The 72,089-nt window shown below is 31.8% G+C and overlaps 5 protein-coding genes and 1 long non-coding RNA gene across 10 annotated transcripts; 3 read left to right on the plus strand and 3 right to left on the minus strand.

Annotated features, from left to right (window-relative positions):
- Positions 1-8,190: 8,190 nt before the first annotated feature.
- Positions 8,191-11,968, minus strand: Dna2 (DNA replication helicase/nuclease 2). The gene is made up of 4 exons (XM_065509352.1): positions 11,387-11,968; positions 10,194-11,318; positions 9,696-10,101; positions 8,191-9,629 (listed from the first exon to the last, which is right to left on the minus strand). The coding sequence occupies exons 1-4, from the start codon at positions 11,966-11,968 to the stop codon at positions 8,266-8,268; spliced, it is 3,477 nt and encodes a 1,158-aa protein (XP_065365424.1). The 3' UTR covers positions 8,191-8,265.
- Positions 11,969-13,981: 2,013 nt separating this feature from the next.
- On the plus strand, positions 13,982-23,176 carry LOC135957994 (serine-rich adhesin for platelets-like). 5 transcript variants are annotated; one of them, XM_065508845.1, is made up of 5 exons: positions 13,987-14,597; positions 16,511-18,916; positions 19,527-19,757; positions 19,828-19,956; positions 23,043-23,176. In XM_065508845.1, exons 1-4 carry the CDS (start codon positions 14,421-14,423, stop codon positions 19,954-19,956), a joined length of 2,943 nt encoding a protein of 980 aa, XP_065364917.1. In that variant the 5' UTR covers positions 13,987-14,420; the 3' UTR covers positions 23,043-23,176. The 5 variants fall into 5 exon arrangements, with proteins under 5 accessions (XP_065364919.1, XP_065364918.1, XP_065364922.1 ...); XM_065508846.1 differs by lacking the exon at positions 23,043-23,176 and having other exon boundaries at positions 13,983-14,597; positions 19,687-19,757; XM_065508847.1 differs by lacking the exons at positions 19,828-19,956; positions 23,043-23,176 and having other exon boundaries at positions 13,982-14,597; positions 19,537-19,715.
- On the minus strand, positions 23,112-26,351 carry LOC135957995 (trichohyalin). The gene is made up of 3 exons (XM_065508851.1): positions 25,874-26,351; positions 24,666-25,178; positions 23,112-24,441 (listed from the first exon to the last, which is right to left on the minus strand). The coding sequence occupies exons 1-3, from the start codon at positions 26,196-26,198 to the stop codon at positions 23,459-23,461; spliced, it is 1,821 nt and encodes a 606-aa protein (XP_065364923.1). The 5' UTR covers positions 26,199-26,351; the 3' UTR covers positions 23,112-23,458.
- A 1,182-nt stretch (positions 26,352-27,533) lies between these two features.
- unc (uncoordinated) lies at positions 27,534-34,267 on the plus strand. Its single transcript, XM_065509353.1, has 7 exons — positions 27,534-27,812; positions 28,253-29,196; positions 29,265-29,387; positions 29,453-29,638; positions 29,702-29,932; positions 30,787-30,971; positions 32,557-34,267. The coding sequence occupies exons 1-7, from the start codon at positions 27,638-27,640 to the stop codon at positions 34,265-34,267; spliced, it is 3,555 nt and encodes a 1,184-aa protein (XP_065365425.1). The 5' UTR covers positions 27,534-27,637.
- A 13,888-nt stretch (positions 34,268-48,155) lies between these two features.
- Positions 48,156-50,105, minus strand: LOC135958450 (putative mediator of RNA polymerase II transcription subunit 12). Its single transcript, XM_065509354.1, has 2 exons — positions 50,084-50,105; positions 48,156-50,032 (listed from the first exon to the last, which is right to left on the minus strand). The coding sequence occupies exons 1-2, from the start codon at positions 50,103-50,105 to the stop codon at positions 48,405-48,407; spliced, it is 1,650 nt and encodes a 549-aa protein (XP_065365426.1). The 3' UTR covers positions 48,156-48,404.
- A 4,130-nt stretch (positions 50,106-54,235) lies between these two features.
- Positions 54,236-54,856, plus strand: LOC135957290 (uncharacterized). The gene is made up of 2 exons (XR_010576400.1): positions 54,236-54,313; positions 54,374-54,856. It is a non-coding gene; the product is annotated as an uncharacterized LOC135957290 (long non-coding RNA).
- Positions 54,857-72,089: the final 17,233 nt, after the last annotated feature.

A 72,089-nucleotide genomic window follows, 5' to 3' on the forward strand; every position in this document is an offset into this window, starting at 1 on the left:
ATAACAAAAATGCTATAAATTTGTCTCACAACAACACTTATCATGCTCGTTCAAAGCATATTGATATAAGACATCACTTTTTAAGAGAACTAGTTAATAATAAAAAGATCATTATTAACTATCTCAATACCGAGAATATGGCAGCAGACATCTTAACAAAATCCCTATCAAGTGTGAAGCATTTTCATTGCTGTGACCTGATGAATCTTGGCGTTCATTCTAGTGGGGGTGTTGAAGAATGAGAATGAACTTTGTTAATATTATAACTTGTTTTATATATTGTAAATTGAATCAATATAGTTTGTTTTAATTGTAATATTTATTTAGAAAATTAGAAAATAAATTTTCACTTTTTGACTGTCTTTCTAAATATACGTATCACATACTAACATTTTTCCTATTCAAATTCAATGGGAAAAAACTCCCAGGGAACAAACTCCCGCGGAATTTTTTATTCATAATTGGGCTGATAGAATATAATATAGATAGCTTGTGACATTTTTCTAAATATAAAAAGTCTTCTAAAATAGTTGGAGTATTTTTTTTAAAAGTTTTTTGGATTTTGAATATTTTTTAAAGATTTTACTGCACTAAAACCATAAAAACACACTTTTAGAAAAAACCGGCTATTCGAGGAGAAAAATCCGGTTTCTTCGATATTCGAAATGTGAGCTTTTCAAAAAAACCGAAACCGACTTAACCAAAAAAACCGGTTATCAAAAACCAGGGCGATCTCCCTAACTGGTACCCAACACAATCTGATTGTATATAGTTCCAATAACGCTTCAAGAGTCCTCTTACAGTTCAACACTATGCTCGAGTTTACTATAAGACATTATGAGGCCCTCAATGCTGCCTATCTAAATAAATTGTCACTACAGACCCCTCTGTGACCTATGCTGTTATCAATTCCGTGGCTTTCCAGATGCCTGGTAGACGTTGCATTCATCTGGGAGTCTGTATTTCACATTTATGACTTCATTGACCACATAAACTATCTTGGTCACACAGTAAAAACTACATCCCCTTTAAACAGCTATCCAGATCCAATCCACTCTTCCCTATTTGGAAATACAATTGGGGGTGAAATTCCGAATCTAAAGTCGAAATCCCAGTAGGGATACTAGCCTGACCAATTGGACCTAACTTGTACAAAATTTGTGTGTGACCTATCCACTTTGATCGTACCAGAGAAGACTCAAATAATCTAAGCAATTTCCTAGCCGCCACACTTGCCACATAGTTTTCAATTGGTATAAAATTAAGGATTAAATATATAATAGCGTCAAACTTGTTTTAATTAAATCATTAAATTTCAACCAAAAGAATCACATATTTTTAAGGAATCTCGACTACTGATATCAAAAACGATACGGAGTGTCTACAAAAACGGTTTTTACCTTTCTTAAAACAGCAGAGTGCCTTCATATTTGTGGCCCGATTTGGCATCATGCCATTATGGAAAAAAGGCCCAATAATATAAATTTTGTACCACGGGAGGCAAATCCACACAACTGTCCAGAACTTCGGCCTGTGGAAAAGTTTGTGCTCTTATAAAAAAAAGAATTAAAGAACGCAGGAAAGGAAAAGGAAAGGTAATGGAAGTAACTATCAAAGGATAATAAAACAAATTTTGTATGGAAATTTTATAATGCAACTAATTAAAAATAATGTTAATGCCAAAATCAATTTTCAAACCTTTTTAATTTTTGTTTGCTGGTTTTATACGCCAGCACTAATTTTCTACTTTATGTCACTAGAGTTTGTTATAGTTGTCATTGTTGTTGTCTTTATTGTAACAGCAGTTGTACTCGAAGCAGTGATAGTTGTTGTCATTGTTATTTATTAAATTTTTTTTTGTCATCTTGTAGGCCCAAAGACATGTATTTTATTACACACTTTTCTATTGTAAGTGATTACGATGTTATTGGGTAATAATAACTATGACAACAAAAAACTAATAATACAATAATAACTAAAACTATAACAAGATGTAGTAAGTATGTAAGTAGTATCACGATTTAACAGGAAGTATTATAATTTCTTTATTATTTCGATGCAGCTCAATAAACAAAGTTCCAATAACCTAAAGATGTCGGTATGCCACCAGAAAAAAGAGATCGAATGTCATTCATATCAGTTGTAAGGAAATGTTAAAAAAAGAAACACTATTTAAATTGGAATTTTATAATTTAAGGGAATTTATTGAACTTAGAAATTGATCGAACATTAGGATTAGAGCTAAATTTGGGAGAATAATGAGGTATTTCAAAGTTAAAAGAGAGATTTATAGAAAATAATACAATTTCGAAAACTTGTAAGTTGTTGAAAAATGCTTAAGCAAATCAATATTTAAAAATATTTCAGAGAAACTGTTCCTTCAAATTCGGCTGTGCCGAATATTATATACCCAGCATCAAATGCATTACAGGTACATTTTCACTTTGTAGAAAATGTCGCTGCAAAAAGAAAAATTATCCCTCTTCCTGTATGAAAGCTAGTGCAAGGGAAGTTCTACTATGGATTTGTTACGACCATCCTGCGCGTCTACCGAAGCGCCAACAAAGGCGATATCTCCTCAGGTGATTTTAACCCACGATACCGTCATTCCAATTGACATTGATAATACCAACTCTGTCTCTAAGAAGGTTGGCAACTTCTTTGAACGGATGGACGAGGCGGTTGACGAAGACGCCCACCAGAAATCTGACCAGGAGGACACCGACGTCACAGACTCAAATCAATCTTCACTACTCTAAAGCAGCATCCTTGAATCCATCAGGATCAGATCCGTGTACTATGTTTGAAGGGCTATAAGCTCTATTACGCTAAAGGTAAATTTGATCCTGTATTCTGTCTAAATGCTCTTTGAATATCGCCATTTTGTCTGATTACAGCAATGAAGATACTGTAGCAGTCTCATGGGAATCTCTTGATTAATCTCTGCTGAGGTCTTACTTGACACTCATTTCCCAGATTGCCTCCCATTCATGCAACTGCGTATGGAGCTGCTGACTCTGTTGTTCCGTTTGTTAACTCTATTCCGGTGAATATGGAAAGAAACCATTGGACAATCAAAAGCTTCGATCCCTGCTGATTTTCAGAAGAACGAAGAAATAGTGTTAATAGTGAAATAATAGACCGATTAGTCTCGCATCCTTTCTGCTAAAAACCCTAGAAAGGATGATTGATGTACACTTGAGAATAACTATTCCGAAGGAACTCATCTCTAAATTCCAACATGCCTATAGATTTGTGGAAACAGTTTTTGATTCGATAGTTGGCTGCCTTGTAGAGTCGCCATCGCATAAGGAGTATTCACTTGTTACCTTCTATATTAAGAAGGTGCTTTAATAATGTTGAGCCCGATGCCATCCTATCTGCGATGGAGGTACATGCGCTTGATCTATGGATACGCCGAATAGTCGAAAAGATACTCAGTTACAGATTCATATGTGGTACGTTAGGTGGCATTAGTATCTCAAAACTGGGTAATAGTGGAACCCCGCAGAGATGGGTACTTCTGTGAAACATGGAAATGGATAGCAGAAGGATCAAAACAGTCGCGTATGCTGACTATGTTACGTTATTAATATCTGGTAAATTTCTGGATACAATATCTAGCTGTATGGAATCTGCATTAAGTACACTGAGTGAGTGAAGTGTTTCGAGTGGACTTGGTGTGAATCCCCAAAGACGGAACTGGTTCTCTTCAATAGGAGGTACAATATCGATGACTTTAGTCCAGCAGGAACCTGAACATTCAAAACAGGTTTAACAAGGCATATGTGGCCATCTACTCCAGCAGGAGGGCAATTGGTATTAACTGGGGTTAAACCAATTTTGTTCTATGTAATCTTGGTGTGGTGGCATGCCTTGGAGAATGCTTCTCACCGAAAGGACTATTGAGATACTGATAACAGGCGCTGTAAGGTTTACTTCTTTTAAAGCACGTTTTACTATTTTAAACTGGTTACCAGTTGATTTGATGGTGAAACTCTTCTTTGAGACTGAATGCTTGATGCTAGTGGACTGGCAAGGACCTTGGGCACTCTAAGATACTGAAGTACTATGGGTACATCGATAGCAATGTCGAATATTACATCGCAAAACCATTTCTTGACATGTCTTGCAAAATGTAAGAAGGTTGTACAGCAAAGAAAATATGATACTGCTAGAGATGCCAAACGGGGAATCCCGTTCCCGAAAATCCCGGGGTTTTCGGGATTTCTTAAACCCCGAAGCCCGGGATTTTTAAATTTTAAATCCCGGGATTATCCAAATCCCGTTTTTCATAAATAAATAAGATAAATTGTAATTTTTGTGTGCCTTTTTTATGCATTTTGACATTCTACATGCCCAAATATCGCAAAGTGATGTTCAGCAAAGTTGTTAAGCTCAACTCCTGATACAACAGAGTTAATAAAGGAAAGCGGTATTTTTGGTTTTCCTAGAGTGGGGCTCTGGAAAATCAATTCTTCACATTTTTTTTAAGGTATCTAACAAAACACAATTTAAATCCTCTTCAAACGAAATTGATTTTATCTCAGATGAGGAGCTCGAACAAAAAAAATATTTCGATTGCTCAAAGGCTAATAAATGTAAAAACCCCAAATAACAATAACGAAACCAAGTTATAATGTAGATTTGTAGCTTGCAAAAGAAATAGATCACTTTATTTCTGAAAGAACAAGAGGAAAATACTTGCAGATTTGTTATAAGTATTTGCAAACTGTTTTGCCAATATGTATGTGTTCCAATGTTTTTCGGCAGTAGCATATGTCGGAAACAAAATTCGTTCCAGAAAGGCAGACGAAACCATAGATGCAATAGTATGCTTTTTAGTGCCTAATAAAAATTGATTGCTAAATAAAAAATTTACTTTCAATTGTAAAGACATGATTATTTAAGTTTCTTTCTTATAATTTTCGGGATTTTCGGATTCTTTACCAAATCCCGATCCCCGGGATTTTCAAAAATCAGTCCCGATTAGCATCTCTAGATACTGCACAGACTAATGTGGACTAAAGACGGCCGACAGAACAAACCTACAGTAAACTGTATAATTGGAACACATGCTAGAAGATTGGGACTACGGTTTAAAGATTACTGTAGAAGCTGTCAAAACGAAGAAGAGGTGACTGTGCCCACATATTCTGCCAGTACCCGGCTCTGACAAACTTGAGGGAACATATCATTGAAACACCCTTCCTCTCGTGTTTATATGAGTTATCAAAGATGAATCTAAGACGCATCATCTACTTCGTCAGTGAATCAATGATTCACCTTGTAAACAATGCATGAAGTATAAATATCTAGCTGTTTACTGCTTGGGTATCAAAATACGCAGTCCGTAGTAATATAGACACCGCTATCAATAATGAGTCAATTGTTTGAGATACCCACATTTTCACACTTTGCATTAATTTTTTATTTTTTTTTGGAATTTAAAGATTTTTGGCGGATTAACAAGACTCTCAAATTGCCATGTTATCCTAGGTCGATTCAAGTTAGTCCCTAGTCGACCTATATCATATAGGAAGGTGGAACGCTTGTTATTAATATCAAGAGTGATAATGGTACTCCACCAGTTGATACGTTGAGTTATAGATGGTACTCCAACAATTTACGATTTAAGTTTTAAATGGTACTCCACCAGTGTCGAAACACATTTAGTTCACTGACGGAAGTAAATTTCAATTACATGAAGCTGTTTGTGTGACGTAAACCTAATGCCGAATTCCTTTGCAAAAACACAAAAGCCACTGTTAATCATGGTGTTGGCTCTGTTATAAAAACACATGCACAGAACGCAGACTTTAATGAAATTGAGCATCTTTGGGAGGAATTAGCTAGGAGAATGCATCAAATAAAATTTAACACGTTAGTTCAGCTAAAAGAGTCCTTACTAGAAGCATGAAACTCAACACAGCCGGAAGTATGCCAAAACTTGGTAAGAATTTTTACAAACGGAATGGCAATCTTATATGTATATACCCTTGCCACTCATGGTGAAGTGGCCAAAGTAAGTCGGACCTACAATGGGTCTAAATCGGGAAAAATATTATTTTACCAAAAAAAAATTTTTTTATTATAAAATTTTTTTAACTAATAAATAAATTTTTTTTTCGCTAATAAAAGAAATTTTTTTTTTTTTAATTTTGAAAAAAATGTAACTAAAATTTTATTTTAAAGTATAATTTGGTGATGGGTATATAAGATTCGGCAGACATTTTTTTTTAAATTTCGAAAAATAAAAAAATGTTTAAAACAATTTTGAAAATAAAATATTTTTTCACCAAAAAAAAATTTTTAGTAAGTCTGCATTTACACACAGCAAGTTTACTTGAAGCAAGTCTCTTCGATTTCCTGTTAAACTTGCTCGACTGTTTACACACAGAAAGTCTGTGAGCAATTTTGTATGTCAAAACCTAATAGACGCCATAGTGAAAATGAGAAAACAAAAGAGAATTGAAGAGACTTGCCAGTACAAGCAAGTGTGTACCCCTCTTCTTTCTTCTTGTCTCTCTCTCCTATAAACTCTAGACTTGCGCAAGAAAACTTGCCCCGTGTAAAAGTAGACGTATAAAATTTTTTTCACTAATAAATAAATTTTTTTTTTAAATTAAAAATAGATATTTAAAAAAAAATTATTTAACATAATTTTTTTTTCGCTAATAAATTAATTTTTTTTTTTAATTTTGAAAAAAAATATTTAAAATTTGTATTTTAAAGTATAATTTGGCGAAGGGTATATAAGATTCGGTACAGCCGAATATAGCTCCCTTACTTGTTTTTATTTTCTCCAATTTAAATTTTCTTACTGGAATTAATATTTGTTTTACTAAAACTTTCAATTTCTTTACCAAAATATTTATGTTTATAAAAAAACCCTACAAACTATACGATCGAATTTAACTACATACTATGGTGATCGATTCTTCGACATTTTTTAGAAACAGGTTTTCGGTTTCGGTTTTCTAATAATAACCGTTTAAACGGTTTTTTGGCAAAATATTAAAACGCCTAAAAATAAGAAGCATAAAAGATTTATTTATTAAAATAATGACGCTTAAATACTTTTTAATTCTAATTTTGATTACTTCTTTTAACGTTCACAAGGTCTTCGAGTCAAATTTGACCCATTTTGAAATTGAAATTGAATTTTTTCTAAAAGTGAGTGGTTGATATTTTATTTAATTTTTATTCAATCAAATGTTAAGTTTTTAAAAAAAAAAAATCCAAAAAAAATATATATTTTCTATTTGAGTTAAATTTGACCCGAAGATCGTTAACTTTAGGAATAAAACACAGTTTGAATGCTTGGATTTTTTTCTTTTGGTTTTATAAAGCTAAACATTAAAAATGATATTTCACTCAGTCTACTTGCAGGACATATAATTAACAAAGCATTGAGTAAATTTTCAAGCTTTCCAGATCGCTTGTGACATGTGTCTAAATATAAAAAGTCTTCTAAAATAGTTGGAGTGTTTGTTTTAAAAAAGTTTTATGGATTTTGAATATTTTTTAAAGTTTTTAATACACTAAAACTCATAAAAACACACTTTTAGAAAAAAAACCGGCTATTCGAGGAGAAAAACCAGGTTTCTTCGATATTCGGAATGTGAGCATTTCAAAAAAACCGAAACCGACTTAATCAAAAAAACCGGTTATTAAAAATCAGGCCGATCACCCTACTACATACATACATATGTTTAATTTCACAATACTTCGAATTTCTGCTCCTGCGAATAAATAACCTTAAAACTAAAAGCCATATCATTTATGGGTCGATTATGGATGGCAACCGAATTGCAGTTGCGTTGCCAGAGGGCAATCAGAAATTTCTGGTACAATACTCTTTTAAACGTTTGAATGTTTTTAAAATAATTAGAATTTTAATTCAAATTTGTTCGAAATCTAGCATAAACTTTAATTTAGATTTCATGCAAGTAATACTCACTAGAATTAACAAAATAAAATAACCATTTCGAGATTTTCTTGATATTAAATTTGAAATTAATGTTAGTTCCTAAAAAATGTCAGTTAGTATTCATTCCTATCTTCATTTAGAATCTTGATTAAAATCTTGTTACTTTGCTTGAATGATAGAAGTTGAAAGTAAATTGCTTACCTACAATTGAAAACAAGAAATAATAATAATAATCAGAAACAAAATAATTATTTTATTAAATAGTTTGGTGTAAAAATTAACTTAACACATTATTTCATATAAATAAATGTTTGGAACTACAAACCTTTTTCTCAAACTGCATTAATAACCTGTGATAAATCTTCCATTACAGTTGACCAGTGGAAACCTAACTTTTCATCTTCCAACTTTAATTTGCAGATACCTGGTATATGCTTTAGTAAAGTTTCAAAGGGGGTATATTGTTTTATGCATGCAGTATCTCCTACAATAATGAGTTTATGTTTTGAACGTGTAATGGCCACCGTAAGACGTCGTTTATCCTCTAAAATCTCTGCATCACGGTTACGTTCAACAGTTTTACTTGAACTAGAACCAGTACGAGAACAGGAATAGATAATAATGTCTTTATCTCTACCTTGATACTGATCAACAGTATTTACTTCGACCGCAGAGAAATCTAAAGTGTCTTTTTGATAAAATTCATGATGTTGTTGCGATAACTTCTTTAAAAGTTCTACTTGAGCCCTATAGGGAGCCACAATGCCAATACGTTGTGGTTCATACTGGCAATTTAAAAGGGCAGTGATTATACGAAACACTATGGCAGCCTCACAGTAGTTGGTATATTTCGATAAACGTCTTGAAGCTTTTGTGGGTGATTTTGTTAAAGCTTCGGTGGGTAGTTGTTCTTCATTAAAGGTGCTTTCTATGAGTGCACAAGTAGCACTATGTTTGTTTTTGGCAAAATTGTAAGATCTTTCCGAACAGTCAAGAGTGTCTAACAGAAATACTGATTGATCTACATGAGCTTGTAAGACACGCTGCAGCCATTTCTCCTTGACAACAGCTAGATCAATTGTTTTGTACATAACAGCGGATTTAACTTCATTAGAACCGCATTGCAGTGCACCTTGATATGTCAATTCATTGGCCAATTTGGTGATGGTTTTATTCATGCGATATTGTAGCGTTAGGACGGAGGTAGCTTCCGCACAATCTAGACGTTGAAATAGTGATTCATCTGCACCTTTTTGTTTGGCCAGAGGAGAACGTATAAGGGGTGGCAATTGATCTGGATCTCCTACCAATATAAAACGCTCAGAAAAGAATAAGGGCCTCAAAACTGTGGGCTGCATAACCTGTGTGGCTTCATCCACTATACAGAAATCAAAGCGACGATGTAGAAATATGGCATGGGCTGAACCCAAACACGTGACACCTACAATTTGATAAGAATCATATAGTTTTGAGAGTTCTACTTCAGTTTTACAGCTAGCTGCTAAAATTGATTCACTGTGATCCTTTAATTGACTATTAACACGAGCCGAAGAACCCAAGCGTAAGAAAGGCAATTGAACGTCTTTCAGACGCAACAAAAGATTGTCTACCGCTGAGTGAGTGTGACTGGTTATCAAAACTGATTTGCCCATTATGTGCAGCAAACGTACTATGGCCACCAAGGTTTGGGTTTTACCTGTTTTTAAATAGATTTTTATTATTTATTAATGTTGAATATTTAATAGATTTTTCTTTAGCTAACCTGTGCCCGGTAAGCCTTTTATTAGCATAAAACTTTGTGTGGTTAAAGCTTTCAACACAGCTGCCCTTTGTACAACATTTAATTGTTTTAATATTTCTGCTCCTTCGGTGGCTATTATCTTAGGCAAGACTTTATGATAACTGGGTGCCTGTTTTTCTATTATAATTTTCCTTAGCAATGTGGAACGTTCTGTGTTATCTAGGAGTAAACCCAAATTGGTGAAATTAAACACATTTCCTGACTGTGAATCATGTTTGTCTATGATAAATGTTTGTTGTTTATAATTTTGCAACAAATTACGTTCCAGACTGACTGTTATGGAGGATGTGGTTAGATCTAAGACAAACCCGGCAGCAATGGCTAAACGTTTGGGTGTAGAAACAATGACATACTCTCCGATAGAAAACTAAATTAAAAAATGGTCAAAAATTATATACAAACATTTTAAATTTCAAAAAAGTCGTCTTTTTGTTTCAGCTATAGAAACCTACTACTCACCCCACTCAAAGTTAAATCCAAAATATCCCCCTCTGTATTCTCCTCCTCCGCTTTACAACCATTCAAATTTGCCTCCAAAACAAATTGATGTTTATAGCGAGATTCTTCTTTTTCCACAGGCTTTTGAGATATTTTTAAATTACAAATAGCTCTACCCATTTCTTGACGATTTTCTGCCGTTTGACACCAAAGAGCTCGCAAATAATTCGATTTTCTAGCCTCCTGTTCTTCCATCATTAACAAATGACACCATTTTATGAAATATTCATAATCCTTATGGGTTAAATGTGAAATACTCTCAGTGGATACTTTAGTTAAAGGATGACTGGATCTTAGTTGCAGAGAGTTGTCAGTTTTAGCAAATGAGCAACATAAGGTGGCATATGCACACTGAGAACAAGCGGTAGGATGTGATATGGGCTCGGGCAGTTCAAAGGGTTGTATAAACTTTTCTTCAGGCAGTGACAAATTATCGGGCAGTGTTGCAAAATCAGGAAAGTGTGACAAATAGTGGCTCAATTCATTACGCAAACCAATCAAATCTCGTTGCTCATTTCTCGATCCCAAAATTTCACGCATTAGATTTTCTCTCAAATAAAGTAAAAGACCAGATTGTGTAGGTTTCCCCAAGGCGCTTAACATCATTTCATATAAAATCAATTGGCCTTTGTGTTCCATTGAAAAACTAGCTCTGCCTGTTTTCAATTCCAGGGGTACTACCTTTTCTTGTTTTTTAACAAAGCTATCCAATTGTCCTTTTTGACGTCTGGCATGAATTTTAACCGATACATCTATTTTACCCTTGAGACCCAGCTGTGGTATCCACAAATTTTCTTCAATGTCTTGTATTTCTGTAATTCTACCCTGAAAGTTTTCCTTTTGCAGGGGAAATGAAGATGTCTGCTTTTCTTCCACATATTGTTGCATAAATTGATGTATACTACGAACAAAATGCAAGACTTCTAGGGAAGTATCCGCACATGTTAACTGGCTGCCATATAACATTAAAGCTGTCTCCTGGGAGTTTAGTAACTCAGTAGCTACTTCCTCAATTTGTTTGAGTTCCTTTAGATTTTTTTCCAACACAATTTGTAAAAGTTCATGTACCAAAGAACCCACAACCATCTGAAATTAGTTAAAAAATATTGTTTGCTTACAACATTTTTATATTTAACTACTCTTTCAATACTTACTATTTTGTTGTTAGCATCTATTCCTCTAAAACGATCTTGCAAAACAGCTTTTCTTCGACAAAATAAGGAGCCAACCACACTGGTACCAGATATCAAAGTATCTGGATTTATCACACAAAAGCCTTGATCCTTATCTACTTTAAATGCCTGCAAAGTATCATCCCATTCAGCCTGTAGCGACACCACATCTTCTACAGAAACTTTTGTATGACACCAAGGGCCTTGTAAATAACATTTGGCTTCAGCTTCTCCGTCCTCTTTCAATTCCCGCCCATTTTTACCAGACACTTTTAAAATCAAAGCAAATGTTTTCTTTTCTCTCTCCACTTCTCTGACCAGACACCTTTTCCATTCTGTTAAATCCAACTTTTCTGTTTGTGATTCTTTCTCTGCTGCCTCAAATTCTGACAAATCGAAATCATCCTCCTGGTCAAAGAGAAAATCATAATTTTCTTCCTTTTCGCGCGACTTTTCATCGATAGTTTCTGGTTTGATGTCTTCAGACATTTGTATTTTAATTTTCTTGGCAGCACTTTCGTTGTGTTCTTTGAATGGTGATATTATTCTTTTGGCAGTACTCATTTTAATTTATTTTCGCGAGTATTTTAATTGAATTTTTTTAAATAATTAAAGTTTATTACATTTTTTATGAAATTCTTTGTTAAAATAGTTATTCACAATGTGACAAATATTCCCGCTAGTTTTTTTAATTTGTCAACAAATCGTTAATTCACAATAATTTCCAGAATAACTGTTATTCACAATAGCTTTCACAGTAATGCCATATTTCATTATGGTTAGTGCTGCCACTTCAATAAATAAAATTAAGATTTTAAAAAATAACGTTTTTTTGTGGTTTTTAACCATGGTAGAACCAACCAGGTACAATTATTAGGGAGAGTTTTCAATATTTACCCCTACAACGTCAAATAACACATTTACTCTCATCACTTTTTATTTTGTTTTCCCATTGTTTTGCACGTTATATTAAAACTAACACATATTTATTTGGAAAAAATTTAATTTGAATTGAATATTTCACAAAAAAAAGTAAATACACAAAAATTTGTTTAATTTATTTATTTTTGTCTTAGACATTTCGTTTTGTTTTTTTTTCTAATTTTTTTAATTTTCTTTTGTTTGACGTTATAGGGAATGTATAACTGAGAACGTACTTTTTAATAATTGTACCTTGCTTGTTCTGCCATGGTTTTTAACTATTTATAATACATCTCCAGCCGTTACAAACTTTATTTAAGCTACTATATTTTAAATAATTTATGAAAGATTATCGAATATTATATTCTAATAATTTTTTTAAAATTGTCTGGTAATACTAATAATACATGCAATTGAAAATCATTTATTTTTCTATTCTATTATATTCAGCATAAAAATGGGAGCTTTTAAAGATGTTTTCGAAACAATACAAGAATTTCATGAAGACTTTTCGTCCACTGAAACCTCAAGTGAGAATGTAGCTGTACAAAAAGCCCTAACAGCAATTGCCAATAAATCTGGTTCTCAAGATACCGACGAGGGTGTAAAACAGTTTCGAAAGAATTTATTGCTGGGCGATAGATACAGTGAGGAGTCCGTGAGTCTTTCCAATATATCTGTTGCTATAGAATGTACAGCGAAAACAATTTCAAGAGGACATAAACTTAAAAGATGTGCATGTTGTTAAATAATATAATAGAGGTGAAATTAGGAGAAATCAAAATACATAAAAATAATGATATTTGGCAATTGGAGTAGCCTTTTGGATATTAGTACATAGTAGAGACGATAACAAATTTCAATATTATCGAATATTTTCTTAGAAATTTTATGATTAGCATTAAAATTATATGAATAAACAAATTCCATTCGACTGAGACAATAAATTAAGAAGAAAAAATTACTTTGCACTTTTGCAGACCACCGCTCAGTAATAAATCTGTATTTTATAAACTACTACTCCGATTGAAAAATGATGTACAAACAAATCCTACAGGAGGTTGATTTCAGTAATCATTAGAATGTTTTGGCCATGATACTCTAATATAAACATCATGCTTGATTAACATGAATCGAACCAGTTCAAATTTTTGCTGTCCAAACAAGATTTAACGACTATTGCAAATATCACTCCAATTAGAATCCACCACCATTTTAAGAGCAACCGAGAAGATTATGCATCACCCTGTGTTAAGTTAACAAAACAGCTGATCGTAAAAAATACTTCAGGCATGGAAAAGTTGATACCGAGTGAATGGTATGAAAAGCTTATAATTGATTTCGACTTTTCGATCAACTATTTTCATTTCTATTTTTGCAGTCGATTAATCGAAGCCAATAATCGATCTGTATTTTTAAAAACTATAGCAGAAAATATGAATATTAACATAAAACAAATTATGAAAATATAAATTGTTACTGGGATCTTGTAGTTTCTTATATAGAACAATTTGTGTATAATGGTTTCTTCTATTGAAATTGTTTGTTTTTTTATAGAAATTCTATATGAAAATAAAATTGCAATTTTTGTTTTCTGCGGGTGAAAAAAATATCATATAAATATTTCCATCCCTGAAAACACTCAAACTGCGCCGAACCATGAAAATTTGAATCCAATTTGTCACTGAAAAATCAGCTCCAAATAAACAAACCAAGCGCAACATAAAAATATATAAACAAATAAATTAACAGTCAAATCATAATAAATTTTGGTAACCATAGTAACCCACAACAACAAAATCTACCGAGGAATATGAACACAAGCAAACAAAATTTAATATTGGACTAGTAAGTTAATAAATTTATGTCAAATCAGGCAAAAGAACAACAAATTGGCAGCAGGAATTCAATAGTTTTGTTGAATTAGTAATTAAATTATAGCTAAAATTAACGAAAAATATAGTTTTCAATAATTAAACTATATTAATTTAAATAAATCTATTTCAATACGTGTATTTAAAGTATTTTATTGTGTGTTTTCATTTATTTTTTCGCCAAATTACTTTATTAAACTACTACTTGTCCAAAACACCCAATGGAGACATTATTGCAAAACTTGCAAGAACAACAAATACAGTTGCAGCAACGACATTTTTACATAGATGACCTGGCAAATATGGAAAATATAAATGATGGAGCACCACCTCTACCACCGCCGCGCAAATATGTATCAATTTTCCACATTAATGGTGAACCCATATTACCGCCATTGGTAAGTATGTTTATATGTATGTAGCTGCATACATTTGAGTACATATGGGAATTAGAATTAGTTGAAATCAAGCGTGAAGGAGATTATATACATATATTTATTTTAAAAATTTCTACACACCCTACGCCAGCAGCAATTGAACAGATTTTTTATTAATTTACGATAATTTATAAACAAATATTTGTTTAATTGAATATGTACTAAAAATGTATAATGACGCATTTATGAAGCTGTTTCCAAAATGTCTAAATTGTAATTAATATAGAACTTTTAATGCAGTATCCAAAACTGTTAAATCATCAAAAGTTAGATTAAGCTATAATCGCAGAGATGTCAAATTTGAACAAAGACATCAGTGTCCAAACAGTATCCCGGTACTTATAATTTTTTAAAATATTAAATATCATTATTTAAATTATTAGATGCCTACATATTATGTTTACTAATCGTAAAAAATTACCCTTGAATTGCCGGTAAAATTTTGGAATTTCTTTACAAGTTTTCTTAAAGTTACAGTTATGCTCTCAATCGAATGATTTAATTATATCCATCGATTTTATCAATTCTAGCAACAAAAAATCAGCTTAAATAAAAATTACGTTTTAAATAACCGTGCTTTTGTCACTCCAACTAAAATTGTTCAGATTATCAATACATTCGGTTATTACAGCCAAAACTACTTTATCTGTGTGATAAAACTGGGTAATAAAATTTGTTTAAAACAGTAAAATTTACTTTTCTAGTAGTTCGACTTTGAAAATGTCGAATTTTGTACCAACGAATCGTGATATGCGGAAAGTTTTGCTCAGGAGGTTTCATCCAAAAGTAGGGAAATTGGGTACCATACGAATTGAAGCCGAGAGAACTTTAAACTCGATTTTGCTTGAACGCTATAAAAGAATGAAGCTTGAACGCTATAAAAGAAAATAATCATATTTTGCGATGAAAAATGGACCCATTACAATAACCCGAAGCGTAAGAGATCGTATGTGAAGCCGGCCAACCAGCCGCATCTATACCATATCCAAAAATATCCATTGCGCTAATACTCTGTATTTGGTGGAAGCTAAAGGTTCCTATCTATTATGAGCTGCTGAAATCTGACCAGACCATCAGAGGGAAATGTACCGAACGCAACTGATTCATTTGAAGCGAGCATTGAGCGAAAAACGGCCAGAAATGAGGACAGACATGAAACCATAATATTCCATCATGTCAATGCCACATGTTGCAATAACTGTTAAAAAAATTTGGAATGAAGTGGTTGAAAAGTTTTGCCTTACCCGCTTTATAGTTCGGACAGTGCACAGCCCGAATACTATTTGTATACGCTTCACCTTAGAACAGGGTATCCGAAATTGGCTTGATTGTTTTTTAGACTCAAAAGATGAGTAGTTCTTTGGCTCGGGATCCATATGTTGCCACAAAGATAGAAAAGGCTATAGCTAACAATGGTCAATACTTTGAATACATTTATTTTGTACAAATGTTTAAAAAAAAAGCTAAAAATTTGAAAAAATTCCGCATTTTTATGAAATGAATAATTAAGATGCTTAATATTAAAACTTCTAAGGATATTCATATTTATAATACTGGTTTAAATTTGTTTATTTAGATTCTGATTGGAAAACGAAATGAATAATGCATTTTTCCCGGTTTAAAATTAGTCGGACCTCGTAAATTTTTTTATTAAAGTATAATTGAATTTTTACCTAATATTTAAATTTTTATTTATTTTTGTCTTAATTTAGAGTTACAAAATTAATGGGAATTCAAGGGAATGAAATTTTTTTTGTTATTTCCCGGGAATAAAAAATTTTAGGAAATTTAGAACACTACTACATACTCTGAAAATACTATTAATTTTTTTTTCATGGTTTAATTGAAAATTGGTTTAATATTTCTTCTTTTAGATGACCACCGAAAAACGGCGGCAAATGCTAAAACTTAAAGAAAAAGCCTTAAAAATTGAACAACGCTTAAAAGAACGTAAACAACGAGTTTATTGTGAAAATGATTTAATTAATGAAGACATAAAAAGTGAAACTTCCCGCTCTTCGCTACACAATACAGGTGGTAATACTTCTCAACGTTCGCAAGATTACTACGAAAGTAAACTTAAAGAAGCAGAAGAATCCATGATTTTACTACAAAATATAATCAGAAGACAACATGGAGGTGTTGAAGAAAAGTCTACAGAAACTGTAAATACTGATTGTAATAATGCATTGCATTCTGACAGGGATGAAAATCAAGAAAAGTTACAGAAATTACGTAAATCTGAAATATTAATCTATGATAATTCCACAAATGTGGTAATACAGTTACCTGCCGAAAAGGATAGACAGTTGTTTCAAGATCATCAAAGACAGTTGGTAGAAATGGAATGTAAAGCGAATTTAAACTATGTGCCAGCTAAAAAGCCCAGTCATTTGCTGTTAGCGGGAGTAAATAGTAAAGGGCTAACAGCAATTCCTTCAATATGTCTAAATCCTCCCACCCCCTTAACGGTAAATAAAAATATATGTGAGACTCTAAGCGCTGCAGAATGTGGCGTTTCATTGAATCGAACAGATAAACAAAATAATTCTTTTGATTTTGTGGAAGATCTTAGTTCAGATGATAGTATGATAACACAATCAGATAAAAGACCTGTTAGAAGATTAAGCAAACATAACGCTAAGTCCGAGAGAAACCCCTTAACTCCGGTAAAAAATGTATCTGCTAAAATTCAACAATTTGAGGCCATTAGCAGCGATACTAATACACCACAAACAAGCCCAGAGAAACTGTTTAAAACAAGAAAATCTTGTTTGGGAACCGCTACGGGTAGTATGAGTCGTTCAGCTACTAGCCCTTCCATAAAACTGCCTACCAGCAATCGCTCATCTTCATCCAGATCACAAAGTTTAGCTCAAGATTCAGATAATTCACCAGAAAATACCTTAGTACGTTCATCATCGTTTACCTTAGAGGGACCTTCAAAAGCTCTCATAGATCATATGCAACAACAGAAAGCTATCAGTAATAGCAAAACACATGCTAAATCTCCTTTAAATACAACACGAACTGTAGCTAGGAAGCCAATATCTTCTCCATTGAGAGCCCACCGGGATACGGTCGAATCGAAAGCCAAGAAAGTGCAAAAAGTGGAACTCAAGTCATCCAAACTAAAGACTCAACAAAAAGTCTCACAAAGTAAATTGGCCCAGGCTGCTGTAGCCTCAATTTCTCCCTATACTACCACCGCCCTAACCCAGTATACAAATAACTTGAGTAAAACTAAAAGATCACCCTATGATATCTCAAAAACTTCTCATAATTCCCTTCAAACTCTGCAGAAAACCTCCACCACCCCAATGCGTAAATCAAATTCCACATCATCAAATTTGGTTCAAAATAAAACTTCAAAATCTAGAGTATCATCTTCAACCACTATACAAACACCCACATCCACAACACTTAATGCGGCTGGAACTCCCAAAAGCGGCAAAGAATCATTTACCCAAATGGACCAGACACAGAAAGAGAAATTTATGCATTTATTGGCACAACAGCAAGATGAACATCGAAAACTTCAGCAGTCATTTGAAATGCAACAGAAACTGTTGATTGAACAACTTAATCGAGAAATGGCCGCAACACAATTGAAATCACCCACAAATTCTTATAATTCCTCAACAACAAACTCTACGTTGAATTCTAAAAGACAAGATCATAAACCACTGACAGCCCAGTTACAAAATCAATTAAATCTAACAGGGTTTTCCAGCGAAAACTCTCAAAAAAAACCAACAACTCCTTCATACGAGTTTAAACAACATAAGTCTCATAGTAACCAACAACAGCCATCTCCCTCTACAATCAGTAATAATAGTTCATATATTTCCATGACAAAAAATCACTCTGTAACAGCTAATTCCCAACAATCATTGTATGGCTCGCATCATACTCCGACGTCGCAACCCATTCCACTCAACAACTCCCTTTTATCTTCAATTGATCATTCAAATGCTAATACTTCTTTGGATATTTCCACGCTCTCAACTCAAACTTCACCCGAAACTCTTTGTGCTACACCGACAACACAAAATAATGCTGGCAATAAAATAACAACATCAACATCTCGTCGCAGACTATTTACCACGGAAATAACTGATGTAGGCGGTGAGAGCAATAACCTAAGTTCTCGTTCAACCGGCAGCTCAACATATTCATCAGGACATCCTTTGGGGAATCACAGGCAACAACCTCAGTTATTTAATCAATCAAATAGAAGTCCAAAGTCCGTTTTAGTCAACAATAACAGTAATAAACGTGTAAGTTTTCAATTTTATTAATTCTTTGGTATTATATTCGGCATTTGGAAACTAATTTCTGAAATCTCTAAAATTTTTCCTTAGAAATCTGATTAATTTTCTTATTTTCTTCTATCATTCTAACAAGCTTCATTACTAAAATGTAAATCTATACCAAGGATTAAGAAGAATTTAAAATAAGTAGTAAAAACTCAAGACTTAATTAACTGTAGACACTCCCAATTTCAACTGGAGCAAAAGTATTGAAAAAAGCTCAAGTGCACCTTAACTTTAAACCTCTTAAAACAATAATTTCTTATTAACAAATTATATAAATGTGCCTTATTAAAAATAAAACCACCTTCTAAACAGTAGTTAATGGAAATTAGAAAAAAAAAAAAAACAATAATAAAGTAAAACTCCACCAATATATACTAATATTAAGCACCCTCGATGAATATTTTTTAACAAATTATATAGTTTTTTCTTATTAAATTAATATTTAACTAACTACTTTAAATTACTTGTTAATATTTTTTATATATATATTATTAAATAAACTTGAACCAAATTTTAAATAAACAAACAAATAAACTAGGCTTTATTTTTAATATAAAATTCCTTTATTAAGCCTCCAATAGATAATTCTTTACATTTGCATGCTGCTGCCACCAAAATAAATGCATGTGCCCGAGGTTTTCTTATACGTCGTCTATTCCAAACCGAACAAATTCAACGTATTGTTCAAACAATACGTGATACCTTGATATTTGTTTTAAATTTACACATAGATACTATGGAGAATCCTGAAGAATCAGAAACCCCAGCAAATATTAAACTAAAAGCCAGACTTTTAAAACAGGTGAGTTTCAAAAGCTTGAAAAATATTTCATTGGTATTATTACATACATATTTCTTTTACATTATTAAAGTTATCTTCAGCCTCCCGTACTCTTCACTTGGTTTTCTTTCAAACTTCCATAAAGGAACGAATGGAAATTATTGCTAGAGATCGTAAACGTATTAAAACTAAACTGCTGCCCATGAATCGCAGATTTTAAGTGAGTAATATGTATTTTAATTCAATTCATTATTCGTTATTTAAACAAGAATAATCGGGCATGACAATACAATGGAAACCTTTTATGAAATTTGTATTTGTTTAGCATTTCATTAATATATACTTATATTAACAACAAATAACAAATAAGAGTGCTAATTCGGCTGTGCTGAATCTTATATACCTTTCACCAATGCACTATGTGCCCAATTCCAATTATTATGGCAAAAATTCAAATGTTCAGCTTTCGCTTTTTGAAAAAAAAAATTACGGTTCAATTCCTAACACTTCGACGACATAAATGTCAAAAATGTATGCCAATTGGCCAATCAGTTTATATATAAACAGCTGTGAAAGTTTACATTTTGCATTACATTGCAGTGATTTTTTTTAAAAAAAATAGTTATAACTAAGATTTTGCCAAAATGGATTACTGGGGCTATAAGAAAAGTGAGGGGTTAATGGCAACTTTTTTAAAATGGTATTTGTGGAAAGTGCTATGAGAATATATGTAGATTGAAATCTTTTTTGAAAATGTTTGGTGAGTTGGTGGGGGAGGGGTTGTGAATAAAGAGGGGACGGGTTATTGTCAATTTTTTTAAAATGCTTATTTTAGCAACAGGGGCCTCTACACAAAGTTTTATGATGCTAGATCCCTTGGAAATAATTTTTGCATCAATTTTGGCTTTTGGATACATAGTGCAATGTATAAATATTTAAAAAATGTTCGTGAAAAAAAAATGTTTCAGAAAACATTTTTGGTGAAAAATATGAAAAACAATCTAGGTAGTCGTGGTCAGAGCTGCAAATGAATCATTAATTTTTAAATTAATTCGCGAATCATTTACACAAAAAAATTAATTGAATGAATTTGAATTTGGTAAAAATGAATTGCAATTCGTTTTTAATTCAAATGAATTGAATTGATTTTGAATTAATTCAAATGAATTACAAAAAATAATTAGCAATTCATTTACAATTCATTTGAAATGATACGAGTGCGGCTTAATAAGCCCGTGACTTTTTGAATTTCCCGCCTCTTAACTGAAAGGACACAACGGGACCATTGCTTGGACCCACGTGTGCTGCTCTTCTTTTCTTCATTTCGTGGAAACCTAACTGAATGGTATGGTATACAGGCAGCCGTCGAAAACCTTCGTCTCGTACAGCTCACTTGGGTCCAATGAACGTTCCCTTTGTGATACCTGAAGAAGAAAAATTTGAACAGAAAGAAGGAAAAGGGAAATAGAAGTTAGGAAAAGGGAAATCTATAGAAAAGTTATAGTGAAATTTCAAGAGTAAAATGTATATGAAAAGAGAAAAGAAGGAGGAGAGGGGTCAAGAGTTGCAAGTTGCAATCGAAGTAGGTACGACGTGTGTTTACAGTCCAACGCAGGCCATATCATCCTCGTGGTGGCACAGGTGGATTCATTTCCCCACCTTGCTTGGGCAAGTTCGTAATATGCGTCATGTATCATTCCCTTGCAAGTAGACAGCGGTATTCCGCAGGGGAAGTCTATTTCGTCGTCCGACATCAAGGCTCCTCTTCCCGCCTAACCTAACTGAAAGTACAATACTGCTCCTGTCAACAAGCATCTGTCAGTTGACTCCTGTCGAAATTCGAACAAGCTGCGTCATTTACTTTGTGTTTGATAGCCATTGATAGAAGACTACCATATGACTTCAGGAGAAAATCGAAAAAGTGTATTTCGTGTGCTCATTACTCAAACCAAGCTTCATAAATACTATGCGAACTATTCACCATTAATTTCAATGGTAAAAAAGGGGTTTGTTGAATTTCTTTGTGGCCGTACAAGCACGTTTTGGACGCCCAGTTGAGGTCTATGTACCCGAAACAATTAAAAATATTGATATGGTGTTAGCCGATCGGAGATTGAAAGTGCGAGAGATTGTGGCTCAGTGGTTTCAAATTTGCTCACAATTGACCACAAACGTAATCCTGTGACAACTTGACAGGAGTGTTTATCGTTCTTCAACCGCATTATGGATGAGTTTTTGCGATGTTTCGTAATCGTGGACGAACTTTTCAAATTGAAAAGTCGTGAGGTTTCAATTTCAAATCGTTCGATTTTCATCACATATTGTACTGAATATTATTTAAAGGCACAACTTTCTACAATAATTTTCTAATCAACTTTGGATTAACAAACCGAATCGAGTTAAATCGATCGTAATTTTCTTATTTGTGATTATGGTATTCGATATCGTGCAAGAATTTTAGTACATTTTATCATAATTTCGATATCGAAATCATTTTTCGATACGATAGTTCATTCGATCACGAATGCGGTAATTTGGCCCCTGGAAATTATAAAAGCTAACTTAAAAACGAAAACATTGTAACTACCTATGTCCTGGGAAAGGTTGAAGTATCTGTAATAGAGGTTGAATGTTCGAATTAATAATAAACAATATAGATATACTCCCATATTCAGAATCGCCAATGCTAAAAAGAATAATTATACATATCGTTAACTTAATATAGAGAGGCCCTAACTCGTGTGTTTTTTGTAAGACCAGGGGCCAAATTACCGCATTCGTGATCGAATGAACTATCGTATCGAAAAATGATTTCGATATCGAAATTATGATAAAATGTACTAAAATTCTTGTACGATATCGAATACTATAATCTCAAATAAGAAAATTACGATCAATTCTACTCGATATCGAATGCGGTAATTTGGCTTGGGCTTACAAAAAACACACGAGTTAGGGCCTCTCTATATTAAGTTAACGATATGTATAATTATTCTTTTTAGCATTGGCGATTCTGAATATGGGAGTATATCTATCGATTATACTCTCATATTCGATTAATGGTCCGAAATGCAAAGAAAATCTTTTACAAGACAAAGCAATAAATAATAATTTGTAACTTTCCGTAAAATTACCTAAACATTGCCTAAACAAAATCTATTGAGTTTATGAACACTATGCATTGCAAACTGCGTTTATGAAGTCTGCCATAATAGTAATAAAAAAAGTTTCCATTGTATCGTCACGCACTGTATATCTCTCATACATGAGCTAGAAATTATCTAATCCATTTTTTTTATTTTAAAGTTTATGAACATTTATTAATATACCAAGAACTCCAAGAGTTGCAGGTTAAGGAAAAACAAAAAAGAAACATAATCAGCAACATAACAATTTATTTGAACTAAAAACAACCAAAACGAACAGCATCTCAAATTAAACAACAAAATAAATTAAAACGATAAATAACAACAAATCTACTGGAAATTTACTAAAATAAGAAGTTAACAAATAAATTAATTATAACAATAACAATTAACAAATAATAATAATAATAATATGTATTATGTATTGAAAAGGTTTGAGACCTAAATATTTTTGCTATTTTTTATATAATAACTTAATTTTCGAATTTTTTATAATGAATTTATAATCGTTGATGTTTTTTAATAAATATTAAATAAAAAACTAATTTTTTATGTTATTTATTTGAAAATTCATGTCTAATGACAAGTGGGAGCAGAAAATTGATTCATTTTCTTTAATTCATCCATGCTGTAACGCAACTGATGCAAGGCACAATCTTCGTTGGTATTCAGTGGCTTTGATATAACAACATCTGCAATTTCTGGCCTAGTTTTCTCCTCCTTTGTGCTGGTATCAGCCGCCTTGACAATTTCAGTGATTTTTAAACAATTTTGTAAAATACTTTCTCTGGTCGAGTCTAGCGTCATCTTATCAGTTTTCTGAGCTGTTAATGATGATGTTTTCGGGGATTTCTCCCCAATAGGAACATTAGATTGCAAATGTTTGGCTACTTTACGATCACAATCAATTTGATTGTCACGTTTATATTGATGCACCGCCTTAACAAATGGATATACCGGTCTACCCTTATGTTGAGCATCTTCCATAAGATTGCGAGCATATTCGAAAAAGAATTTATGTTCTTTGTCCACCGTGTTGTCCGAGCAAGTAAGCGCTGCACGTTTCTGTGCCAATTGTTGTGTCTTATTATCTTCGATTTGCTGGTTGAGTTGTGTGCGAACTTCCTGGAATTGACGCAACTTATCTGCCCTTTGTTTTTCGTTGAACAAACAATCGACTTCGGTATTTTTGAAACGTTGAGCCATATCAAAGCGTTTCTCTTCATCCAATTTACGCTGCACTTCCTTTTGCTGTTGCATTTCTTTCAAGTAAGCCTCGATGCGGGCCTGCTTGGCTGCTTTGTCTTTACGCACCTTTTCCTGCTCTTCAGCGGTAAATTTCAATTGCATTGTAGTTATGTCACGTCTCATACGTTCCGATTCTAAGGCTTTGGATTTATCCTCGATATTGTTTAATTTCTTAACTTCTGCCTCTATCTTTTTCTGGTGTTCATTTGCCAGTTTCTTGGTCTGTTCGGTTCGTAGAGCATCCAGTTGACTTTTGCCAGCATTGTAAACACAACATAAACGATCTTCCACCTCCTCGACCATGCGATCTCCTGAAAAGTGGAGAGTAAAGTTATTTGTTATTGTTGCGTTATAAATGTTTCGGGGGAAAACTTTAATAAAATTAGAAATTTTGTAAATAATTTATAGTCGACGTCGATTTTCAACCCAAATTTCAATTTTTCAAACTGTAATGTTTATGGATATACTCAACACATTTCTGTTTACCAAACTATTTCTCAAAATCCAACATTTTCCCTATTTTAATACTACTCACTTAATCTTCTTTGCTCCACCATCTTCATGGCTTCCAAGGCATTCTTACGCAATGCTTCCTTTTTCTTTTCCATTATGGCTTTTTCCTTTTCAATCTGTGCCTTCATCTCAAAATCTGTAGCTTCTCTAGCGGCCTGCTGCTCCTTAATCAACTGTTTCTTTTGTTCAAAACGTTGTTTTTGATTTTCGTTTATGGTCTGCAATAGTTCCTTTTTATAGGCGATGGTATTCTTTTGACGCTCGTTTAGACGTTGCTGTTCCTCGCCAATCCAACTTAATGCTTGCTCGTTACACATTTTATTTGTTTCATGTTCTTGCTTTTTGACGGCCTTTTCGAATTCTTCATTGATGTTGCGTTGTACGTTACGGGCCCGCAGTACTTCACTTTGCAGCACAGCACTGTGAAGTTCTCTAGGACCGGGCTTGAGACGTTCTATGATCTGTTGGGCCTTGGCGATTTTCTCCTGTCGCTTTTGGGCTTCATTTTCTTTTGCCTGTTCGTAGTCGGCGATACCTGAAAGGTATAAAAAATATAAAAATGAATAAAAAATTCCGCGGGAATTTGTTCCCCGGGAGTTTTGTCCATTGAATTTGAATAGGAAAAATGAGAAAAGGGGAAAAACTCCCGGGGAATTTTTATTCATAATTGGGCTGATAATAAAGAAATCGTTTCCGTACTAATATTGAACATAATTTAAAATGTTTTGAATTCAAAGAAATATAAATAATTAGATTATAAATTTAAAATGTCACGTTACTACTGAATTTTTTACATTTACGCCAAGAAATCCTGATCAGAATGCTAGGTGATTAGATTAAAGTCTGCAGTTAGGTCAAATTTCTTCTTGAATGCTTATTTTAAAACAGTATTGAAACAAATACTGTCAAATCTCTAAATATAAATTCTGTTATTGTTGCAACAATTCGGCATTTATCAAAAACTCTTATGCCATTTCCAGGGCGAATGTCAAATTGATTTTAATTCAATCAATATGCAACGTAAAATTTCAGCTTGAAAGCTTCATGACGTAAATATATCTATATAAATCTGTTAAATGTCCAAATATAAATCGCGTTCCAATAGATCCCCTGTTGCTGAAAGGTTTTCTTGTGGTAAAATCTTATGCAATATCAAATCTGCCTAAATCCTTTAAGACATAAATGTATCTTATGCTTAAACTATTTGAACGACTGACACTTGACACTGACCTTGTTTAGTTTTCTTATCCATTTGCTCCTTGATCTGTTGCAATTTTTGTTCCTGGGTCCTCTGCATATTGCCCTTAAACTGTGCAACCAACTCATCATTGCCCGCCTTCAATTGCTCTTTATATTTTTGTACATCCTCAGCTTCTGCCAGAGCTTTCGAACGTTCCGTAGTTGTGGCATTATTTACAATTTTATTATAGCGCTGTGAGGATAACACAATGGGCTTTCCCCCGCGAGCCAAGGCACCAGTTTTGGCTATATCATTGTCTTTCAGATTACGATTGCAGTCATCTTTCAATTCAGATGTTTTTATATCCGCCGACATGTTAAAAACCCAAGACCGTTTTTGAATACAAATAAAAGAAAATAAATTAAAATTTCCTTGGAATTTTAAGGAAAAATAAAATTTTTTTGGTGTTAAAAAATATTTTTTAAATTGAATTTTTTCGATTTAACAAAAAACGAAACGATTGCTGAGTTGAATATTTTTTGAAAGTAAATAAATGTTGCGTTTCCATGGGTGCTTTGTTGACGAGTTGGTGAAGTCTGTTAAAGTACAGTGGTTGTTATTAACAGAAGTCTGTTAAAATGACAAATTGTTTGGTGTTGATTTATTAATGTTAGGTTAATAAAGAATTTGGTTATATTTTTATAGCTTTGTCATTCCGTTTGTAATTTCTACATTTTTCATTTGCGACCCCACAAAGTATATATATTCTGGATCGTTATAGATAGCGAAGTCGATACAGCCATGTCCGTCTGTATGTTGAAATAAATTTTCCGTAGCCCCTAAATAACTTACTTGATTCATACATCAATATGTCGGGAATTCTTCCGGCTCGGTTGCTATTTAAATCTACAAAATCCGAACACAAATGACTGAGATATAAGGAAAAAATCGGGAAAACATAGATTTTTGGCCTATTTTTGATCTATATCTGGATTACTAAGTCATTAATATAGACAGTATGGATATCTAATGGTAGATATTTTAAAGTCCATTGCAACTATGTATATAAAGCTATAGTAAATTGGATATACAATGGGTCAAAATCGGGAAAAATATTTTTTAACCCGAATTTTTTATTTCATCAACATTTTTTTTTTCTTAAATTATTTTTCCAAAAAAAAATATTTTAAAAATTTAAAAAAAAATAAGAAAAGCTACTAATAGTCATAACATCAATTTTAAATATTAACAGATAAACTGCATTAAAAACTTTTTATTTCATATGGCGGCAATAGCACTTTTAGTTGCCAGATTTATGGCGCTTTCGAAGGAATAGCGTTTATTTTACTCGCTCACTTAATGCAGGACCGTCATAATTCAAAATTATCTTCAAAAACGCACAAAATCTGTTGATTAAAATTTTACTCCTTCATTATAGTTGTTACAAACAAAATGGCAATGATTTTTACCAAAGTTGTTATTTTAAATTTAATTACGTATTGGCAATACTATACACGAATACCCACTGGCAACACTATCATTTTCTAGCACTGAACATACCCCTTGTGACAGCAATGTTAAACACCTGTCGTTTATTACATTTTTTTTAACTGACAATCAACCGTTACACATGAATGATTTTGAAATAAAAACAAACCAAAAACAACCCGCTAAATTCAGTAAATGATATACAACAGAAAATTGGTGGTGGTATATTTGAAAAGAAGTTTTAAGAAAGTGATATAGAAATAATTTCAGTTAAAAACAAATTCTTTAACAATTAAAAATATTAACAAAATAATTTAAAAAGCAACATGGAGCCAAATAAATCAGCAGATTTCAAAACAAATGTAGCTGATTTAACTAAAATACCGCCAAATGAATTTGAAAGGTATTTCCAGGAATGGATGGAACGAGATGATGTGGCTCGTTCGCTGCAAGCCAAATTGCGTTGTGATCTTATAAAGAATTTCAATAAAACAAATTTGGGTGAGTTTTAAACAGGTGTGATTACTATTTGTTAAAGGACTACAATTAAAATAGTGGAAATTTAAATTTAAAGTGTTTGGTGCTGGCAATGCTATAGATGAAAAACTACTTTGAGATGATGTTTAGGGTTGTCAGAAAGAGGCCAAATTTTGAAAGGCGATTAAAACAAACCAAAATTTTTTTAAAATATACAGTATCTGGCAATAAATGGACATAATTTTTTGAAAAATATATTCCGTAATTTCAGTTTACAAAAACCTAACCTGAACCTGACAGATTATGTAAACGATCCTTAATAATCGATTTGCAGTAAAAAGTTAAAATCAAATAGTACCTATATTTTTACTGTTAAGGCTCGATATTATGTACAAAATATTTATTTTTGACTTGACCAATAAATGATTCTATTGCATATAAACATTTATATTTCTTATTATCAGGCAAACACATTATCTCGCACACCATGTCCTCTACGGGAGGCTCCACAATGCGTCTAACCCTTTCTCCCCTTGTACTGGCCATAAATACTTTAGTCGCGGAATTTCTATATGCACAGAATTGTCATTTCACCTTGTCCGTGTTTTGTACGGAAATACCATTTCGCAATACACTGCCCGATTTTGAAAGTATGCGCAGGTTTCGTTTTAACAATGAAGAAATCTCGGAAATATGGCAGGCGGTTACTGGTACTAAAGCCAATAAGAGGGATTTAAATAAAAACATTATACAAACTTATGAAACAAATCCCAATATGTCCTTATTGTTGCTCATCATTAAGAATCTACTAAAAAGAGATCCCCTAGAACAATTGAAGAGAAACGCAGAAGTGCAAACTGAAATTCAAGAAAAATTACACAAATCTATTTCGGCTCAGGTCTCCGATCAGGAAAAGAAATCTCCGCCTAAAGCCTCAGTGAAAGATGATAATTTACGACATATTAATCAATATCTATTAACTTTATCGGAAAAGGTTATGGAAATGACAAGAGAGTTTGAACAATTTGCCAAACAGCGGCATGAGTCCAGATCACGCTCTATCAAGTCTTCACGTTCACGAGAGTATTTTAGGCTTAATAAAAGTCTGGAGCGTATAACGGAAAATATGAAGGCGATGGTTCAGGCGAAACGTAAAAATAAACGTTTATCTAGTATAGTGGAGTCTATAGATAATTTGACACAGCAATTTGGTAAATGTGCCGAAAATTTTGATAATGTTACAAAAGTTTTAAGCAGTCGAGAAGATAAACCTGCTGGGGAAAAGGCGAAGCGTGTTAAAGTGAAATTTAAAGAGAAACAAACGGAAACCGATGTACAAGAAAAATGCTATGCCGAATGGATACATGAAATGCGTAATACAGAAAATGGTCAAAAGTTTTTGAATAGGGTAAGTAAAAATAAGTTAAAAGAAGTGAAGAATTATAGAATTTGAATAATAATTTATGTTTATTACAGGTGGAAATCTCTTTGCGTAAAGCTTTAACCAAACATCGGGAGCAATTGCAAAGTGAAACTGATATTAAAATGAAACATTTGAAAAGTCTAATGAGATTGCATTACCAACAAAAGTTATCAAAGGTGGGTTATAAATTTGCAATTAACATGAAATTTTTTAATAATTTTCAATTACTTGAAACTTCTAGCATTTGTTACAAGATCCCAAAATTAATTTAGAAGAAACACGCAAATGTAATGATAATATTGAAAAGAAATTGCAACAATTTGAAAAGAAACAAACGGAATTGCTGGAAAAGCTAAAAGAGTCTTCAACAGAGTTACGAGAGGCTCAACAGCAGAAAAAGGAAAGTGAGACACTAAGGGAGGGAGAGGTATGTAATGGAACTGAAACACTATTAAATAAAAACATAACAAAAATTTTCTTTTTAATATAGAAACTTCATGAGAAAGAAAATATATTTAAATCCATAAACATTCAAAGACAAGCAGACCTAGAAAGCAAACCAAAGACTAATGTAAGTATTTGTGAGCTGTCAGAGCCTCAAAAACATATGGTAGCCAGAGAAGATGGAGTAGAAAACTCTACAAAGCCCACTATAAGTTCTTTTGAACTGCAGGAGCCACAAAAACCTAAGGATGATGCGGAAAATAAGCAAGAAACGGAGGTAGGGCATTTGATATAAATATTTACCCCCATATGCATAAACCATTTTTATACCCTACACCACCATAGTGGGCAGGGTATAATGCGTTTGTGCAGATGCTTGTAACTCTCAAAAATATTGGTCTAACACCCACCTTAAAGTATATCGATCAACTTAGAATCACTGAGTCGATTAAACGATGTCCGTCCGCCTGGATGACTGTCCATGTAAACCTTGTGCGCAAAGTACAGGGCGCAATTTTGAAGATATTTCGATCAAATTTTGTACATATTATTTTTTTGGCCCAAGGACCAACCCTATTGAAACTGGCTAAAATCGGTCCATTATTTCACCTAGACCCCATACAAATGTCCTCCACAAATATCGCTCCAAATAAGTTTTATATATACGAAATTCATGTGACCAAATTTTGTTACGATCGGTCCAAAATTAGTCATAGCTCCCATACAGACCCGCTTCCAAAAATCACTTTAACGTGCATAAATCTCTTAAAAATGTTGGTATATACACAAAATTCTCCATAAATAACTTTCATATAGACATATATCACATGACCTAATTTCATGATGATCGGTCCATAATTGATCATAGCTCCCATATAAGGCCCACTTCCGAAAATCACTCACGAATATAAATTCTAGATATTTAGAAAAGAAAAATGTTTTTGTTCATTTACTTGGTGTAGGGTATTATATGGTCGGGCTTGACCCACCATACTTTCTTGTTAAATTTATAAATGGTTTATAAAACAAAATTTCCATACAAAATTTGTTTTATAAACCTTTGATAAATTTATAAACTGTTTATGCCAATGGGGGTTAATCTCTATCTATAATACACAATAAACATTTCAGACTAGTAAAACGTTACAATTGAGTAAAGATCCTGAAACACTTGTTAAGCCAGATGATAAAATGAAAGGAGAATCACCCACAGCCTTATTAAGAGATGTATCAAAGGCACAAAAAGAAATCCTAGATGTGGCAAAAACAATAGCAGAACAGGGTCGTTCTGTCGATCATATAATTTATGATGCCAAGTAAGTTTATTGCATTAATATGATAAATTTTGAAATTAATAACATTTTAAATTTTGCATATACTAAAGGTCCTTGAGACTCCGCCCACTTTGGTCTTTAAAGTGCATATTCAAAACTTAAACACGTTTTGATGTTACAGATTTAATTGCATTTCTTTTTAAATTCCTCCACTGTATGATGGTGTTCATCATCAAAATTGGAAGCGATTGACGATCACTCTGTTTTTAATAAAAACTTTTTATTAAAGAAATCAGAAAAATTTTCTCAATTTAATTAGATTTTCTGATCGAGAAATATTTCTTTGTAAATTTGTGGAAACAGTGCTACTGCCATATTCTAAGAAAACAGCAGTAACCATAGATAAATACACTTAGATCGCAAACTATAATGTCAAAAAGACCTAACTCAGTTGTCAAATCCTAAGTTGACACAAAGTATTAGTAAAAACAAGTAAGAGAGCTATATTCGGCTGTGACGAATCTTAGATACCATTCACCCAATTATACTTAAAAATTATTTTTAGATAAACAAAATTAAATTATTTTTTTTCGAAATTTTTTTATAAAAAATTTTTTTTAAATATTTTTCTTTTCGAAATTGTTTTTTAATTTTTTTTTAAAAACTTTCTTCCAATTTTTTTTTTTATATTTTTTAAAAAAAATTTTAATTTTTTTTTTTGGAAAAATAATTTTTGACAAAAAAAATTTATATACATCGTTGCAATGGACTTTAAAATATCTATCATTAGACATCCATATTGTCTATATTAATGACTTAGTAATCCAGATATAGATCAAAAATAGGCCAAAAATCGAGATTTTCCCGATTTTTTCCTTATATCTCAGCCATTTGTGGGACGATTTATACGATTTTTTTAAATAGCATTCGAGCCGGAAGAATTCCCGACATATCGATGTATGAATCATGTATGTCCGTTATTTAGGGGCTACGGTAAGTTGATTTCAACATATAGACGGACATGGCTATATCGACTTAGCTATATATAACGATCCAGAATATATATACTTTGTGGACCCCACAAAATGAAAAATATAGAAATTACAAACGGAATGACAAACTTATACATACCATTGCCACTCATCGCGAAGGGTATAAAAACCATACAGAAAATATAGCGGAAACTAGAAAAAAACTCAAACAAAAAAATTACTCTAAAATATTACACATTCGAGTGTTGTTTTTGTTTTCACATAGTTTTTTTTACTAATACTTTCTCACCACTTAGGAGTTTCCGATCTATGCGATAAAAACCATGTAAAAACAACACTCGTATATGTGATTATTTTTAGTAATTTATTTCTTTGAGTTTTTTTGTTCTAGTTTCTGCTGTATGTGTATATCTCTATGGTAGTAAGCCTCTTAGTATAGACGTTTATAAATAAATTGAATGGTTTTTTAAGACAATTTATAAAATGTTGTCTAGTAGAGTCGAGAAAAATTCAAGTCTCTTTAAACTTTTTCTCAAAACAGAAGTAGTAATCCTCGTAGAGCAGCTATTTCTTAATAAACTTAAAGGCTTTTAGAAATTTTGCTATAATTCTTTCAATTTTATTCTTAATTATAGATTACGCATTCAACAGTTGGAAAACGAAAGCAATCAATTGGAACAAAACTTTCAATCATATTTGGAGAGACGTAAACGTGACCAAGAACAAGACGCTGTAGGACAAAACAAGCTAAAAATTTGCTCCAACTATAAAGAAAGTATAACATCTCTGGGACATCAAATTACAAGTGCTAGACTGCTAAAAGAGCGTAAAAAGCCACAAACTCTTGAAGAAGAACAGGACGAAGAAATCGACGAAGAATTCCTACGCATGAAAGAAACACTACAGCTAAACCAAGAACAAAATTATCCACCAACAAAAAGTGCTAAAAGTGATAGTTCAACATCCTCACTGGAAATACGAAATGCCATACTCGAGGCCAAATTGAAATTTTTCGAACATGAGAACACAATAAGGAAATGTAGAGAAGAGAGTGAGGAAATACGCAGTGGCAACTTGTTGCAGAAACATTTCGAAAAGTATCCGGAAATATATGAATTGCCGGATTATTTCAATGATAATTTTGGACAATTTACATCGGAAATAAATATTAATAATTGTGAAGCAGCAAGTGATGATAAACACAAGAGGGAACGGAATTTGGAATCAAGCTTATCGGAAATCAATATAAAAGATAAAATTTTAGATGAAGAACATGACATTGAGCTAAGTCCTATGACTGAACTTAAGTCACATAAAATGGAAGATAGAAGTCCCTCAAGTGTTAGAAGGGAACTGTTTCCTAATCAAAATGAAAAGAAGACTTTGGAAACTACAGCTACAGTTAAAGATTTAAAGACTAATTTAAGATATCATGAACCTATATCCATGCTTAGCAAAGACCTAGAGCAAGCTATAAAAGGTCCTGCAAAACAAAAGTCGGCAACACAAATTGAAACTACTTCCCTGTTGATCAAACAGTCTATGGCTAAAATGCAACAGTTATTCGAACAACAATCAAAATCCAAAGATACACTAAGAGAAATGGTCAATGAAATAGCACAGGAAAGGGATTTTCATAAAGAAAATATACTTAATACTACAAAACCATTGTTATATATGCGTCCTAATGAAGCTTTGGACAAAAGTCTAACCACTACGGTGACCTCAACCACCACAACCACTACAACGAATACCAACCAAACTAGCGAAGAAATGCAAACGAAGAATCATGCAAAAATATTGAAAAGTGTTACAAATTTAAATCGTATTTCCAATACATCAATGCCTTCTATGCTTAATTTATCTAGTGAAAGTGAGGATAGTTTCAATTCTGACCAACTTGAAATAGAAATGACTCAAGAAACAATTAAAGAAATGGAAGAGGAACAAGAAACAATAAGAAATTTAAAAACGACATCTATTGAAATGCCAAAACAACAAATGGAAGACATGGGTCAACTCTCTGATTCTTCGGAATCAAGTGAATTACGTCCATTACCCTCCCCTTCAAAAACATATCAACAGCCCAAACCTCCATTGCAACAAGAATTCGGCCAAATTAATGATTCACCAAAATTGCCCCATTTAAATTTATTTAGTCCTGACAATGACAAGGAAATTGGCGAAATATTTACTGAATCCAATCGAACGTTTGCTCCAATTGATAAGAAATTAAGCGAAGGTTCTTCTACACGTTCTAGTTCGGATTTAGAAATATCCACAGGTGATCGAAATAAAAATGCTAAAAATCTTGGCGATGATAGTGAAAGTGATTTTTGGGCTTAAATGCAGACTAGGTATGATAAAATGTTTAGTTTAAGCGAAATTAATGTTGAAATAAATATATTTTTGAAAATTTATATGTATAAACAGTATTTTGTCTTTTTGCAATTCGTTATATTAATATGGATAGATAATTTGCGACCCCATAAAGTGTACATATTATGGATCGTTATAGATAGAGGAGTCGATATAGCCATGGCCGTCGGTTTGTTGAAATCAACTTTCGGAAGCCCCCAAATAAATGTCAAACATGATTGATACATCAATATATCCGCTATAGTCCAACTTAAATTTTTTTTAAAAAATATTTTTCACCAAATTCTTTTTTTAATCAAAATTTTTACCAAACATTTTTTACACCAAATTTTTTTTCAATTGAAATATTTTTTTCCAAAAATTTGTTCCACATTTTTTTCAATTCAAATTTTATTTCACCTAAATTCTTTTCCCCATTTTTTTAACATATTTATCTTAAAGTAAAATCTGGGAAAGGGTATAAGATTCGGCAAAGACGATGTTTAATTTTTTCACTAATAAATTTAAAAAATAAAAAAAATTTCGAAAAAAAAAAATATTTTTTTTTTTAAAATTTTGCGGACATGGAAAATTTTGTTGCATCAAAAAATTTTTTAAAATATTTTTCACCAACACTTTTTTTCACCAAATATTTTTTTTCAAAATTTGATTTCACCTATATTCTTTTCACCATTTTTTCCACATACTTATCTGGGAATTCGGCACAGAGGATATAAAGAAGCACCTACCGCTAAAAGCAAAATTTTCGAGAAAAAAAATTGGAAAAAATTGGGATAAAAATTAAAAAAAAAATTTGGAAAAAAAATATTTTTATTTTTTAAAATTTTCAAAAACAATTTTGAATTTTTTTTTTCGAAATTTTTCTTTTCAGCGGTAGGTGCTTGTTTATATCCTTGATCTCCAATTACGGTTGCATGTTGTATCTTGCATGTTTTTTGTATCTTGCTATTGCGAATCAATGTCGTTCAAAGCGAAAAGTTTCGAGCTGTGATACTATCGATTTTACGCATACCTACATACATATCAATGTTCTCCTCGTACATACAAAGATCTTTGCGGACATGTCTCGATAAAGTGATAGAGATTCCAACTCTATGACGTTGTACTTTGGATTAATCTTCCGATTACATACCAGGATCAACTGATATACATAAACTGTTATCCAATGGATTCTGCACATTCCTCTGTATGTTCTTCTCATACTTACGAAGATCTTTCCTGGCATTGGCTACTCGGGTGAGACTCCAACTGCATGATATTGTAGTTTGGGTTCATCATCCGATGATATCCCAGGAGAAACTGATCTGTCAGAATGAAATTATGTTCCTTGAATGAAATTATATCACTTTTAGAGCATCGAAATCAAAAAATCATAAAATTTCGTGAATATCTTATATCTCAAATTTTACATTTTCAAATTTTTTTTAAACGAAATTTCAAAAAATTAAAAAATTGTTTACAATTTTAAACAAGTAAGAAAGTATGGTCGGTCAAGCCCGACCATATAATACCCTACACCAAGTAAATGAGTAAAAATATTTTTCTTTTAAAATATCAATATTCGTGAGTGATTTTCGGAAGTGGGCCTTATATGGGAGTTATGACCAATTATGGACCGATCACCATAAAATTAGGTCGTGTGATTTATGTCTATATGAAAGTTATATATGTTGAATTTTGTGTATATACCAGTGGTGCCCGAACACATACCATCAAAGCTTTGGTTGTGTTGGTAAAACAGCGGAGAATTTGATTTGATTTTGTTCTGTGAGATGAAATCAAAGCAACAAATACATGATCATTATAAGAACAGCGGAGAATTTGATTTGATTTTGTTCTCTGAGATGAAAACAAAGCAACAAACACATGATCATTATAAGAAAACGCACAAATAAGCTTATAGTGTATGTGTATCAAAGTAACGTCAGCAGAATTTTCTTGCCCTATTACGCGTGCTAGGGAATTGTGATTTCGGGCACCACTGGTATATACCAACATTTTTAAGTGATTTAAGCACGTTAAAGTGATTTTCGGAAGCGGGTCTATATGGGAGCTATGACTGATTATGGACCGATTGTAACAAAATTTGGTGACATGAATTTTTTGTATATAAAACTTATTTGGAGCGAAATTGGTGTAGATACATATATAAACTAAAGATTTATGACCGATAAAGTTCAATTTCGAGAGGACATTTGTATGGGGGCTAGGTGAAATAATGGACCGATTTCAGCCAGTTTCAATAAGCTTCGTCCTTGGGCCGAAAAAATTATATGTAACAAATTTTATCGAAATATCTTCAAAATTGCGACCTGTACTCTGCGCACAAGGTTTACATGGACAGCCAGCCAGCCAGCCAGCCAACCAGACGGACGGACGGACGGACATCGTTTAATCGACTCAGAAAGTGATTCTAAGTCGATCGGTATACTTTAAGGTGGGTGTTAGACCAATATTTTTGGGCGTTACACACATCTGCACAAACGCATAATACCCTCCCCACTATGGTGGTGTAGGGTATAAAAACACTAAATGGGGACCGATTTGATTTCGAGGAAATTAATTTTTGGTTAGAAATTTGTTAAAATTATTTCTTAAAAAAATGTATTTTTAAAATTTTTTTTGGAAAATGTCAAATTAGAGGATTTTGGATATGCATGAAATTTAATAATTTTTTTTGGTATCAAGTAATAACGGGTTATCGATGTACGATAACCCAAGTAACAAGAAAAATCGTACTCTAGTAATAAAAATAAGAAACTTTGCCAAAGGAACCATACATCTACAATGAATTCTGATATTCCTTATTTTGACCCAAAGGTCAAATTTTGAAAAATTTCACTTTGACCCATTTAAAGTGACTCAATCGAGTCTAAATGTATGAACGACCCCCATTAACTTTGGAGGGCCGACCCACCCATGCTAGTGGCACACCCCCTGGAGGAGGTCCCCATACAAAAATGTCAAAAAAAAAAACACTATTTTTGGCACTTTACATGCTGTATGTATTGTGTGAAAATTTTGTTTATAGAGCGTATGATAAATATAAATGTGATGTAGTTAATAAATAATATTAATCATGCGTCTATGAGAATCAGCATAGTTTATACCCTTCACCTTCGTGAGAAGGGTATATAATTACGTTTGAAATTTCCACAATATAATTTTCCGACCCTATAAAGCAGTGAAGCGCAAAAAGAGAAATTGTAGTTTGTGTGCATGTATGGGTAAAAAAATAAAATATCCGCAACAACATCAAGCAACTGATTGAAATATTTGTATTTTTACTCTTTATTACTCTCTATTGTTTACATTCGGGTTGTGTACGTGTAAAATTGACGAAAATATTCGTAATCTCAACAATATGAACGCGCTTCGCTGGTATAAAGTATATATATTCTGGATCCTTATAGATTTCGGAGTCGATTAAGCCATGTCCGTCTGTCTGTCTGTTGAAATCAGCTTTCCGAAACCCCCAAATAACTTACACGAATCATACACCAATATCTCCGGATATTGGTGTATGATATTGGATATATTTTCTCTCTCGAGAAAATCGGTACACAAATGGCTGAGATATAAGGAAAAACCAGGACAACCTCGATTTTTTATCTATTTTTGACCTATATCTGGATTACTACGTCATTAATATAGACAATATGGATATCAAATGATAGATATTTCAAAGACCTTTGCAACGTTGGACCTATAATGGGTCAAAATCGGAAAAAATGTTTTTTAACCCGAATTTTTTTTTTCACCAAAAGTTTTTTTTTTCGCTAAATATTAAAAAAAATTGAAAAAAAAAAAATTTAAATTAAAGAATTTAAAAAAAAAATTTAAAAGAACAATTCGAAAACATTTTTTTCCAAAAAATTAAAAAAAAAATAAATTTTGTTTACCTAAAAATATTTATAAAATTTTTATTTTGAAGTATACGATTTTTTTAAAACTTGTTAAGATTTAATTTAAACTTTAAACCAACATAACTTTGCAAAATTTCTTATTTTGATTTTGAATACGATTTTCCTTGTCACTTGGACGATTTTTTTGCTTCCCTACAAATCGACCCACCCTAATATTTATATATCTATGGGTAGATGCCAAAAGTTCGAAACGATTAATTCTTAATTCTAGTAAATTTTATCTCTTAACCATTCCGTCAATGAATTCATTATGAGTTAATTCGTAGGCTTAATTCCTTTGTACTTCAAATGTATGGAATTCATTACTTCGAGAATTCATTCTTTATAGAATTAATTCCTTATTGAATCATTGAAATTTTATTAAATTCAAGGGTTCTAAATTCCATGGATTTTTTCCCTTCCTGGAAGGAAATTCAAAATTTTGGCTTGGCTTGTTTGAAAATCATGTATAGATAAAGTCAATAGCATTAGTTTTGGTGGCTGGCAAATATACATACAGTTAAAATCTCAGTAAGAAAAGTTTTCTGTATACCACATCAAAAAAGTACTATTGGGCTGCAGTTTATTTTTCAATATTTAGTCCATTCGAATCAGGAAAAACTTTTTGTTAATACATACTTTACACAGTCTGCTGCAAATTCAGCAACAAGTTGCCGCATTATGACCTAAATACGAGTTGGTGAAATTAAATTTTCCATCTAAGTTAGTTTTCTTTTTATATGTATAAGGATTTCCGACCACAGGAAATCACAATAAAAGACATTGAGTTGCAGCAATTAAGTAAGCATTAAAAACCTCTACAAGTATTTGTGGTAAAATACTATTTAACATTTGCTGAAAATTAATAAAAATAAAAACTTAACTCAAATACACCTAACAAAGGCAGGTAACTTTTAAGAAAGTTTTTTTTTTATTCTGGATACTACAAGTTTAAAAGTTAACAAGAACAATTGTGGCAGTAAGTTGCTAAATAAAACATTAATTCGCGATTGAATGTAATAAGAAATTAAAGCAAGTAAGAAAGTATATAATACCCTACACCAAGTAAATGAGCAAAAACATTTTTCTTTTAAAATATCAATAATTTATATTCGTGAGTGATATTCGGAAATGGGCCTTATACGGGAGCTATGACCAATTATGGACCGATCACCTTGAAATTAGGTCGTGTGATTTATGTCTTAATGAAAGTTATTTATATTGAATTTTGTGTATCATTTTTTGGAGATTTATGCACGTTTAAGTGATTTTCGGAAGCGGGTCTATATGGGAGCTATGACTAATTATGGACCAATCGTAACAAAATTTGGTGACATGAATTTTGTATATATAAAACTTATTTGGAGCGCAATTTGTGGAGATACATTTATAAATTAAACATTTATGACTGATAAAGTCCAATTTCGGAAGGACATTTGTATGGGGGCTAGGTGAAATAATGGACCGATTTCAGCCAGTTTCAATAGGGTTGGTCCTTGGTTGGCCGAAAAAATAATATGTACCAAATTTGATCGAAATATCTTAAAAATTGCGACCTTTACTCTGCGCACAAGGTTTACATGGACAGCCAGCCAGACTGACGGACGGTTTAATCGACTCAGAAAGTGATTCTAAGTCGATCGGTATACTTTAAGGTGGGTGTTAGACCAATATTTTTGGGCGTTACAAACATCTGCACAAACTCATTATACCCTCCCCACTATGGTGGTGTAGGGTATAAAAAGTTGTTAAATCGTATAAAATTTGAAGTAATTTACTTGTATAGAGAGATTTAGCTGAAAGCTGTTTTACCTTCTCATAGATTTATTTACATGATTGCTAATATAATGTGTACGAGGGCATTCTAAAAAGGCCCTTTAACAAATTAAATCCTTTAATATTCTTGTATATATAATGGAGGTTCCAAACAGCAAATTTCCAAACATTAATTTGTAAGCTCTCATGGAATTTAATGAGAAATGTAGTGTAAAACAAATTAAATTAATAAACTGAATTATTTACATTATTATATCCCGAAATATTTAATATAAATTCCAATTATTTTCCCCTTAAGTATGTTTAAGTATTATCTTAAATGTCAAAATGTTTAACATCATTATGATGATGATATTGCTTAAAATAAGTTTGCTGTCTGCCTGCAGTTTCTGTGCGGTTGTGTTGCTTGTATTGGATGTTGTTGCTCAAAGCAGGAAGACATCAACTTATAATTGACTTTTATTGCTGGCGTTACTGGCAAATTTACAAAGATGCAGCAAGTGAATTTAATTCCTTCAGTTGTTCACAATTTATTTTCTCTTAATGTAAAATATTTTAAGAATGTGAAAGTTTTATTTTACTCAAATGGAAAATTAGTTTGATTAACTGAAAGATAAATACATATTTGTTAGCTTAGTGTCGAAATGTGATAAGTCCATTTTTAAAAATCCTAAATTCCTGATATAATATTTTTTAAATCTGTGAATGGAGTTTTCTTACTTATTTGGTATGATACTTCAAAATACAAATTTTAAATATTTTTAGGTAAACAAATTTTTTTTTTAATTTTTGGAAAAAAAAATTTTCGAATTATTATTTAAAATTTTTTTTTAATTTTTGAATTTTTTTTTTAAATTTAAAAAAAATAGTTTTTTAATTTTTTTTTGGTGAAAAAATAAATTCGGGTTAAAAAATATTTTTTCCGATTTTGAGCCATTGTAGGTCCAACTTACTATGGTCTTATTTACGTCGTTGCAAATGCCTTTGAAATATCTATCATTAGATCTATCATTAGATATCCATATTGTCTATATTAATGACTTAGTAATCCAGATATAGGTCAAAAATCGAGGTTGTCCTGGTTTTTTCCTCATATCTCAGCCAATTGTGGACCGATTTTGCTGATTTTTTTTTTGCTCGAAAGCATGTCTGACAGAATTATTGAAGATTCGGATACCGAAGATATCAGGGGTCTTCAGAAAATTGATTTCAACAGACTGACAGACAGACTACGCTATCTATAAGGATCCAGAATATATATTCTTTTTAGGGTCGGAAAATTATATTGTGGAAATAATAAACGGAATGATAAACTTATATATATCCTTCTCACGAAGGAGAAGGGTATAAAAATCACCGTTTAGAAAAAGTGCGTTGGCGACTTTTTGGGGACTTGGCACATTTCCTATTATTTATTATTTTTTATACCCTACACCACCATTGTGGAGAGGGTATAATGCGTTTGTGCAGATGTTTGTAACGCCCAAAAATATTAGTCTAACACCCACCTTAAAGTATACCGATTGACTTAGAATCACTTTCTGAGTCGATTAAACGATGTCCGTCCGTGCGTCCGTCTGGTCGGCTGGCTGTCCATGTAAACCTTGTGCGCAGAGTACAGGTCGCAATTTTGAAGATATTTCGATGAAATTTGGTACATATTATTTTTTCGGCCCAAGGACCAAGCCTATTGAAACTGGCTAAAATCGGTCCATTATTTCACCTAGCCCCCATACAAATGTCCTTCCGAAATTGGACTTTATCGGTCATAAATGTTTAATTTATAAATGTATCTCTAAAAATTGCTCTCCAAATAAGTTTTATATATACAAAATTCATGTCACCAAATTTTGTTATAATCGGTCCATAATTAGCCATAGCTCCCATATAGACCCGCTTCCGAAAATCACATTAACGTGCATAAATCGCTTAAAAATGTTGGTATACTCACAAAATTCAACATATTAAACTTTCATATAGACAAATCACACGACCTAATTTCATGGTGATCGGTGCATAATTGGTCAGAGCCCCCATATAAAGCCCACGTCCGAAAATCCCTCAAAAATACAAATTATTGAAATTTTAAAAGAAAAATGTTTTTGCTCTTTTACTTAGTGTAGGGTATTATATGGTCGGGCTTGACCGACCATACTTTCTTACTTGTTTATTTATTTAAATTTGTCTCTATTTTTATAGTTTTAACTCAGTTATTTAATTTACTTATTCTAATGTTGGCTATTAAAATCTCAATTTCCATAAAATTTGGACTTAGCACGTTTGCTCACTAAGCTAACGATGTGTATGAATAATTAGTATGTAAAATGTTGAAAAAAGAACAAATTATGTGGATGGGAAAAATGTTGCTTGGAAATTGCGGAAATAAATTAACATTAAAACATTGGAAAACCACCTTTAACAATAGAGCCTTAAACTGTAGTTAACACTAACTACAGATTTTAATGCTAAATATTCTCAGTTCAAAATAAAACAAAATATAATTGTTTTCTTAAATTTAACTGCATGCATGGAAAGGCATGGTTCTATAGTTGAATCAAAAAGTAGAGTTTTTGAAGTTTTGGACTATTATACTTTTTTGAATAGTGGATTTTTTTCAGAATTCTCAAATAAATCATATGAAAAGTTTCCTTTGCGAAAAATAGTAATTTTATACTTTGATCCAGCACACCAAATACTAACACCAGGACAAGCTTTTTGGGATGTGGTCGTCTCACAAAAACTAAACTTTCATTTTAGTTGGTAACATCGACACCTTATTTTTCCTCCATACAATCAGGGCAATCCTATTGTACATATATGGTACATTTTCTATACTCTTCTGTTGCATCTGCATGATAAAATGTCATATATTTTTAAAATGTTGTTTGCCTCACCATTGTAATCTGTTTTTCACACACAATTCCCAGTTGGGAATTTACTTTAAGTTTGGTTGCATTTATATGATTTTTTTTGTACACAATTTAAATAAAATTATTTATAAAAAAAAGCAACCAAATGAACCAAATGTAATGAAGGATTTGGGCAAAATGTTAAGTTGACAATTTATTCAAATACAATGCAGAAGATCGCATACAATTAATTGTAGGCGGTGGCCTAAAAAGTTTTGAGAAAGAGAGAACTAGGTAAATTGTAGATGAAGTAAAATGTCCTGGAGAAAACTACCCTTTTAAACTAGCATATTCCTGAGATCGTCTACACAAAGAAAACAGTTTCGAATTTGTTGCCAATCGAATGATTCAGGCTTAATTATCGAATTTTTGCATAATGAGGTGACAAATATTTAAATGCGACAAACATAATTCATCTGTATCAACTGAATTTCTGTAGCTAGGATCGAAAATATCGATCTTTGTATATAAACTAAACTAAACGAAATGCTTCGCAGGTTCCTTGAAGGCACATCTCGTCGCTATTGTCGACGTGATTGATCAAAACAGGGTTCTTGAAGAATACACATTTAACAATCTTACTGCCACTTCTATTAGAAATAGCTTAAAACATTATACCATAGAAAAATTCTCCAAAAACTATTTGCAAGCAACATCCATTCGCTTAGACTGCGGAGTTGGAGATAACTAACTCTAAGTTCAATATATTGCCCACCACGTTTTTCTTTGACTAAGGAACATTTTGAAGAATTTTTTAATACATTAAGAGATCATTTCCAGGCTTGTGGTACAGGACTCTAGTTGATCGTAAAAATTGCCTAGATTTTATATCACCTGCTCAGCTCACTTACTGGCCTTCTGATCTTAGAAAAATCCGTGATCTAATAGACTTTGCATTATCAAAGAATTTAAATAGAAACTCTATTACTGCAGAAATATCATATAACCCATCTTCTGACCATTCGCCCGTTATACTAAACTATTACGGCCAATATCAATCGTCTCATACAGAAGCTTCATTATTCTAGACTGATTGGTTGAAATATACAAAATACATCAGCAGCCTTTTCCAAACTGAATACAACATCCAGTGTGAGGAAGATATTATGATTGTATCAGAGACTTTGAGTCTCTCTTCGGCCTTGGATCACTCTAAACCTAAAATGTGTATTTCTAATGCAGAAATTAATAGACTCCTCCTCGAAAAGAGGAAATGTAGGAGAGATTGGCAACACAACAGATCTCCTGCTGCTAAACAGAGTCTGTTCACTGCAAATAAGGAACTAAAAGGAGCCCTTCAGTCTGAAGAGGATCGCAGAAATCGAAACTATATTGAAAGTTTAAACAGTACTAAGTACACAAACTTCTTTGGAAGACAGCGAAGATCATTAAGCCATCGGTAGAGGGTCAAAGTCCGATAAGAAAATCTGATGGTACCTGGGCACGCAGTGCAAAGGATAAAGCCGTAGTTTTCGCTGAACATTTAAGTAATGTGTTCCAACTAAACCCCCCCAACAAATAATTTTGTATTGGGGGATATACCTGTTCGCATCGAAACAGACTCCGAACTTATCAATGTTAGTATAGAAGATGTTCAGAAGATCATAAAGGACAATCTTAAACTAAAAAATCTCCAGGTTATAATTTAATTACACCTTCCATTATTGGAAACTACCAGATGTGGCAATTATTGTGCGCACAGTATTATTCAATGCGATCTTGACTCTAGGAGTTTTTGCGAATAATTTGAAAATCTCCCAAATTATAATGAATGATACCGAAGCCAGGAAAGGATTTGACATTGGCATCATCCTACAGACCTATTAGCTAATTGCCTTGTTTGTTTAAACCATTGGTAGGCAAAAAGAGGCATTTAATTTGTGTGCTCTTTTAGGCAAAAAAATAAAATATCCACAACAACATCAAGAAACTGAATGAATTGTGTGTATTTTTACGCTCTATTACGCTCTTTTGTTCACATTCGGGTTGTTTGACGAAAATCATCGTAACCTGAACAATATGAACGCCTACCATGGGTCTAAACTATTTGAGAGAATAATCCAAGGGAAAATTTTAACATTCTTAAATAGTCAAAACACTATCCCAGAATATCAATTCGGATTCAGTAAGCAACACGGAACAGCTGAGCAAGTTAACCGCATAACTGGGTAGATTCGAAACTCTTTCGAACTAAAAAAGTACAGTTCGGCAATATTTCTAGATGTTGCCAAGGCATTTGACAAGGTTTGACATAAGTTTGACTAGAGTCTTACTTATCGGATCGCTTGTTTAGGATAAACTGCGGCGATTATGTGACAAGCGACCATGCGCTCAATGCTGGTGTACCTTAGGGAAGTGTTCTAGGACCAACCCTGTACCTATTATACACCTCTGATTTACCCGAGTCCGATGAATTAATCATTTCCACCTTAGCAGATGACACTGCAATTCTTAGTTCTCATGTGGACTTAAATGTAGCATCTAGAAACCTTGATAATTATCTGAGGCACTTGGAGAATACAAGTAAATGAAATCAAAATCAAGCACATAACGTTTTCACTTAGGAGAGGAAGTTGTCCACCAGTGACACTAAACAGCGTGAACATGCCACAGTCTGATCACGTCACATACCTTGCCATTCATTTAGATAGAAGCCTTACTTGGCGTCGGCACATAGAAGCCAAGCATCTCCACATGAAACTAAAAGCTTCTAATTTACACTGGCTAATCCACCATAAATCGAAATTAAGCCTTAACTGTAAGACAGTATACGACAGATTTAAAACCAATTTGGACATACGGAATCCAATTATGGGGAACAGACAGTATATATCTCATACAGAGGGCACAATCCAAAATTCCTTGAACCATGACGGGAGCTCCATGGTACATAAGAAATGAGAACAACCACAGAGACTTAGATGTACTTTTGGTCAAGGACGAATTTAGAAAAACTCGTGAATCATCCGAACCCGCTCGCAAGGCTACTTACAGTAACACAAGACAGATCAAGGCTGCGTAGAGCTGATTTACCATTCATCTAATATACCAAATATGATTCTCTACTGAGAGAACAATAATTATTTAGTTATAAGATTTAATTACTTAATTGTAAGGCCTAGCTAGACATTAAAGGTTTGTTGGTTTGTTTGTTTGTTTGAGCATCACGCCTAAACGGCTGAACCGATTTTATTGAAATTTGGAACATAGATAGATCCTTACTTGGAAGCGTCAATAGGCTATATCTTTTTTTAATGCTTGGACCAGAAAGAGATTTAAAGGGGAAAACCGGTAAAATTGGTACATTTAGTTCTTAAACAATCAAGAGTAAACGGCTGCACCGATTTGATTGAAATTTGGAACATAGATATTCCTTTGCTTGGAAGCAATAATAGACTATATAGTTTTTCTTAACTTGGACCACAAAGGGACAAAAGAGGGCAAAATTTGTACCACCCATATAAAGTAAATAGTTATTTTCGAATATCTGCAGAACTAAAATTGTGACTATCATCAAACTTTATACGAATCAATTTCGTATCACTGTTTGAAGTTTAACTAAAAATGGGACGGATCGGAACAGCGGGTGTGATACCTCCCTTTAGGTAAACAAAATTTAATTTTTTTTTAGTTGTTTTTTTCATTTTTTGGAAAAAAAATTTTTCGATTGCTATTTTAAATTTTTTTTTTTAAATTTAAAATTTTTTTTTTTAAATTTAAAAATTTTTTTTTTGAAAAAAAAAATTCGGGTTAAAAATTTTGTTCCCGATTTTGACCCATTGTAGGTCCAACTTACTATGGTCTTATGTACGTCGTTGCAAATGTATTTGAAATATCTATCATTAGATGTCTATATTAATGTCTTAGTAATCCAGATATAGGTCAAAAATAGGTCAAAAATCGAGGTTGTCTTGGTTTTTTCCTCATATCTCAGCCATTTGTGGACCGATTTTGCTGAAATTCTCGAAAGCATGTCTGACAGAATTATTGAAGATTTGGATCCCGAAGATATCTGGGGTCTTCAGAAAACTGATTTCAACAGACAGACGGACATGGCTTAATCGACTCCGCTATCTATAAGGATCCAGAATATATATACTTTATAGGGTCGGAAATGAAAAATGTAGAAATTACAAACGGAATAACAAACTTATACATATATACCCTTCTCACGAAGGTGAAGGGTATAAAAATATGAAGGATCGGAACTCGGGGTGAGTCACCTCCCATACTAAATATCTTGAGATCTATAATTACTAGATTCTTCCAACTTTGTCCGAATAGCTCTCTTATCATTTTACATAGAATAGCTGAAAATGGGCGGGAGTGGATAAGTGGGCGTTGAACTTCCCATGCAAAGTATATCGTATTTTTGAATATATGCAGAACTATTATTGCGACAGCCTTCAAACTTTATACGAATCAATTTCTTATCAGTACATGAAGTTTATACAAAAATGTGATGGATTGGAACAAGGGGTGTGCCACCCCTTCTTAATTTCTGGCATAACAGGACACTGGCATCAACGTAATTTACACAAAGTTTAAAGACTCTTACAATTAGATTCACTTGATATTCGAATATTTATATATTTTATCTACAATGGTAACAAAAGAACTCATTTGAAGCATTACTTTAACTATTTAATAGCTTTCATATCATTATAAGGAGTCTGACTAAAAATAGGCGAATGTCTTAAAAAAAGCTTCAAGATTTTTTAAAATCACAGGATATTTTTTATACCTTCAACGGCATAGTACGCAATTAATCACAAACAAGAAATTCCCGTATTAATTATATTAATTTATTTCCTCATAAAATCTTTTCACATTTTTTTTATTTTACTTCGACAGGTGTAGCGGAGCGCACCGGGTCAAGCTAGTATTATAATAAACGTTAAAAAAAAGAAAAACTCCTATTTCTGAATGATTCAGTTCAGTCAGTCCCTGCTTCACCAAGTCTGAAAATGTTTGTAAACGTTCCCATTTGAATGATTTCGACTATGCGTTATGCCAAACTCAAAGATGCACACTGTTGACATTTAGGAAGATGGTACCGTCCGTCAAAATAAAGAAGGACAAGCTTTAACGCATTTGCGAATCGAAGGCTCAAGACATCAACAAGGGTGCTACCAAGAAGTAAGAAGCGCCTTAAGACAATCCCATAAGAAAAAGTCTAAAGGGGTCACGATTTCGGTGGTCATGCCCTCAAATTGATCGAAAAATTTGCAATAAGAGATTAGTAATATTCAAAGTGTACAAAAATGTATTTATAATCAAGTAATTTATTATTTCAATTCGTTGTGTAGGTATGAGCATGACATTAATGATTGAAATGTTTCGAATGGGCATATATGATATAATGAAGTGGAAAATGTGTTCGAATACATTTATTTTATGAGTTCAAATATGTATTTTTTCAAAGTTGTTCTTAATTTTTATGTGATTGTTATTATGGGTTTGTGATGCTTTTAATTTGTTGCCAATATGTTTTACATGCAGTGGACTCTTGACTTACAATGATCTTACAGGAACAACATGATTCTGATTTTGGACCTGTTGTACATGAGATGGTTCAACATTGAGATTTTTAACAACATTATCTTTTTGCTGCTTGTCAGCTTGTTGCCCAACTTGAGCTACATTTTTACGAATATGGGTAGTAATGGATTGTATATCTGTGGGTACTTTGGCATTGTGTTTCAAAACAACATGGGTATTAATGGCTTGTGCTACAGCTGGTGCAGGATCTACTGATTTCTTTTGCATCTGAGCAACATGTTGCTGAATTACTTGAGGTACATGTTGATGAATTTGTTGTACAATGCCTTGGATATGGGGAGGTGCAACAGGTTTCTCTTGAGCGGCTTTCTTTTGGACCGCTGCAACATGTTGACTTACAACTTGGGGTACATGTTGATGAATTTGTTGAACAATGCCTTGGATATGAGCAGGTGCTGTTGGTTGTGCTTGTATTTCCTTCTTTTGGACTTGAGAGACATGTTGTTGAATAACTTGGGGTACATGTTGATGGATTTGTTGAACAATGCCTTGGATATGTGCAGGTGCTGTAGGCTGTGCTTGCACTTCCTTCTTTTGGACTTGAGAGACATGTTGTTGAATAACTTGGGGTACATGTTGATGAACTTGCTCCACTATACCTTGAACTTTAGCAGGTATTACAATTTCTTGAGCCGCTTTCTTTTGCATTTGATTAACATGTTGCTGTATAACTTGAGGTACATGTTGATGAACTTGCTCCACTATACCTTGAACGTTGGCAGGTATGACTATTTCTTGTCCGACTTTTTTTTGTACCTGATTAACATGTTGTTGTATAACTTGGGGTACATGTTGATGAACTTGTTCCACAATACCTTGAATGTGACCGGGAACTTGAGGTTTATCTTGTACTTCTCTTTTTTGAACCTGAGCATGATGATGGCTAATTACTTGAGGAACATGTGTGTGAACTTGTTTAACAATTTCTTCGACTAGAGAAGGAACTACAGGTTTGGTAGCAACATGTTGCTGTACCACTTGAGGTACATGTTGCTGAACATTTTCATTGGTTGCTCTGGTTTTTAAATGATGAGCAATAACCTGTGGCACATGTTCATGAACTTGTTGAACAACCTGCTTTACTTTGTCGGGAATTTCTACAGAAGGAACAACTTTTTTCCCTTCTACTTCATCTTTTATTTGCTTTCTTTGGGCAATTTGCTGGTTTATGACTTGTGGAATATGAGTTTCAGCCTGTTCCATTATCTGTTTAACATGTTCTTGTAGTTTTTTAATTTTTTCAACCACAAAAGGTGGTACACCCAGAGCGGGTGTAGAAACCAATGGTATGTGTAACTGTTTTTCTTGCTTCTGTTTGGCAACATGTTGCAAGACTTGTGTGATGTGTGCCTTAATGAATTCCTTGATATCCTGCGGTACTTGTTGGCCATTTATATTGGGTTGTTTAATTTCTACTTTGAGAGTTCCTTCTTTAATTTGTTGCTGCACTAAAGGTATTTGTTGTTTAACATGTTTGATATGTTGCTCCACAAAATCCTTAATATGTTGCGGTGGCAGTTGGGGAGCTTGAGTGTTTTGCTCGGCTGCATAGCAGCAGCATAGAAGAGCTGAAATAGTTTATTTAATTAAAGAATATATTTCGAGGTTTATTCGAGTTTAAGAAAACTTACCTAATACTATACAAATTCGCATGTTGTAATCTTGTCAAGACTTTACAAAAGACTATTGTTTTGGGGTTTTTGGCAACATTTTTATACCCTTTGTTGTTAGTAATTATGTAAATTTTCATGTTTCATTTTATTCTTTAAAGTTTCTCCAAAAATACATTTTTCCTTGTTGTACCCTTCATCATGAATGTTAAGGGTATATACATATAAGTTTGTTATTCTGTTGGTAATTTTTACAATTTTTATTTGATACATCATATAGTGTATATTAGGGGTCTCTTATTTTCCATTTTAATACCCCTGATCTTCGTGAGAAGGGTATATATAAGTTTGTCATTCCGTTTGTAACACAATATAATTTTCCGACTAGAGTATCCAAAACCGAAAACCGGTAAACCGGGTTTTCAATCTTTGTAAACTCCACCGGCTTCGGTTTTTTTAACTTTTCGGTTTTTTGACAAACCGGTTTTTGTAAGACGGTTAACCGGTTTTAATGATATATATTTTCTAAAACTCATTCAAACATATTAATGAAAAACTTTGATACCATTTTTAAAAATATTGATTTATTTGATTGAAAATTATAGCATTTGACAATATTTCATAAAAGATATAAAATAACTGCATAAAGATAGAGCCTTAAGAATTCAAAATTGCTAAATTTCGTAAACTTTAGTATACAATTCTTAACACATTTCCTATTAGCGTCCACAAATAAAAATAAATTTAAGGAGACCTTTTTCATATTAAATAAAAATGTAATATAAACCGGTTTTTTTTGAAGACAAAAACCGAAAAGACAATAATCAAAACCGGTTTTTTTAAAGACACGCTTTTAAAGGACATGGCTTAATCGACAAGCGGAGTCGATTAAGCCATGTCCGTCTGTCTGTCTGTTGAAATCAACTTTCTTAAGCCCCCAAATAACTTATATACACGATTCATACATCAATATCTCCGGAATTCTTCCGGCTCGGTTGCTATTAAAAAAAAACCGGGACAACCTCGATTTTTTACCTATTTTTGACCTATATCTGGATTACTAAGTCATTAATATATACAATATGGATATCTAATGATAGATATTTCAAAGACCTTTGCAACGACGTGTAGTTGGAAATACAATGTGTCAAAATCGGAAAAAAAATTTGTAAGCCGAATTTTTTCCACCAAAAGTTTTTTTTCGCTAAATATTAAAAAAAAATAAAAAATTTTTTTTTTAAATTTAAAAAGAAAATTTAAATTTAAAAAAACAATTCGAAAAAATTTTTTTTCCAATAAATTAAAAAAAAATTTTGTTTACCTAAAAATATTTAAAATTTTTATTTTGAAGTATAATTTGGCGAAGGGTATATAAAATTCGGTTGGATTTGGATGGTCTTAAGGTCTAAAATTTAAAAAATATTTTGAAGAGAAGAAACAATTTCCTACACGTTTTTACATTTCAAAAACCGTGGTTTATTTCCTTTAAATGAACCAGATTCTTTTGATTGCAAATAAAAGCAGTTTAATAGTTTAAAATTGTAACAACTTTTTACTATATTAAATTACGCACTTTATAAGGTAGTAGAATGCAGTTTATGTTAATTCTAACAGAGCCGATGATAAACTGACTGGAATGCAATCCGCTGCTACTATTTATATACACAGTGCCATATTCTAGTAGTTTAATGTATTATCTTAATCTAATGGACGAGCTTTCCATTTCCCGAGCTTTTAGAAGCCATGTTAATCTTGGCAGCTTTAACAGTTAATGTTGTTATACTTACAAACAATGTTAATAACAGCATGTTATCAACATTGTTGATAAGTAGAAGTTTCGAGCACTGGAAATGTTTATAATTCTATTTAATGTAAATGAATGTTGCAAGCAGCAGTTACAGACCATTAATGCAATCTTATCTTTTCTACTAGTCAAAATTATATAGTCAAAATCAATAACATCCAGGAAATAAGCTGGATGTAGCCGGTTTGTAATATATTGGACTTTAGCTTTTATTTTGAAACATTTGTAAAATATAAATTTATCAAAAGTGTTGGCCATTCTTAGCAATGACCTTTTCCCATCTTTCTGGCAACATATGGATTCCGAGCAAACTGTTTTTATTTTGAGTCCAAGGACGAATCAAGCCAACAACGGATACTCTGTTTCAAAGTGAAGCTTAGGCGGATGGGGCAAGATCTGGACAATCATTCTAAATCATTGTTAACAGGTATTTAATAATGTGACCGTTGTCATGATGGAATATTACGGTTTCATGTCTTCTCCCATATTCTGGGAGTTTTTGGCAAATACTCGCTTCAAACGAATAAGTTGTCCAGATTTCAGTAGTTCATATTAGAGAGGACACTTTTGCAAAAATGATTTTCTTTTATAGCGTTCAAGCAGCATTTCAGACACGCAAAATAGTCTTTCAAGGTCTCTCGGCTTCAACTCGTATGTACAGTGGAGCAGAATCTGGAACGATTTGGTTGATTTTTTTTTATTCGATTTGAAATTTTCAGGAGATAGTTTGTAAAGAAAAAAAATTCAAAAATTCCGGATAAAACTCGGAAATTTTGTGTCCAGTCAACTGTAACAAAAAAGCTCCCTAAAGTATGCAGTACAAATTTAGATATTTTATTTGCAAATAAATAAGAACAGGCTAGTGTATGTGGGTTGGAGAAACTTGAAGAACTAACATTAGTAAATGCTACCGGGCGAAGCCGGGGCGGTCAACTAGTATATTTTAATTTCCGATTTATAGGCATTTCAAAATTAAAATTTTGCCATACCTTGGTCTCCTTTTTTTAAAATATAAGTCGTACTTTTGAACCGAATGGACTCGATTTTTTTTGTTACTAAATTACTAATAATATACAAAAGATTTCAGAGCAATATCAATTATGAATCCAAAAATAATTAAAAAAATAGTAGAATTTTGCTGTTTTTGGGCAAAAAGTTGACTTAACTTTTTTTTATTAAAAAAACTTTCTTTAATAACATATAACAATTTTATGTTTTTATTAGTGTTTATAAACAGGATAACCGGTTAACCGAAAAACCGGTTTGTCTTCGAAATCTCGGTTTTTTTGCGAACCGGTTAATTTAAAATGTTGATTTTTTGTCTTCCGTGTCAAAATCAGCACTTCTGTTTAATTTTCGAAGCAAAAAAAACTTTGTTATTTACACTATAATGTTGAATAACTAAATGCGAATAAGAGACAGATATGTAACCTTCAAAATCACATATGAGTTATTAAAAACAAAAACCGCGTTCAAAAGATACGCCATATATTGTAAATCCCGTATTTTTAAATCATAAACCACTGTCACTGCATTACCGACTACGGTATTACCAAACAAAACACATTTCAAAAAACCCAAAATGAGCCAAAATGTTTAAGAACATATGTCCTAAAATAATACTACTCTGTATGCTATGTTTATTGTGTTATCGTAACAGAGACCTGTGCCGAATGCCTAAGAGTCGGTTAAGCCGAGACCAAATTAAAAACTTAAACCACTGTGTGCTAGCCCATAATTGATACAACAGATACAATTTGCATTTCCAATCCTCATCATCTAAAATCATGTTTTTAGTTTAGCAAATTTCGTTTAAACAAAAATTTTGAAAATTTAAAAAATTTTGAAATTAATTTTTTATATTAAAATCGAAAAAAATGGTTTTCATTCAAAATTTTGTTTCTCCCAAACAAATATTTTTTCACGACAATTTTGTTTTAAAGTGAAGGGCATCTAAGATTCTGCTTAAACGAATATACCTCCCCAACTTGTTGTTATTGACATCGTATGCTAATTAACAAAAAAAAAAAAGAAATCAAATATAATATTAAAATACCTAAACCGTTTGAATGTTCTTTAAAACTGTTATAAAACCGGTTATTGTAAAATGCAACAAATTCCCAAATACCTGTGTTTAAATTTAAAATTCTTAAAAATATACAGGTGTTTAAAATTACAATAATTGCTTAAGATGTCTGGCATTAATAAAAATATTTTATTAAACGTATCAATAAACATTTATAGAAATTATGCAATAATTGTCAAATATTTCCTCTGATTCTTAATTTAAAAAAAATTCCATGTAAAATTTTTCCAAACTTTTTCTTATAAATAAACCAGTTTTCCTTAAGAATTTAAACAGTAACCTACTAAACTTAACATAAAGTTCATTGGAAATTTTTCAAAAACAAAAAACATGAAATACCTAATACTCTTAGCTTTACTCAGTAAGTTTAGAAAACTAAAAATTTCAAATATGTCTTTACCTTCTACAACAATATTTTTAGCCTTTGCCTGCTTAACCTATGGCAAAATTGTGCACATACCCACCGCCCTGCCACCTCATAAATGTGCTTTCAGTTGTTCACAATCGGATATAACACTTTGCGCCACCAATGGCCAGTGTAAGCAGGAATTTCAAGGAGAATGCCTAATGAGTGCTTACAATTGTGAACATCCTCATAAACCGTTTGTTATCATTGAAGATTGGAAGTGCAAACAGAGTGGTGCCTCAAAATGTTCACAATTCGAGATGGAACTTTACTAAAGGAAGTCAGACAACAACAAACAAATAACCAGCAAAGCCAACCCAACCCCCTCATACAAGAGGCAAACAAAAAAAGAAAAGTTACTTTATGCAAATTTAAATTAATTAGACAATCTCTGTGTAATGTGTTTTGTGACACAAACTGTACATGTTTAGTTTCATCAGAGTGATATCTATTTACTTGGAGTATGTTTTTAATAAAAGCTTAAAGCATAATTTAAGAGTTAGGTTTATGGTTAAAGTTTTCTCACATACATACATACAATTATACATAAGTAAAGGGTGGTTCTAATACAAGTATCTTTTAAAACTCAAGTTCAGATCTGAATTTTTATATCCAGCACCAAAAAGATGGGTTGATTTTGTAATTCCGTTTGTAACATATCGAAATATTTGTCGTAAAACCAAAAAGTCCTTATAAAATTCTAAGATAATCTACCTATGTCTGTCCGTCTCTTGTTGGCAAGATAGGGCCACGCGGAAAGGACATAGGGGATGAAATTCCGTAAATCAGAAATATTTCAAGTAGACCCAGAGTTATGGGCCAAAATGTGAGACAACCTCCAAAAAAGTTTATATTTCTCAAAAGATAATATCAGGAAATTGTTTTTTTTTTGATAAAAGGACAAGCTGTGTTGAAAATGGAATGATTTGGGTCATGATTACTTCCAGCCCCTAAAAAAATTACTTAACGGAAAATGCCTATATAATAGCAGTATCCATACTGCTATATATATACTCCATATTCTAAATCACATAAATAGCCAGGTTAAAATTCGACATAATAATCCTTATATACAATATATAAAAGTCACCACAACAAATTTTGTGAAGATCGGTTCATAATTAGCCATAGCTCCCATATAAGGCTCACTTCCGAAAAACATAAATATCTTACAAATACAGATTTCGAAACAAAATTTTACACAGATAAGTAAAATTGTTTATGCAAAAATCAAACAGCTGGATTTTGTGAATATCGGTCCATATTTGATTTGATAGCCTCCATATTAGGTCCACTTCCAAAAATAAATTAAATATACATAATCTATCTATCAATCAATCAAATGTTGTTCGTTGGCATTAGTTGATCATAGTCCAACATAGGTTTTTACGGAATGAAAAATTCACCACGCCCACTTTTTTCGATTTATCCAAAATCGGAAACCGGCTGCACCGATTTGGCTAATTTTTTGTTTAAATGTTCATAGTAATCCAATTTATGTTTTTACTGAAAGAAAAATTGACCACGCCAATTTTTGTTCGATATATCTAAAATAGCAGGACGCCTGGACCGATTTGGCTATTTTTTTTAATGTTCGCAATATTCCGCAAATTTTTTTACAGAAATACAAATTGTCCACGTCCACTTATTAAATACATCTGCAAAATACAACGATCTGTGATCACAGACTCATATTTCAGACCAAAATTCGAATTTTTATATAAAAACTCAAAATATATAAATTCGCTAATAACTCGGCCAATAAGCGTTTAATCAAGAAAAGAAGCTCGATCTGTGATCACTCATATTTCTGAACAAAAATCGATTTTTTATATAAAAACTCACAATATTTAAATCGTTAGTAACTAGGCTAATAAGCGTTTAATCAAGAAAAAGAGCTCGATCTGTGATCACTGATATTTCTGGCCAAAAATCGATTTTTTATATAAAAACTCACAATAATAAAAAGTTTGAAAACGTTTATTGTCAAACATTTATTATTAAAAAATTGCTTCAAAGAAAAATTTTCAATTGTTAAGAAATTTATTTAAATATTGCTGAGAGTGTCTATATATCGGAAGCAAATACCATAACAAAGAACAAGTAATTACTGCAATATTTATGCTGAAGTTGTGAATTTAAATTGGACAAATGCAAATCGAAAATTACAGTTATCGCAACAAAAAGTATAAAAGTACCGTGTCCAAAGGAAATTATGGTTTGAATTTGTTTCAAGATGATGGCATTAATAATTGAAGAGATTTCCAACGATAGTGGTAAGATCAAGCAGAATGTATCCGAATGTACCATCGTAAAAGAGTTCAATATTTTTCAAATATCTGGTATGGCTGATATTTTCCGTAATCCAAAAACTTGTGTTATATGTTTTCTGTCTATATTCTTTTAATTTTTTAATATTTATTCAGGGTTAAATCTTAATAAAACAGTTCCTATTTAATAAAATATCCTTCAAAAATAAGTTTATTAATTGTATGTCTTTTGAATAGAAATGGGTGGGAATATTGACATTATATATACATGTATTATATGTAGCTTTAAGCAGTTTAACTGTAACTTTACATATTATCAATGTTTTTTACATACAAAAAATTTAAATTTACATGAAAAATAAATGGAGTAAAGTTACATAAAAATTATTTAGAGTGTGTGATCACTCATATTTCTGGCCAAAAATCGATTTTTTTATATAAAAACTCACAATATCAAAATTCGTTAGTAACTTGGGCAATTAACGTTTAATCTGGAAAAGGAGCTCGATCTGTGATCACTCATATTTCTGACCAAAAATCGATTACTTATATAAAAACTCAAAATATGTACATTGATTTACATGTATTATGTTGTTGCAAGACTTATGGTGTTTTCTTTTCTGGCATAAATGCTGCATTTATTCTGCCTTTTACCCTTCTTTGTGTTCTTTTCTGAAAAAAATGTAGTTTGGTCGTGTTCTTTTCTAATAATGTTACCCGAAAACCCTGAATATATGCTACATGTTTCACCCTCAATTTTATCAAAGGGTTAGAAATGCAGCACTTTTTTTGTAAGCAAAAAGTATAGTTTTTTAATATTTAGTAGCTACATAAAAGAAAATTGCATAAATGGTAATGATTTTGTTCTATTGTGATCGTTAAAAATGCAACACATTATGAGGGTATGGGTAACATTTAATAAATGGTACACAATATATAGGCAACATTTTGTGTAAGAAAAGAAAACACCATTAGGTTTTTGACAACAGACTTAGGTTCTTTGTCTCTCAGTAACGGTTCTATGTATATTTTATTCTATTACCATAAGATTCTTTGTATATATTTTTAAATCAAATGTAAATCAAACCTATATGAATAAAAATTATCATTGAAAAATACGTTTTTTTTTCTTTTTAATTATTTTTACCCATTTCAAACCACTTCTCACAAAGCATTTTTTTTAATTTGGACAGGACAGCGTTTGTCGGGTCAGCTGGTCTATTATAAATATCATAATCGGTTTAAAATTCGACATCAATAAGTCTGCAACTAATTATATAAAGATCGTAAAATATTGATATCGAGTCAAAATTGTACGCATATCATATTATGGTGAGTGTCAAAATGATAATGTCGTTCTGTTTACACAATAATACCTTTGATCTCATTTGATTACTGTTTGTACTATTCATAATACGAAATTAAAGTATAATTTGGTGAAGGCTATATAAGATTCGGCACAGTCGAACATAGTTCTCTTATTTATTGGGATTAGGCATAGAATTAATGAAAAAATTAATTAATTTTTTTCTGGCGATTTTCTTCAAAAATGATTGGAGAACACTCCTGGAACTCTAAAACTATTTATTCTTTATGATTCCACATGAGCTAAACGCAACCCAACTTATTAGGGAACCGCCACCCAAAATTTTCTATGAATAATATATGGGTTCATTTTACAAATCCTACTGAAGACTATATTGGTATTATATTGGTATAAGATATAAGATTCGTTACAGCACAATATGTAACTTTTACTTATTTTGTTTTCTGGAAATTGGTTATAAATTTTGTTTGATAAATAAAACTTTTTGCATCTCAAAAACCTTACAAAAAAGGGAAAACTTGACATGTGGTAACGCTGGGTCTGACTTCAAAATTTGTACTCAAATACTCTTCTACTATGCCATTTTTAATTAAATTTCTATTCTGCAAGTTAAAATTTTTAGATTTATTTTCCAAATTGATTTTAATACAAATTATTGTATTGGAAACTTAACATAATATTAATAAAAATTGCCTTTTTAGCAGCATCAAATTGTTAATCTTTTATTAACATAATTTTGCATAAAATGTATATGAATAATAATAAAATCAAACATCTCTATAAACATATTAATTAATAAATGTCATTTTATGCAAATTATTTTTATAGACATTTTATTAAAACAATATAAATTAATCTATATTAAATGAAAAAAGTTTATTAACATATTGAAGTGAATTATTAAAGTTCTCTGTTGGTAAAAAATTCAAAAAATTAAAGGAAAAACGGGAACAGCAAAAGTCAAAGTATTGAAAAGTTTAATATGTAATATTCTGTTAAAAACATTTTCACTTAAACTACTTTAAAACAAATAAGAGAGCTATATTTGGCTGTGCCGAATCTTATATACCCTTCACAAATTATACTTCAAAATAAAAATTTTAAATATTTTTAGGTAAACAAAAAATGTTTTTCTAGTTTTTTCGAATTTTTATTTTAAATATAATTTAAATTTTTTTTTTTTAAATTTTCAATTTTGTTTTTTTTTTTAAATTTTAAAATTTTTTTTTGTTTTTTATTTATTTTTTTGGCGAAAAAAAAATTCGGGTTAAAAAATATTTTTTCCGATTTGACCCCATTGGAGGTCCAACTTGCTATGGTCTTATATACGTCGTTGCAAAGGTCTTTGAAATATCTATCATTAGATAACCATATTGTCTATATTAATCCAGATATAGGTCAAAAATCGAGGTTGTCCTGGTTTTTTTCCTCATATCTCAGCCATTTGTAGACCGATTTTGCTGATTTTAAATAGGAAACTTTCCGAAAGCATGTCTGACAGAATTATTGAAGACTTCGATCCCGAAGATATCTGTGGTCTTCGGAAAATTGATTTCAACAGACGGACATGGCTTAATCGACTCCGCTATCTATAAGGATTCAGAATATATAAACTTTATAGGGTCAGGAAATTACAAACGGAATGACAAACTTCTCACGAAGGTGAAGGGTATAAAAATATTTGAAAAATCACCAGAAGACGATAGAAAAGGTAGGATGAAAGAGAATTTTACATTTAAATAAGTATATATGCTATGATCTCGCCATCAGTCTTTGATATATCGAACTTGCTGATTGAATTAAATGTATTTTTAATATAAAAGTTCAACATAAGGGTCTGTAAGTTATGAGGAGCTTTCGAAAAGTTGGTTTAAATACACGAACAAATTCAAATCGTTACCTTGTAAATTAATAAATTGTAATTTATTGTTAATTATTTTGAGTGTATTCATTCGACTAATAATCGTTCGATTAATCGAATAATTTCTTACGAATAATTATTCGAACAATTTAAAAATGGCCATTTTCGAATAACGAATAATTCGAACAATTTTATGTAGAATAATCGAATAAAACGAATAAATGTTCATATATATTTAAATTTATTAAATTGCTTAAAATTTTTCATAACTTCAAATTTAAATAAGTAATAATGACTCACAAAAATTGTATTGTTTCTGAAATTCGACAAATAACTAAAGACAAAGGGACTTTCGATCACTGTAGATGAGTGTTCCGATAGCTCCTTCTATAAATATATAAATATTACTGCAAGAAGTTACAATTCTAAAAACAAATCTTTCAAAATTTTTAACTTAGGACTTGAATCAATTAAAATAAAAGGTACGGAATAAAAGATTTGTTATTTAGCTGGCGAAATATTAGAAGAATCACAATTAATAATCAAAATATTAACATAGACTAAAGTGGAGTTGAATGTGATGGAGAATGTGATTTTGAAACGGTGTTCGAAAGTGATATTGAGGATGACATTTATAATGATTACATTGAAATAGATGAAGGCCATGGCCTTCATACATTATTGATGTTATTAACCGCGTACGTAAGTGTTGCAAAATATTTAATAAATCGAATGATAAACACAAATATTGCAAACTAACGTTTTGTGGCAAGAAAAGCATGTAGTTCGTCTTATACATGATTTTGAACATCGTTGAACATCTATGTCTAACATGGTAATAAACTTTTTTCGTATTTGTAAATGCGTCAATCATGCACTGCCTGACTTCAATCTTTACTTTTTCAATCTTTACTTTTTAAAAAAAATTAAATTATTCGAATAATTCGATTAATTTTAAACGTGTAATCGAATTATTCGAACAAGTCAAAATCTCTTATTCGAATTATTCGTTTTATTTGAACAAGAGAAAAATCGAATAATTCGATTACCCTAATAAATACCCAGCAGTTAAGCAAGTAGTAATTGACACTAATGTCTGATATCTTGGCTGAGTCCAATTTATATACTTTGGGTCATTTGACACGTCAATAGGTTACTTTACACATTCGATGTAATCTAGCGTGGAGACAATTGTCACTTAAGTGTCTCTAAGTAATCTAGAATGTAGTCAATTAAACGTTTATTTTGTACTACACTTTAAAAAGTAGTTATTTTACCCACCAGAAGTAATCTATTGGATGGTTATAGGAGGAACGTTTATTTTCATTTTAACTGATTATTTGAGGTCAATTAGCACCCGTACATGTTAAATAACTAGTTATATAGCTGATCAAGTAACCAGTTAGGTAGCTAGTAAGCGTTGACCACTTTGGACCAGCTATCAGACAGTATAATTGTAATCAAAAATTATCAATTGACTACTTATGTAACTAGTTGTCAACCTAAGTAATATTAAAATAACTAGTTCCGAACAGTCACCAAGAACTGCTGGGTAGTTATTTACATTGTCTTAATAAACTTGTTGTTGTTTAAGTTGTTTTTGTCAGGTGGGATAGTTAATAAACCCATAATTAGGTTAGTAAGTGAAAGCATTAACCATAGAAAATTCCACAAATTTATGTTAAAGTTAAAGCTTAAAATTAAATAAAATTAAATGTTTATGAAATCTTTTGCAAACAATAACCACAAATTCTAAAGTAATGTAGGAGGTAAAGAGAGTTGCTATTTATAAAATATGTAACTAAATATATTTTTGGGAATTTAATTTTCATTAAAATACTTTGAATTTTGTTATTACTGCATACAAATTTCAAATTAAACACATGTTGACAAATTTCATATTAAATTTTAGGCCAAATTCGCAATTTACATTGTAATACTCTAGTGTATGTTCAGTTGGAAAAAACATAATTCCATTATATGAATTCAAAATTTAAATAATAAACTTAAATCGCTATAGTTAAAATGTTTATGATATTATAAAATGCATTAAATAGCGAACAATAAAAACATTGAAATCATTATAAAAATCCGTTGCTAAAATTAAAGCGAATCCATTGAATTTGATTTTAAATCCCCGCATAGTAAGGAATATTTAATGTAGCTTTTCATAATTTCACACAAAAATTCTATTCATTAAGAGTGCGTGTGTGTGTGTCAGTGTGCTTATATGTGTTGGTATTTGGCGCCAATTAAATACCAGTACAAATATGCAAATAATTCGGGTATCAAGTAATAAATGAGTAGTTGTGTTTTGGTAGTAACTATTAGTAAATACTAAATGTAAATATTTAGAAAATTTTGCACAAAATTTAATCGTACATTTACATACACGCATTTACTACAATATATCCCAGCAGTTCTATAAATACTCAATGTATCCCTTATATACAGTTCACTAGTTGACTTCTCTCTATGCTACGAGGAGCACATACTACGTGTCAAATGACCCAAAATATATAACTTGGAGTCAGTTAAATGATCAGACACATTTGGTTGCGTAGTGAGAAGTCAACTGGTTACTTTATACATCCCAGGTAATCTAGGTTGAAGTCAATTGTAACTTTAGTGTCTCTAAGTAAACTGGCTGGCTGTCCATGTAAACCTTGTGCGCAGAGTACATGTCGCAATTTTGAAGAAAAGGAGCTCGATCTGTATTATGCGTTTGTGCAGATGTTTGTAAAGCCCAAAAATATTAGTCTAACACCCACCTTAAAGTATACTGATCGACTTAGAATCACATTCTGAGTCGCATAAAAGATGTCCGTCTGTCCGTCCGTCTGGTTGGCTGGCTGGCTGGCTGGCTGTCCATGTAAACCTTGTGCCTAGAGTACAGGTCGCAATTTTGAAGATATTTCGATCAAATTTGGTACATATTATTTTTTCGGCCCAAGGACCAAGCCTACTGAAACTGGCCCTTCCGAAATTGGACTTTATCGGTCATAAATGTTTAATTTATAAATGTATCTCCACAAATTGCGCTCCAAATAGGTTTTATATATACGAAATTCATGTCACCAAATTTTGTTACGATCGGTCCATAATTAGTCATAGCTCCCATATAGACCCGCTTCCGAAAATCACTTTAACGTGCATAAATCGCTTAAAAATGTTGGTATACTCACAAAATTCAACATAGTAAACTTTCATAGAGACGTAAATCACACGACCTAATTTCATGGTGATCGGTCCATAATTGGTCATAGCCCCCATATAAGGCCCACTTCCGAAAATCACTCAAAAATATAAATTATTGAAATTTTAAAAGAAAAATGTTTTTGCTCTTTTACTTAGTGTAGGGAATTATATGGTCGGGCTTGACCGACCATACTTTCTTACTTGTTTTTTATTGCAGTTCCCAGCAAGAAGTCAATATATCCCTTATATACAGTAATTGTCCCTAATGTCTGATCAGTAGGCTGACTCAAATTGATATATTTTGGGTCATTTGACACATATGTGCGCTTTGTAGTGCGGGGAAATAACTATTGCTTACTTTATACATCTCATGTGATCTAGCATGAAGACAATTGTCACTTAAGTGCCTCTAAGTAATCAAAAGTGTAGTCACTTTAAACGTTTATTTTGTACTGCTCTTTAGAAAGTAGTTATTTTTCCCTCCAGAAGTAATCTATTGGAGAGTTGCGGTGGAAGGGTTGTTTACAAGCAATCAGTTATTGGACTAGTTAGGTAGCTAGTAAGGTAACTGACTCTATGTAACCGGTATGTGAATCCAATACGTGGACCACTTTCGACCAGCTCTGAGAAAGTCTATTTGTAATCTATGTAGGGACAATTGACCCCATGCTTAAGGCACGCATATGTTGGTGGATGTATGACTTAAAAATGCGAAATTGAAACATTTGTACAAAATAAATTTATTCAAAGTATTGGCTATTGATAGCTACGACCTTTTCCCAGCTGTATGATAACATATGGATTCCGAGTTAAAAAAAACTGCTTATCTTTTGAGGCCAAGAACGAATTAAGCCAATTTTCGATACTATGTTCTGAAGTAAAGCGTATCCCAGATAGAGCGTTCTGCATCGAACGAAACAAATAGTAGTCGGACGTGGCAAGATCTGAACATATGGATTCCAAGCCAAAAGAACTGCTCACCTTTTGATGCCAAGAACGAATCAAACCAATATCGGTTACTGTGTTCCAAAATGAAGCGTATCCTAGACAAAACGTTCCGCATCGATCGAAACAAATAGTAGTCTGTTTGTAATTTCTACATTTTTCATTTGCGACCCTACAAAGTATATATATTCTGGATCGTTATAGATAACGGAGTCCATATAGTAGAGTGTCCCATAGAATTAAATGTTTGAAATGTTGAAACGGTAACCGCTGAATACTTTCGCAATGACCTCAAATACTATCAACATTTTTTTTAGCTTGTTCTAAGAAGGGCTACCCGTGCCGCTCGTCGTGCATTTTCAGGGGGAAAATATTAAATTTTTTCAGTTTTTGTAAAAATTTTGCCATTCAAAAATTACTTTGGAAATTTAATTTAAAAGAATCGAAATGTGTACATAATTGTCGTTCTAATGAGATTGGTTAAAAAATGTTAAAGTTATTAAAAATTCGCCAGGCCATTAGAACAAGAAATGTAGGAAAAAAATTAACATATTTTGATAAATATTAAAATAAAAGCTAATTTTTACTTAAAATATGTCCATATTTACTTGTATATGAGTTTTTGTCTTCGTAGGATACCGTTAACCTATTCTTAGGTATGAACAAAAAAATAAAAAAATTTTACCGGCAGTTTCAAAACTCCATTTTCAAATTTTTAAAAATTTTGTTAAACAAATTTTAGAATTTTTTGATCATCACATGGGGATTGATTAACAACATAATAGGAAATAAAAATGTGAAAAAAGTATGTCAATACCTGCTATAGTTTTTCCGTACATGCGATATAAATTTTGCGATTTTCGAGAAAAACTAATTTTTGGCCATATTTTGGCGAATGAGCCCAATTTCCTTACTGTTATTAATTTTAAATAAGATCTGTTCAGAATATTATAGTCCAGGTTTAAATATAATCTGAAAATGTTCATAAAATCGGAAAACGTTAACACTTAAATCGTGAAGGTCAAAGGTCAAATTTTTCAATATTTGGAATTTCTAATGGAAAGATAACGAAATGTTATATATTTTTGGGCCGAATCTTAAGAAAAATATAAAATGAAGTCTAGTATTTACAATAACAGCACAAAAATGGAAATTAACCCTTAATTGCACTTGGGGTCCTAATAACCCTGAACTTTTAAAATCATGAAAAACCCAGTCATTTTGGCCACAAGTTCTCTTAAGGCATATTTTTGTACTATTTATAACCTACACCACCATAGTGGGGAGGGTATAATGCGTTTGTGCAGATGTTTGAAACGTCCAAAAATATTGGTCTAACACCCACCTTACAGTATATCGATCGACTTAGAATCACTTTCTGAGTCGATTAAACGATGTCCGTCCGCCTGGCTGGCTGTCCATGTAAACCTTGTGCGCAGAGTACTGGTCGCAATTTCGAAGATATTTCGATAAAATTTGGTACATATAATTTTTTCGGCCAAAGGACGAAGTCTATTGAAACTGGCTGAAACCGGTCCATTATTTCACCTAGCCCCCATACAAATGTTCTCTCGAAATTGGACTTTATCGGTCATAAATGTTTAATTTATATATGTATCTACACAAAATTCACTCCAATTAAGTTGTATATATACAAAATTCATGTCAGCTAATTTTGTTACGATCGGTCCGTAATTAGTCATAGCTCCCATATAGACCCGCTTCCGAAAATCACTTTGACGTGCTTAAATCACTGAAAAATGTTGGTATATACACAAAATTCAACATAGTAAACTTTCATATAGACATAAATCACACGACCTAATTTCGTGGTGATCGGTCCATAATTGGTCATAGCTCCCATATAAGGCCCACTTCCGCAAATCACTCACGAATATAAATTATTGATGTTTTAAAAGAAAAATATTTTTACTTATTTACTTGGTGTAGGGTATTATATGGTCGGGCTTGACCGACAATACTTTCTTACTTGTTTTTTATCTATATCTGGATTACAATGATAGATATATCAAAGTCCATTGCATCGATGTATATAAGGCTATAGTAAGTTGAACCTACAATGGGTCAAAATCGGGAAACATATTTTTTTAACCCGATTTTTTTTCACCAAAAAAAAATAGTTTGTTATGGTTTTGTTTGCACAAATAAATTTAAAAAAAAGAATTAAAAAAAAATTTTAAAAACAATTTTGAAAAAACTAAATTTAAAATTTTGTGTACTGAAAAATATTTAAAATTTGTATTTTGAAATATAATTTGGTGAAGGGTATATAAGATTGGGCACAGCCAAATATAGCTCTCTTACATATTCATATTAAAGCTTTTCTGTTCTTTTACCCCCCTGAATCAGCGCCTGTAATAAATTTCCCTGTTTTTGGATGAATCCTGCTGCTTGCAAACCTTTTGAAATTGCTGATTGATTGATCCTAATGATTTTGCAAGCCCTTGTTGAGTTTGACAACATTCTTCTAATTAAAGAAGTAAAGCAAAACTTCCCGCATATGACGCTTTGTTGTTACAAAATTCGACATTTTCAAAATCAAAAAAAAATTGTTGTTTACATTATAATGTTCAATAACTAAGTGAGAATAATTGACAGATATATACCCTTCAAAATGACATATAAATTATTAAAAACAAAAATCGTGATCAAAAGATACGTCATATATTGTAAATCCCTCTAAATGATAGGTAAAATATTTAGTTCGGGAAGCTGCTGGGATATTTCTGTATATGTTTGTATTGAATGTTTATGAATATATGCATTCTAAATACATAAAACTAACAACTAAACCACAAACAAAATACTCAAATAAAAAAAATAGAATTGTGTAAACAAATTTTATTTTGACTAAAACAATAATTGTTAGTATAGTTTATTGAAATAATACAAAACCAAAATATTCTAAAATTTGACCAACTAATTCCTAAAGTTACTGTCAATCTACAATTGTTTATTGAGCATTGTAGAGAGCAACAAATAATTTTCCATAGAAGGCAGAAAAAGGCTCTATGAATTGTAAATTTTTCATTTGAGTTTGTTCATGTTCTAATGTCGCGTTCTGGTACTTAAATCATGGTTTGTTATCATTACTCCGAGATTGTTTGTTCCCTCAATTGAGGGCTTAAATTTTCTATAGAAAACCGTTTGTTTTCCCACTTGATGGCAGCATACAATCTCGGAGTAATGATAACAAATCATGATTTAAGTACAGGAACGCGACATTAGAAAATTGAAACCATCAGTTGTGGACAACAAATAATTTTCTAAAGAAAATTGAAGCCCTCAGTTGCACTAAAATTAGTTGGTAAGATTTTTCCAATAGAGATTTTATGAATAAATTGTCATAATATTTACAAACATGCATATCTATGTATATGTGAATTATGTGTGTGGACACAAATAACTTTATGTGTGTTCGTGGGCGTCACTGACATTTACCAACAACATAGTAGTAGTAATGTTAACAACATTTACATTCACATACCAGTGAAAAGTGACAACAAATTGTTTATTTCCGGCCGATATTGTGTAACTGTTCAAACAGACACACATTTCCGTATTTCATTTTGAATTGTTTTTTTTTATTTTATTTTTTTTTCATATTTGCACGCTGCATTGTTAAAGTATAAACGAAACGTTTGTTAACAATACTTTGACAATTTAACAAGAGAGATTTAAACAGTATTGTAAAAATGTTAAAATAAATATTCAACAAAAAAATCTGATATTTTTATTTTGTAACTTGGGTTTAATTTTTATTTGTTTTCTGCAATTTTTTTTTATGTTCCAGAGTGGTAAATGGAAACTGTAGTTGTAAAATAACTATAGTAGTCTGAGAATGATATCGGCTAGCATTTGAATTTTGTTGTAAAAACTGCAATAGTCCTGTTATAAATAATTCAATGAGAGAGTAATACTATGCACAGTGGTTTGGAAATAAATTATATTCTTAAATTTTTTTATAAATATTTAAATTTTAAAGTAAATAAGTAAAAGAGCTATATTCGGCTGTGCCGAATCTTATATACCCTTCACCAAATTATATTTCAATATAAAAATTTTAAATATTTTTATGTAAACGAATTTTTTTTTCACTTATTTTATGGAAATAAAATTTTTTTGAATTCTTTTTTTTTTTTAATATTTTTTTTTAATATTTAACGAAAAAGAGCTTTTGCTGAATAAAAATTCGGGTTAAAAAATATTTTTTCTTCATATATACGTCGTTGCAAAGGTCTTTGAAATATCTATCATTAGATATCCATATTGTCTGTATTAATGACTTAGTAATCCAGATATAGGTAAAAAATCGAGGTTGCCCTGGTTTTTTCCTCATATATCAGCCATTTGTGCACCGATTTTTTCTCGATTTTAAATAGCAGCCGAGCGGGAAGAATTCCGTAAATATTGATGTATGAATCGCGTATGTAAGTTATTTGGGGGCTTCGGAAAGTTGTTTTCAAAAGACAGACGGACATTGCTTAATCGACTACGCTATCTATAAGGATCCAGAATATATATACTTTATAGGGTCGGAAAATTATATTGTGGAAATTACAATCGGAATGACAAACTTCCGTTTTTAATCAAAACGGTATAATAAATGGAACATTTATAGTGATGCTGTCAAGTTTATACTAGAAGTATTAATGTAAGTAAACTATGACTAAAATCGTTGCAAATGTATATCTTTATAATGCTTTGAAAGCTTTATTCTTTATATATTCTGCCAGTGTGCAATATATTTTATACACTACGTAAATGGTCATTTACACAGAAAATTCCAACGTGACCGAAAATTTTAATACAAATCAAATTTTAGTGGCTTTAACGAAAAAAAGTAATTGCATCTAATAATTAGGGTTCTATAGCTGAAACAAAAAGTCGACTTTTCGGCCTTTCGACTTTTTCCGTTTTTTAAAAAGTCGACTTTTCGAACTTTCGACTTTTTCCGTTTTTTAAAAAGTCGACTTTTCGAACTTTCGACTTTTTAGTTAAATCGACTTTTTTCGACTTTTTAACATTTCTTGTAAAAAATACACAGTTTCTACATTTATTGATGCGCCTTTTGTAATGTTTAGCAATAAAAATGAAATTTATCAAGGCGATAATAGTTAGAAGAATGTTGTGTAGAAAAAAGCTTTAATTTATAAACATTTATTTATTATTTATATTAGCATATACTACAAAAAATGCAAGTGTACCAAATTGCAATAGTTTTAGTATAATGTTGCAATTAATCGACTTATAGAACCCTACTAATAATCACACTGACCATTTTATTTTGATATTCAAGTGTGTCTCATTCGCGATCGTTAGTGTATCTGGCATAAATCGAAATCATGACAGCATATTGTATTTTAATAATCTCTTAGTTTACGAGTTATATCACTTTAAAGTCATTATACGAAGGTCCGTGACATTTTGAATTTTCCGCCTCTTAACTGAAAAGAAAACACTGTTCCTGTCAACAGGCATCTGTCAGTTGTCTCCTTTACAAAATTTGAGTGAGAGAGGATTTGGAAGCCATATGGCTCAGTGGTTTCAATTTTGAATAATCACTTGGGTATGAGAAAGCTTTTCGCAAGTTGGGTGCCGCTCACAATCGACCACAAACGCTATCGTGTGAAACTTCGCAGGAGTGTGGTGGGTTTCTCGTAATGAATCGGCGCCAAAGAAGGCCAAGTTGGGTTTGTCAGCCAATAAATTCATGGCGACTGTTTATTGGGATTGCATAAAAACGACAGCATTTGGCCAAGAAAAAAATTATTTTTCACCAGAAAAATGCAAGGGTGCACGCATGTTCACGAATTGCTTCCTCATCCGCCTTATTCTCCTCATTTAGTCCCGATTGACTGTTTCTTGTTTCCAAACCTGAAGAAATTTATCGACAGAAATAGATTTGACTCCAAAGATGAAATCATCTCACAAACAAATACCTATGATGACCACGACAAATCTTATTTTTTTGGTAGGCATAACAAAATTGGAGAAACGTTATACTATGATTATACATACATTTAAATGATTTGTTAATCACTTCAAATTGACATGATTAAAACTTAATCACTTCATTAATCACATATAATCACCTGAACATACCTCAAACCGACTATGATGTAGCATCGGCCACCTTTCAGTGTAATACCGATGAATAAATTTTCACAGAAGTTTTTTTTTTCCTTAAAAAACCTTAAATAATTCATCAATGTTCACAATTTCATAATTAATAAAAAGTTTAAAATAATCTGCTGATATCTTTAATAAAGTATTTATTTCCATATTTAATGCCTTAAAGAAATATAAATTTGTTTGTTGTTTTTTATTTGTCAACTTAATCATTTTAGTGTCAATATATTCATCTCAAATGTAATGTGAATGGCTTTGATTAACTTAATCAAAATTTTGCTTAAACGCGTTTAAAAGCCCAAGTGTGAATATAGCATTACACAAAGTACAAATAGCTCAAAGGAGACTATATTTTAAAATAAAATGATTTTTTTTTATCAAGAACCTGTGTTTCATTAAAAAAGTCGCGGACTTATTGACCCGTCCTCTTTTATAATAGTAAATATCTCCTATAATTACTAATTTATCAGAATTATCTTATATACCTATAAAATAATAAAATAAATAAAAAGTTTTTTGTAGTTTTACTTGAATTTACTGGTTTGGTATGTTACGTTACAAATGTCGCTTGACAAATCATAATTTGTTGTAAAAAAAAACAACTGCAAACATTTCAATACATACAGCCGCAAAAGTGAATAAACACCACAAATTATTTGATTTTTTTTGTTAAGATAATGAAAATCCTAAAATCTATCCATCGATTAAAATTTAAGTTTTGGTTTGTTGGAGATTGGCGTGAATAATAGATTCGGTTCTGAAAAAAATTCACTGGTGTTTACTTACTTTTGAGGCTCTCTGTACATTATTCCATTTTAATTTAAAACAAATTTATTTAACTTTTCCACAGACAATCGAAAACGAGTTCCTCTTTTTTTCTCGTTCGGGATACCATGTTTCTATATATATTTCTACACAAAGAAAACTGTTTCGTCAAAGCAATTTAGAATGAGAAAAAATTTGTATGTTGAAATCAACTTTCCGTAGGCCCCGAATAATTTACATACATGATTCATACATGATTCACATTCATTCATTCATACATCAATACTATATATCCGCTATATAGACCAGGTTTGGATGCTATTTAAAATCAAGAAAATGGCCCAAAAATGGCTGAGATGGATGGAACACCAGGATAACCTCGTTTTTTTACCTTTTTTTGATCTATATCTGGATTACTAATTCACTAACATAGAAAATAATTATATCTAGTGATAGATATTTCAAAGACCGTTGCGTATATGAGGCCATAGTAAGTCGGACCTACAATGGGTCAAAATCGGAAAAAAATATTTTTTGAGCAGAATTTTTTTGTCATAAAATTTTTTCACTAATAAATTAAAAAATATTTTTTTTTTTAATTAAAAATAAATTTAAAAAAGAATTTTTGGAAAGAAATCTATTTTTTAAATTTTTTTTAACTAAAAATATTTAAAATTTGTATTTTAAAGTAAAAATAAAATAAATAAATAAATTTAAATTAAAAATAAATTTAAAAAAGAATTTTTGGAAAAAAAATCTATTTTTTAAATTTTTTTTTAACTAAAAATATTTAAAATTTGTATTTTAAAGTAGAATTTGTTGAAGGGTTTATATAATTAGGCACAGCCGAATATGCATAGCTCGCTTACTGTTTTGTCTTCAAAGGCTTTCGATCAGTGCTGCCAACATTTTTTTGGAGAAATCGTCAATTTAAAAAAAATCGTCAAAATCGTCAAGACAAAAATTCGTTAAAAATACCAAAAACATTTTTTTTTTTACCTTTTTAAATATTTATACCCTACACCACCATAGTGGGGAGGGTATTATGCGTTTGTGCAGATGTTTGTAACGCCCAAAAATATTGGTCTAACACCCACCTTAAAGTATACCGATCGACTTAGAATCACTTTCTGAGTCGATTAAACGATGTCCGTCCGTCCGTCCGTCCGTCCGTCTGGTTGGCTGGCTGGCTGGCTGGCTGTCCATGTAAAC

This window comes from Calliphora vicina, chromosome 4, assembly GCF_958450345.1.
Source record: "Calliphora vicina chromosome 4, idCalVici1.1, whole genome shotgun sequence".
Classification (NCBI taxonomy): domain Eukaryota; kingdom Metazoa; phylum Arthropoda; class Insecta; order Diptera; family Calliphoridae; genus Calliphora; species Calliphora vicina.

What these genes read in the sequence shown, in the direction of transcription:
- LOC135957994 (XM_065508845.1), top strand. Translation starts at nt 14,421, where the DNA reads ATGGAGACATTATTGCAAAACTTGCAAGAACAACAAATACAGTTGCAG. An exon ending in AACCCATATTACCGCCATTG is followed by an intron (nt 14,598 to 16,510) that starts GTAAGTATGTTT and finishes TTCTTCTTTTAG; the next exon opens with ATGACCACCGAAAAACGGCG. An exon ending in ACAATAACAGTAATAAACGT is followed by an intron (nt 18,917 to 19,526) that starts GTAAGTTTTCAA and finishes TCCTTTATTAAG; the next exon opens with CCTCCAATAGATAATTCTTT.
- LOC135958450 (XM_065509354.1), bottom strand. Translation starts at nt 50,105, where the DNA reads ATGCGAATTTGTATAGTATTAG. An exon ending in GCGAATTTGTATAGTATTAG is followed by an intron (nt 50,033 to 50,083) that starts GTAAGTTTTCTT and finishes CTTTAATTAAAT; the next exon opens with AAACTATTTCAGCTCTTCTA.
- unc (XM_065509353.1), top strand. Translation starts at nt 27,638, where the DNA reads ATGGAGCCAAATAAATCAGCAGATTTCAAAACAAATGTAGCTGATTTA. An exon ending in AGACACTAAGGGAGGGAGAG is followed by an intron (nt 29,639 to 29,701) that starts GTATGTAATGGA and finishes TTTTTAATATAG; the next exon opens with AAACTTCATGAGAAAGAAAA. An exon ending in AAAATAAGCAAGAAACGGAG is followed by an intron (nt 29,933 to 30,786) that starts GTAGGGCATTTG and finishes TAAACATTTCAG; the next exon opens with ACTAGTAAAACGTTACAATT.
- LOC135957995 (XM_065508851.1), bottom strand. Translation starts at nt 26,198, where the DNA reads ATGTCGGCGGATATAAAAACATCTGAATTGAAAGATGACTGCAATCGT. An exon ending in GGATAAGAAAACTAAACAAG is followed by an intron (nt 25,179 to 25,873) that starts GTCAGTGTCAAG and finishes TATACCTTTCAG; the next exon opens with GTATCGCCGACTACGAACAG. An exon ending in GGTGGAGCAAAGAAGATTAA is followed by an intron (nt 24,442 to 24,665) that starts GTGAGTAGTATT and finishes TCCACTTTTCAG; the next exon opens with GAGATCGCATGGTCGAGGAG.
- Dna2 (XM_065509352.1), bottom strand. Translation starts at nt 11,968, where the DNA reads ATGAGTACTGCCAAAAGAATAATATCACCATTCAAAGAACACAACGAA. An exon ending in TAGATGCTAACAACAAAATA is followed by an intron (nt 11,319 to 11,386) that starts GTAAGTATTGAA and finishes AACTAATTTCAG; the next exon opens with ATGGTTGTGGGTTCTTTGGT. An exon ending in TGGATTTAACTTTGAGTGGG is followed by an intron (nt 10,102 to 10,193) that starts GTGAGTAGTAGG and finishes TTTTTAATTTAG; the next exon opens with TTTTCTATCGGAGAGTATGT.